The 72,089-nt window shown below is 44.6% G+C and overlaps 4 protein-coding genes across 4 annotated transcripts; 1 reads left to right on the top strand and 3 right to left on the bottom strand.

The window, feature by feature from the left end:
* Window positions 1-29,154: 29,154 nt before the first annotated feature.
* On the bottom strand, window positions 29,155-30,720 carry LOC141026125 (protein FAR1-RELATED SEQUENCE 5-like). Its single transcript, XM_073502102.1, has 2 exons — window positions 30,446-30,720; window positions 29,155-29,884 (listed from the first exon to the last, which is right to left on the bottom strand). Exons 1-2 carry the CDS (start codon window positions 30,718-30,720, stop codon window positions 29,155-29,157), a joined length of 1,005 nt encoding a protein of 334 aa, XP_073358203.1.
* Window positions 30,721-33,251, bottom strand: LOC109758403 (protein FAR1-RELATED SEQUENCE 5-like). The gene is made up of 2 exons (XM_020317253.3): window positions 33,224-33,251; window positions 30,721-32,156 (listed from the first exon to the last, which is right to left on the bottom strand). Exons 1-2 carry the CDS (start codon window positions 33,249-33,251, stop codon window positions 30,721-30,723), a joined length of 1,464 nt encoding a protein of 487 aa, XP_020172842.3.
* Window positions 33,252-40,508: 7,257 nt separating this feature from the next.
* Window positions 40,509-43,181, top strand: LOC109758404 (ADP-ribosylation factor-like protein 8c). Its single transcript, XM_020317254.3, has 6 exons — window positions 40,509-40,759; window positions 41,617-41,698; window positions 41,785-41,817; window positions 41,908-42,029; window positions 42,594-42,755; window positions 42,844-43,181. Exons 1-6 carry the CDS (start codon window positions 40,722-40,724, stop codon window positions 42,959-42,961), a joined length of 555 nt encoding a protein of 184 aa, XP_020172843.1. The 5' UTR covers window positions 40,509-40,721; the 3' UTR covers window positions 42,962-43,181.
* Window positions 42,924-45,953, bottom strand: LOC109758405 (uncharacterized). The gene is made up of 6 exons (XM_020317255.4): window positions 45,774-45,953; window positions 45,585-45,700; window positions 45,386-45,458; window positions 45,102-45,288; window positions 44,955-45,018; window positions 42,924-44,628 (listed from the first exon to the last, which is right to left on the bottom strand). The coding sequence occupies exons 1-6, from the start codon at window positions 45,951-45,953 to the stop codon at window positions 44,445-44,447; spliced, it is 804 nt and encodes a 267-aa protein (XP_020172844.1). The 3' UTR covers window positions 42,924-44,444.
* Window positions 45,954-72,089: the final 26,136 nt, after the last annotated feature.

The following is a 72,089-nucleotide window of genomic DNA, read 5'->3' as shown; positions in this document are numbered from 1 at the left end:
TGATCCACTAATATCTTGCAAGAGCCAATCATGATACAATACAGGCTCAAAACAGCAAACACCACTATATAATGTGCAATGCAACCTACACATGCTAGATAACACAAATCAAGCATACTAAGAAACACAACATATAGATGCTGTGACGCCCCCGATTTGACCGTACACTAATCATGCACGCAAATGTGTACGATCAAGATCAGGGACTCACGGGAAGATATCACAACACAACTCTAAAACATAAATAAGTCATACAAGCATCATAATACAAGCTAGGGGCCTCGAGGGCTCGAATACAAGTGCTCGATCACAGACGAGTCAGCGGAAGCAACAATATCTGAGTACAGACATAAGTTAAACAAGTTTGCCTTAAGAAGGCTAGCACAAACTGGGATACAGATTGAACGAGGCGCAGGCCTCCTGCCTGGGATCCTCCTAACTACTCCTGGTCGTCGTCAGCGGGCTGCACGTAGTAGTAGGCACCTCCAGTGTCGTAGGTATCATCGTCGACGGTGGCGTCTGGCTCCTGGACTCCAGCATCTGGTTGCGACAACCAGATAGAAAGGAAAGGGGAAAAAGAGGGAGAGAAGCAACCGTGAGTACTCATCCAAAGTACTCGCAAGCAAGGAGCTACACTACATATGCATGGGTATATGTGTCAAGGGGCATATCAGTGGACTGAACTGCAGAATGCCAGAATAAAAGGGGGATAGCTAGTCCTGTCGAAGACTACGCTTCTGGCCATCTCCATCTTGCAGCATGTAGAATAGAGTAGATTGAAGTCCTCCAAGTAGCATCGTATAGCATAATCCTACCCGGCGATCCCCTCCTCGTCGCCCTGTTAGAGAGCGATCACCGGGTTATATCTGGTACTTGGAAGGGTGTGTTTTATTAAGTATCCAGTTCTGGTTGTCATAAGGTCAAGGTACAAATCCGGGTCGTCCTTTTACCGAGGGACACGGCTATTCGAATAGATAAACTTCCCTGCAGGGGTGCACCACATAACCCAACACGCTCGATCCCATTCTGCCGGACACACTTTTCTGGGTCATGCCCGGCCTCGGAAGATCAACACATCGCAGCCCTACCTAAGCACAACAGAGCGGTCAGCACGCCGGTCTAATCCTAAGCGCACAGGGGTCTGGGCCCATCGCCCATAGCACACCTGCACGTTGCGAACGCGGCCGCGAGCAGACCTAGCAACCCACACGATCACGGCGGTTACGTCAAAGTGGTCCAACACGGCGCGCGCCACTCAGTCGCTGACGTCACGAAGGCTTCGGCTGATACCACGACGCCGGGATACCCATAACTACTCCCGCGTAGATGGTTAGTGCGTATAGACCAAATGGCCAGACTCAGATCAAATACCAAGATCTCGTTAAGCGTGTTAAGTATCCGCGAACGCCGACCAGGGCCAGGCCCACCTCTCACCTAGGCGGTCTCAACCTGCCCTGTCGCTCCGCCATAAAGTAGCAGTCGGGGGCCGTCAGGAACCCAGGCCCACCTCTACCGGGATGGAGCCATCTGTCCTTTCAGCCCCCTCATCAGAATCACTTGCGGGTACTCCTCGAGCCGACCCGACTTTAGTTACCACATGTGTCATGTATATAATGTATATAGTATAAACCCGTGATCACCTCCCGAAGTGATCACGGCCCAGTAGTATAGCATGGCAGACGGACAAGAGTGTAGGGCCACTGATGGAACACTAGCATCCTATACTAAGCAGTAGGATAGCAGGTAAGGGTAACAACTGTAGCAACAATGTCAGGCTATGCATCAGGATAGGATTAACGGAAAGCAGTAACATGCTACACTACTCTAATGCAAGCAGTATAGAGAAGACTAGGCGATATCTGGTGATCAAGGGGGGGCTTGCCTGGTTGCTCTGGCAAGAAGGAGAGGTCGTCAACTCCGTAGTCGAACTGGGCAGCAGCAGTGTCGGTCTCGTAGTCTACCAGAGAGAAGAGGGGGAAGAAACAGTAAATACAATGCAAACATAAACATGACGATGCGTGACATGACAATGAGCAGTGCTAGGTGTGTCCTAACGCGACAGTAGGTGGTACCGGCGAAGGGGGGGAACATCCGGGAAAGTATTCCCGCTGTTTCGCGTTTTGGACAGATGGACCGGAGGGGGAAAGTTGCGAGTGCGATAGGTTAGGGAGGTGTGGTGGATGAACGGACTGCGTATCCGGATTCGTCTCGTCGTTCTGAGCAACTTTCATGTAGAAAACATTTTCATCCGAGTTACGGTTTAAAAGATATGAATTTTTAAAGATTATTTGAATTTCTGGAATTATTTGAATTTAGCAAAAATGAATTATGACGTCAGCATGAGGTAACGCTGACGTCAGCAGGTCAACAGGTCGGCTGACCAGTCAAACCAAACAAGTGGGTCCAGTGGGACCCACATGTCATTGACAGGGCACTAACAGAGTTTTATAACTAACTTAAACAAGGTTATTAGCAGGTAGGCCCCACCTGTCAGTGCCTATTTAGATTAATTAATTAGTTTTATTTATAAAAACATTTTATTTAGTTTACTTATGCGGCGGGCCCCGCATGTCAGCGTCACAGAGACGCCCAGTCAGCACGTTGACTGGGTCAACCCAGTCAACGGGGCCCGCGGGGCCTGCTGGCAGTGACCCCGGGGTGGCCCCAGGTGTGCCACGTCAGCGGCGGCCGGCGGCACGTCGCCGGTGATGCCAAACACGGCGGAGGGCTTCGGACCTCGTCGGATTTCGCCTACGGGCAACCGTTTCGCGCGCGCGAGGGCGCGTTCGAACGAGCGGAGCAACGCGCGTCGAACAGCGGTGGTGGCGTCGCCGGAGTTGGCTGGAATCGGCGCCGGCGTCGAGGCCAGCGGCGGAGCGGCTTCGGCCGAAGACGGAAACGGCGAGGCAGCACGCTATTGAGCAAAAGAGGAGGCTGGGGAGGATCTACGTGGTGCGGCGAGTCCAATGGGTACGAGCCCGTGACCAAACCGTCACCGGAGACGCGTCGGCGACGAGCTCCGCGGTGATGCGTTCGGCCTCGTTGTGAGAGCTAGCTAGGGTTCACGCGAGAGCAAACGGAGAAGGGTAGGAGGTAGAGGAGCTCAGCGCGCGGCACACGGAGGCCGGTGAGAGGCTTAGTAGCAGCAGCAGTCGCCGGAGTCGAAGAAGACGGCGGCGACCCGAGGAAGAAGGCGACGGCGTTGGGGGTGATGTAGGGGGTCCCGGCTCGAGCAGGTGGTCGGGGAGGAAGTAGCGAGGGCCAGAGAACCGATTTGTCATGGGGACGAGGCGAGGTGGCGACGGTGGCCGCGGCTAGGACGGGGCCATGGCGACGGGCGCGCTCGGGATCGAGCGAGAGGAGAGGGGAGAGGTGGATCTGGGGGAGGGGAGGCGCAGAGGCGAGCGAGAGGGGGCAAGTGGGCGAGCGGGGAGAGAGCCCGAGGCGCCAGGGGGTGGAGTCCTTATCCACCGAGGCGCCGACGGCGAGGTGGGTTCGGCGGGGACGCGACTTGGGCGCGCACGGGGTCGGGTGAACAGAGAAGACGACCGGGGAGGAAGATGGGCTGGGCCTGGTCGGGTGGGCCGAGGCCTATTCCCTTTTTTTTGTTTTCTCTTGATTTGCTTTTCCTTTTCTATTTTTCTTTTATTTCTTTACTGTTTTCTTTTAGTTACATTTTATTTTAGTTTTGTAAAATGCCAAATGAGCACCTAAATTAGTATTACTAATTAGTCCACTGCCACAATTAACTTGGCACCTAAAATAAAATATTTGGTAATTGTTGAGTATTTAAAGTATTTAAATAATAGTTTTGCTACTGTTTTATTACCATTTGAATATTTGAACATTTTATAAAAGTGTGGTTCTCCACCATAATTATCTACGCATTATTTGGCACAACCCGAACATTTTAGTTTTGAAGTTTGAAAACTTTTGTTGTTTGCCTTTTATTCAATTTTGAATTTGAATTGGTTTTTGAACTAACGAAAGGGATTAACTACAGTGTCAGAGGTGACGTGGCATCAATAGCTGGGAATTACTGTAGTCTAATTATCCGGGCGTCACAATTCTCCTCCACTACAAGAAATCTCGTCCCGAGATTTAAGAGGGAAGTAAAGGGGGAAGGTTCGGGTTACGAAATTCTAGGGAGTGTTCTTGGTCTTGGTTGTTCTTCTCGAAGAGGTTGATCCATTACATTGATGTCTTCATTCTGCTGTTTCAGGTCATCATGATGAAGTTGTCGTCCTTTCTTCGGGAACTCCATCGTACTTACGAAAGAATAAAGGGTGGGTATATTCCAGGAGAACAGACCTCTGCAAGGTTGACTATCTAGTAGCTAACATCGGGGAAGGTGGCGGAAAGTAACTCTCGAATTGAAACTTACGGAAATATCGAGAGCAAAGTAAGGAGGTATCCTGGGAAGTTTCGAGCGGGTAGGCAATCGTTCGATGCCTGTTACAGGGTGTGAAAGGGGTTCAAAGCAACGGGAATAAGTATTGTGTCTGATATCAGACTTGAAGGTGGCTCGTGAATTACATACGAGGCCACGCGCGGTGAATTAATTTGGGAATAGGGGGTGCACAGGAGAGTCAGGTTTTGATCCTGTGGAACTGTGGGTTATGGGCCCACCATGTGGGTTAAAAGTAGGAAGGGCGGTGACATCTTGCACGATCATGATAGCAAGGCATGTCAGAGGGTAGCCTGTCAGTTATATTTCAGCAACATCGTCGGTACCAAGGGCGAGGGACGAAGAGAACCATTTTCCTGCTCGTTGAAACGAGGCGGACCATTAGGCAAAGTTCTCGTCCATCGGTGGTTACCGAAATGTCACCAACAATAGTAACAGGGTCTTACTGACAGAGTTGTACACCGAGGTGTTTACATAAGCAGGAGAATATTACTGCTTAGATCATATAGATCACCGGAAAGGTTAAACCAAACAATGGAAAGGAAAATATGATTATCAGATTAAACAGAAGAATGGAAAGGAAAATGTGTTTAAACACATATTTCAATGGTATATCCTTCCCAAGGACAATCAGAGCATGATATCCATAACATGATATAATGTAGAAAACTCTTTAGGTACGGGAGAGAAATTTCATGCCATTACCAATACAACGGTGTTTGGATAATTGAGCTGGAAAAAATTAGCTTTGGGCTTCAAATGTTCCTGTTGAAAATCAGAGTACCATAGACATGCTTCGAGCTAGCATTGACATGGTGAATAGGTAAGATCAGGCCATGGATACACAAAGGATCCATCAGGAACAACTTATAGAGTAAGTCTTACAATTTCCTCATGGAAGAATAGTTAACCTTGCTAAAAAGGAAATTATAACAATAGGTCCTCCCGCTAGGTGTGCTGGGTACCACCACCTTACCGGGTCATAAATAGGCCGATGTTATAACTCTTGGAAATATGTTCCAACCATCATATCTGACCGAGATTCAGATCTGATTGGTGTCAGGATAACTCAGACTCAGGATGCCTGAGAAGAAAGGTGCAACACAAATTGTCGAAACGACATCGAAGATTCTCGGGAGATGAACTATGGAAGCGAGTTCCGAACAAGGATTCATCATTACACCAAGGAGAGGTGAGGAGGTGACTGATTGACTCAGCGACAATCCATTGAGATTTCCAAAAGATGGATTTCCACCACTATGTGAACAAGGAGATAACATTAGCTAGATCGAATGACTTAATGATGTATGCTCGAGGAAAACTTACACAGTTAAACATTGGTTGAAATGTGCACCTGAAATATGGGCTAGGTAGCACAATCAATGTTCGAATGATGATTCATTAAGCCATAGACGTAGAAGGAAACTATAGACCAATAACTTCAAAGCCAATAGGGTTGCTAGAAGTTGAGAATTTACACATCATAGACCATTTGTCGGTATTCCTTTTAGAAACAACACGGGGACCAAGAAAGAATGGTGATGGGGAGAAGTATCACTGTACCAAGATGTCATACGAGGTGGTGAAATTCTTACGACATTCTTGACATAAAAGATGGTAATACTCCAAGGTAGAACATATCATAAGCTAGATAGCAAGGAAATCAAGGTACAACACAAAACACGAACAAGTTTGTGTTGAATGGAAGGCACTATAAAACAAATCATCGAGGGCAAGGATGGTATTTCTCATCCAGAATTCGATAGATATCCTGGAAGAGCTCAGAATGTTGATGATGTTCACGACACATTTTGTCGAGAGGTTTCATGGAGATGTAATTGATCGACGATGACATCAAGTCAAAGGAATGATGAAAGCGAAAGGTTATTGGAACCACGGGTAGGGCACAAACTCGAAATCAAGTTTGCTATTCAAGGAGAAGTGATATGACGAGGGAGATCGACGCAAGATTAGCTCACTGTCGAAATTTGTGCGCTGGGAAGGTCCAGGTAGCACAGTTAAAATCATCAAGATAATGATATAGCCAAACAGGCTAGGAATGGCGTGATCGGGTACAAACTCGTACTTAAAGAAGATTACTAAGAGTTGTTGAACCGTAGTGCGGACTCGGTTCAGTTATCGGTGTCTTTGCGTGATTAATAACTCAGAGCCCGTGGAAAATTGGAATCAATGAGAATGTAGCACTTGATGGAGAACTCATAATAAGTTATGCAGTTCCGTGATAATCTCGAGATACCAGGGGGGTAATGCTCAACGACAGATCAAAGTAGAGGTTGGACTAGGGTATTGCTCTGTAGAAGACAAGTGCTTAAACTTGCACGAGAAATGGTATTTAAAGGAGAACATGGTCGGAACCACGATTGAAAAAGGCCAGATCCCAGATATAAGATGAACTTATACCAATGGAATAATTAATTTAAGAAAAGCTTTAACGATAAGATCTACATCGTGTCCATGGGCATGAACGCAAAGTTCAAGGTCGACTCCCACTTCTCCAATGCATAACCTTTCATTTACTTCTCGCGTTCGATGAAGTTGTATGATAGAAAATTATCTGATAAAATACCAGAAGGGTATGGCTTGTGAAAACCTTCGGGTTCATACGGTTTTTAGGGAAGGTATAGGTTCAACCCATCAGGGCATCTTAGGAACATATACCACAACTTCAGAAGTAAATAACACAAGCTCAAAAGTAGAGCATGGTTGACAAAGCAGAAGATACAATTTACCAAAGGCATTATATACCCGTGGAAAGGCTCACAAGGTTATTCAATATGAAGGACACTGTCGGATAAAATCCAACAAAGGAACCGATGGTCCACAAGGGATCTGATGTGAGCATCGGTACTCAACCAGAGGAAGAAGATGCAAGGAGATCTGATTATAGAAACAACTGACTAACCCAAAGTTCAAATGCAAAAGAATTATGATTTCCAAATGAGGGGGTCAGAAGCTACGCTCTGATCAAGGATGGATAAGTTGAGTAGGCTTAGGGGTACAATCGATAGTAATTTGATTAGTCGAGAACCAGCTCCTGTTCAAATGACATCTGAGCCGGAAGGATGAATTCTAGGATTCGACTGAGGAATGCGAGCATCGCAATAAATTGAATCAACGGACTCAAAATGATAATGACAAGAGATGCCAATAAGATTACGAGACTTAAGATTAATCATAATGCAAGTAAGCAAGAATTTCAAGAGCAACAGGCTCCTGAAGATTTTCGGAAGATCGAATGATATTTTGAACACTTTTGTGAAATACTTGAATCAACTGGGAATGAGCGGATACTCGGTGAGTGCGAGGATTATCCGTAGGGGTATTCAGGTGACAATGAACAGCAAGGTAGTAAGCTCAAAGGATTCTCGGAACAACAGAGAGAATTTCGGGGTATCTTGTAATAACAAGATCATCTGGGAAACATTGTATGAATGGCGAGTATACGTGGTTATCCATAGGAGTTTATCGATGAAAGGGAATTGCAAAAGCGATGAACACAAGTTATCGGGTTATCAGCGGAGATTATCTTCAGGGTCTTCACGTGCAACAGACGATCATCAGTAATAAGGGGCTCTCCGGGTGAAAGTGATAACGAGATCCTAATGTTAGATTTAGTAAAATCATTTAACCCGAATAGAAGAGAGATCAGAGTCCCGGAGTATAGGCAATGAGTAAAAGATCCTAATACCACCCAATGGCGACGTGGGCCCGTAAGACACACAGCCATGTTAGTAAAAGTTTTTGTAATGTCTAGACTCGACTTCGGCCAAGGAGTGTGGAAAGGGGGATTCCTACAGGCAGTCGGCTCTGATATCAACTTGTGACGCCCCCGATTTGACCGTACACTAATCATGCACGCAAATGTGTACGATCAAGATCAGGGACTCACAGGAAGATATCACAACACAACTCTAAAACATAAATAAGTCATACAAGCATCATAATACAAGCCAGGGGCCTCGAGGGCTCGAATACAAGTGCTCGATCACAGACGAGTCAGCGGAAGCAACAATATCTGAGTACAGACATAAGTTAAACAAGTTTGCCTTAAGAAGGCTAGCACAAACTGGGATACAGATCGAATGAGGCGCAGGCCTCCTGCCTGGGATCCTCCTAACTACTCCTGGTCGTCGTCAGCGGGCTGCACGTAGTAGTAGGCACCTCCAGTGTCGTAGGTATCGTCGTCGACGGTGGCGTCTGGCTCCTGGACTCCAGCATCTGGTTGCGACAACCAGATAGAAAGGAAAGGGGAAAAAGAGGGAGAGAAGCAACCGTGAGTACTCATCCAAAGTACTCGCAAGCAAGGAGCTACACTACATATGCATGGGTATATGTGTAAAGGGGCATATCAGTGGACTGAACTGCAGAATGCCAGAATAAAAGGGGGATAGCTAGTCCTGTCGAAGACTACGCTTCTGGCCATCTCCATCTTGCAGCATGTAGAAGAGAGTAGATTGAAGTCCTCCAAGTAGCATCGTATAGCATAATCCTAACCGGCAATCCCCTCCTCGTCGCCCTGTTAGAGAGCGATCACCGGGTTATATCTGGTACTTGGAAGGGTGTGTTTTATTAAGTATCCAGTTCTAGTTGTCATAAGGTCAAGGTACAACTCCGGGTCGTCCTTTTACCGAGGGACACGGCTATTCGAATAGATAAACTTCCCTGCAGGGGTGCACCACATAACCCAACACGCTCGATCCCATTTGGCCGGACACACTTTTCTGGGTCATGCCCGGCCTCGGAAGATCAACACATCGCAGCCCTACCTAAGCACAACAGAGCGGTCAGCACGCCGGTCTAATCCTAAGCGCACAGGGGTCTGGGCCCATCGCCCATAGCACACCTGCACGTTGCGAACGCGGCCGCGAGCAGACCTAGCAACCCACACGATCACGGCGGTTACGTCAAAGTGGTCCAACACGGCGCGCGCCACTCAGTCGCTGACGTCACGAAGGCTTCGGCTGATACCACGACGCCGGGATACCCATAACTACTCCCGCGTAGATGGTTAGTGCGTATAGACCAAATGGCCAGACTCAGATCAAATACCAAGATCTCGTTAAGCGTGTTAAGTATCCGCGAACGCCGACCAGGGCCAGGCCCACCTCTCACCTAGGCGGTCTCAACCTGCCCTGTCGCTCTGCCATAAAGTAACAGTCGGGGGCCGTCAGGAACCCAGGCCCACCTCTACCGGGATGGAGCCACCTGTCCTTTCAGCCCCCTCATCAGAATCACTTGCGGGTACTCCTCGAGCCGACCCGACTTTAGTTACCACATGTGTCATGTATATAATGTATATAGTATAAACCCGTGATCACCTCCCGAAGTGATCACGGCCCAGTAGTATAGCATGGCAGACGGACAAGAGTGTAGGGCCACTGATGGAACACTAGCATCCTATACTAAGCAGTAGGATAGCAGGTAAGGGTAACAACTGTAGCAACAATGTCAGGCTATGCATCAGGATAGGATTAACGGAAAGCAGTAACATGCTACACTACTCTAATGCAAGCAGTATAGAGAAGACTAGGCGATATCTGGTGATCAAGGGGGGGCTTGCCTGGTTGCTCTGGCAAGAAGGAGGGGTCGTCAACTCCGTAGTCGAACTGGGCAGCAGCAGTGTCGGTCTCGTAGTCTACCGGAGAGAAGAGGGGGAAGAAACAGTAAATACAATGCAAACATAAACATGACGATGCGTGACATGACAATGAGCAGTGCTAGGTGTGTCCTAACGCGACAGTAGGTGGTACCGGCGAAGCGGGGGAACATCCGGGAAAGTATTCCCGCTGTTTCGCGTTTTGGACAAACGGACCGGAGGGGGAAAGTTGCGAGTGCGATAGGTTAGGGAGGTGTGGTGGACGAACGGACTGCGTATCCGGATTCGTCTCGTCGTTCTGAGCAACTTTCATGTAGAAAACATTTTCATCCGAGTTACGGTTTAAAAGATATGAATTTTTAAAGATTATTTGAATTTCTGGAATTATTTGAATTTAGCAAAAATGAATTATGACGTCAGCATGAGGTAACGCTGACGTCAGCAGGTCAACAGGTCGGCTGACCAGTCAAACCAAACAGGTGGGTCCAGTGGGACCCACATGTCATTGACAGGGCACTAACAGAGTTTTATAACTAACTTAAACAAGGTTATTAGCAGGTAGGCCCCACCTGTCAGTGCCTATTTAGATTAATTAATTAGTTTTATTTATAAAAACATTTTATTTAGTTTACTTATGCGGCGGGGCCCGCATGTCAGCGTCACAGAGACGCCCAGTCAGCACGTTGACTGGGTCAACCCAGTCAACGGGGCCCGCGGGGCCTGCTGGCAGTGACCCTGGGGTGGCCCCAGGTGTGCCACGTCAGCGGCGGCCGGCGGCACGTCGCCGGTGACGCCAAACACGGCGGAGGGCTTCGGACCTCGTCGGATTTCGCCTACGGGCAACCGTTTCGCGCGCGCGAGGGCGCGTTCGAACGAGCGGAGAAACGCGCGTCGAACAGCGGTGGTGGCGTCGCCGGAGTTGGCTGGAATCGGCGCTGGCGTCGAGGCCAGCGGCGGAGCAGCTTCGGCCGAAGACGGAAACGGCGAGGCAGCACGCTATTGAGCAAAAGAGGAGGCTGGGGAGGATCTACGTGGTGCGGCGAGTCCAATGGGTACGAGCCCGTGACCAAACCGTCACCGGAGACGCGTCGGCGACGAGCTCCGCGGCGATGCGAGGGTTCACGCGAGAGCAAACGGAGAAGGGTAGGAGGTAGAGGAGCTCACCGCGCGGCACACGGAGGCCGGTGAGAGGCTTAGTAGCAGCAGAAGTCGCCGGAGTCGAAGAAGACGGCGGCGACCCGAGGAAGTAGGCGACGGCGTTGGGGGTGATGTAGGGGGTCCCGGCTCGAGCAGGTGGTCAGGGAGGAAGTAGCGAGGGCCCGAGAACCGATTTGTCATGGGGACGAGGCGAGGTGGCGACGGTGGCCGCGGCTAGGACGGGGCCATGGCGACGGGCACGCTCGGGATCGAGCAAGAGGAGAGGGATGAGGTGGATCTGGGAGGAGGGGAGGCGCAGAGGCGAGCAAGAGGGGGCAAGTGGGCGAGCGGGGAGAGAGCCCGAGGCGCCAGGGGGTGGAGTCCTTATCCACCGAGGCGCCGACGGCGAGGTGGGTTCGGCGGGGACGCGACTTGGGCGCGCACGGGGTCGGGTGAACAGAGAAGACAACCGGGGAGGAAGATGGGCTGGGCCTGGTCGGGTGGGCCGAGGCCTATTCCCTTTTTTGTGTTTTCTCTTGATTTGCTTTTCCTTTTCTATTTTTCTTTTATTTCTTTACTGTTTTTTTTAGTTACATTTTATTTTAGTTTTGTAAAACGCCAAATGAGCACCTAAATTAGTATTACTAATTAGTCCACTGCCACAATTAACTTGGCACCTAAAATAAAATATTTGGTAATTGTTGAGTATTTAAAGTATTTAAATAATAGTTTTGCTACTGTTTTATTACCATTTGAATATTTGAACATTTCATAAAAGTGTGGTTCTCCACCATAATTATCTATGCATTATTTGGCACAGCCCGAACATTTTAGTTTTAAAGTTTGAAAACTTTTGTTGTTTGCCTTTTATTCAATTTTGAATTTGAATTGGTTTTTGAACTAACGAAAGGGATTAACTACAGTGTCAGAGGTGACGTGGCATCAATAGCAGGGAATTACTGTAGTCTAATTATCCGGGCGTCACAGATGCACATGCTAGATACAAAACCTAAGCATGCAAGGGGCGAGCAACTTTCAATGTAAGCAATATAAATACAAGTTACCGCAAAGAGGAACATTGGATAGATAATATGAAGATAATCCACATGACTTGGCTCGAACAAATAAATGGTGGATATCCTTTTCTTTATGAACTAGCCAAATCTCCAATGTCCTCCACACACCTATTGATCAAGTTTGAGCTTGACGGTACCCAACTAAGTTGGGTCCTAAGAAGTTAGTCACAATAGGCTTGGCAACCCAAATGGCCTTTTCCATTTCCAAGCCACTTTGGGCGCCAACAAACCTGGCAAACAAATTGCCAACAACATCCTTCCTAAGCGAATAATGATCATTGACTAGAGGAGGCTTAGGGATGTTACCGTTGGGACAAGATGAGGATATGTGTCCCTTCTCACGACAATTATAGCAACATGTGCTGCCCCTTCTCTTCTTTATTTTCTCAACTTGGGGAGCATTATCTTGGTTCATCATTGGTAGTGGCCTTTCTTCAAGTTGAGGTTGACCTTGAGATTGAACTTGAGGCCGCTTCCCTTGTTGCTTCACATTTGAAGCCTTCTTCTTCAATGGACAATATCTCACATGGTGTCCAACATTCTTGCACTTAAAGCATGTAATGTTGGCATCATTCTTGACTTGGTCTTGTCCCTTCTTCTTTTTCTTGGACTTCTTGTTGTTGGAGATGAAACCAAGTCCACCCTTGTCATGAGGGGATTTTTGAACACTCAAGATAGTGTTGAGAGTGGAATTTCCTTCATGACACATTTCCAAGTCTTTCTTCAAATTAGTGACTTGGGCCTTGAGCTCTTTGTTTTCCTCTACAGGGTTAGTATCAACAAAAGTACTAGAGGAAGTAGAAACTTCATTGTTAGAGCAACAAGGCAAAGAGAGCAATTCATCACAAGAATTGGGAATAATATGTCTAGATGAATCACTAGGACTAGCACATGTCAATAAAGCATTTTGAGTAGAAATAGTGCTAATGTCCACATGAGGCTCACAAGATGTTACCTTAGTCACAATAGCCTCATGAGCTAACTTTAGCCTTTCATGGGAGATTAGAAGGTCATCATGAGAGCCCGAGAGCTTTTCATGACTTTCTTCTAATTTCCCATAATTGCTAGTTAGCAAAACAAGTTGAGCCCGTAGCTCAACATTCTCCTTCAAGATAGATGCTTCACAAGAAGTAGAGTTAGTAGCACAAGCATCATTGACAATATGAGAGGAGCTAGAAGAAACTAGAGACTTCACATGAGTAGCTTGAAGTTACTCATAAGACTTAGAGAGTTTGGCGAGCTCTCCTTTGACATTCTTGTAGCCAAGGTCAAGGTGCTCAAAATCCTCTTTAAGTTTATCATGAGCAACTTCAATCTCTTCTTTGGAAGATTCTAAGTCTCTAAGAGTTTCTAGAGCATCAAGAAGGTTACAATCAAGTTTATCATTTTGTTCTTGCTCTTCGTGAAGTAAATCATTACACTTTCCAAAATGAGTAATAAGATCTTTAAATATCTCATAAGTGTTCTTATTTACTCCACGAAGAGAATTACCAATTTCATATATTTCTTGACTCATATCCCTATCACATTCATCATCACTCTCATCATTATCATTACTAAGAGTAGATGATACCTCGGTAGTACCTCTTGCCATGAGGCACATGTGAACATCGGAGGTTGATGATGATTCTTTTGGAGAGGGAGATTCTTCATTATCAAGAGTAGGATATCCATGTCCATCCTCTTGACACTCATAGCATTTCCTCTCCAACATAGTGATTTCCTTCTTTGCTCTTCTAGCAAATTCTCCATTAGTGATGTGTGCACCATTTTCTCTTATTTCCTCTACATGGTTAGTCAAACAACAACTAGAGGAAATAGAAGCATAGATATCATGGCAACAAGGAGAATCAAGCATATCATCACAAAAAGTATTCAACGAATCTCTATATGATATGTAAGGACTATCAGCACAAGAATGTATGTCATTTTTGCTAGATGTGTTCAAGTCCAAAGAAGCTACAAAATTAGCATTTATGCATGAAAGATCATCAATGTTGAGCACAACATCATCATCACAAATTATATTTCCACTCACCATGTCATTACATTGGGACATGTCATATGATGGTGAGGTGGAAGAAGTTGAAATGTCCAAGCACACGGAGGAAGAAGCAATATGGAGTTCTTCATGATATGAAGATGTGGAGAACTCCTCAAGAGACACCTCCGAAATATGATTGACCTCATCAAGATTGGACCCACCATATATTTCTTCAAGTTTTGTCCACATCTCATGAGCCGGCGCACATGTCATAATTGACGCAAACACTTCAAGGGATATAGACCGGATTAAGGCATTCTTTGCACCATACCCACAAAGCATATCATCATTTTCCTTCATAGATGGAAAAAGTTCATCCTTCCATGGAGAAGCCCCTACAAGAACAATTCGCACAAAATTTGGACCCATGGCCCAGAAATGACAAAGCATGCGAATTTTCCACAAGTGATAGTTTGTGCCACTAAAACAGAAAGTGTCATCGTGCACTATACCACTAGTCGACATCTTTACTCTCTAGGCGGTGAAGCCTAGCAAGGAGAGACCAAAGCTCTGATACCAATTGAAAGGATCTAGATGACGACTAGAGGGGGGGTGAATAGGTGTTTTAAAACTATTACGGATTTGGCTTTATCCTAATGCGGAATTAAACTAAACGGATACCTTTCAAGCACAAATCCTAAATATGCTAGGCTCAACTAAGTGCACCAACAACCTATGCTAAACAAGATAGGCACTGAAGGAAACTAGCAAGCACAAACTATATCACAAGATATGGAAATGTAGGAACAACTAAGCAATTCAACTAGCACAAGATATATCAATATGAGCAAGTATGAATTGCGGTAAGTAAAGGGTGTGGGTAAGAGATAACCACAAGTGAGTCGGAGATGCGGATTTATCCCGAAGTTCACACTCGTGAGAGTGCTAATCTCCGTTAGAGCGGTGCCGAAGCCAAAGCTCCGGAGCGTCACCAAGTGACTCACCGTATTCTCCGCCCAAAATGGGAATGGGCGCTAGGGTTATGAACTTATAATCAAGGAATCGACTCGATCATCAGATTATAAGTTCATTCCATACCGAACCATTCGAGTCACCCCCAACGGATGAGCCTCGATTCACTCGGGGTTGGTCTTGAAGGAGACCACCACACCTTTACAAACTTCTCCTGAGCACACCACAAACAAGGAAGCTTCCGGAGGAACTTGACCACCTAGGCCACTTCAACACCCTTCCCCGGAGCACACCACAAGAGGAAGCTTCCGGGGGAACCTTGGCCACATAGGCCTCTTTCACAATCTTCTCAATGTATCACCAAACCGTCTAGGAGGCGGAGGCCTCCAAGAGTAATAAACTCACGGGCTCACACTCGAACAAATCGATGCAGGGAGCTCAAACCAATGCAACAAATGCAATGCAAGGTCAAGCAACAAATGCTCAACTCACTCTCTCAATCTCATAAGATGCACTCTTGAAAGTAGGAGATTGAAGAGAGGGGATGCTTTGGATATGATCAACAAATGGCTCACTAATCCATCCACAAATCCCCCTTCACATAGAGGGGAGATAGGGGTTTGGGAGAGGTGGAGAGAGGCTCAAAATGGTGTTTAGAATGTGTGTGAACCAACCCCCAACCGGTGGGAGGAAAGGGCCCTTAAATAGCCAAACTCAGAAACTAGTCGTTGGGGCTCCAACGGGCATTTCCTGGGCACCCCGTGCGCACGGGGGTTGAGACCCCGTGCGCACGGGGGTTGAGACCCCGTGTGCACGGGGTCCCGTGTGCACGGTACGAGCCCGTGTGCACGGAGTACCCAGAATTCTGGACACCCCGTGCGCACGGGGGTCAAAGACCCCGTGCACACGGGGTCCCCAGGACAGCCAGCAGCAGCCCACTAAAACATCGATAACTTGGGCATACGGACTCCGAATACGATGATCTTGGGCTCGTTTTGAAGCTATGGAAAAGCCCAAGGTCCTCACATAGAGAACCACCCAAGATCAACAAGAAATAATGATGCAAGTAATGCAAAGGTTTGAGCTCTCTACATGCGACGTGATCAAGCTACTTGCCCGAGAGTCCCTCTTGATAGTACGGCTATCAAACCTATAATCCGGTCTCCCACCAAGCACTATGAGACCGGCAAAACTAGGAAAACCTAGATAAGGTATACCTTTGCCTTGCACATTCAACTTGAGCTTGATGATGACTTTAATGCTTGCCTCAAGTTGGAATCCCTTTCTTGTCCACGACCACTTGGTGAAGATACTCGAATTGCTTCCTCATGATGCAATGAGGGAAGCCTTATCTCAAGCCCATCTTCACATGCACATTATCATGATGTGGACCGCAAGCTTCAAAGCATATAACCTCCGGCTTCTCATCTTGCACCTGGACTCCCCAAACTCGATGACCATCACCACTTGATGACATCTCATCTTGCACTTGGACTCCTTGAATCCGATGACCATCACCACTTGATGTCATCCACACATAGGCTAACGAGATCTTTCCTTTTGATGCAAGCCATACCACTAGATCACTTGATCTCACGTGGTACATTGTTTGTGCTTTGTGAGTTGACCACTTAGATATACTCTTCGAGCTTCATCTTGGTCAACCAACATCTTTACTTCAAGCTCCATCTTGGTTTCTTGAAAGCCACAATGAACTCTTCATTTCACTTCATTGCTTCAAGACAATATCACCAAAGACTCTTTCATGACCATATCAAGTTCCACTATGAATATCATCTTGGTCACCACTTGCCCTTCTAAAAACTCCATCCCAAACTCTTGAGAGGCATAATGAATTCGCCACTCTAGTTGCTTGCTTCAAGACTTGATCAACATGATCTTGTCTTGAGAGGCATAATGAATTCTTCACTCTAGTTGCTTGCTTCAAGGCTTGATCAACTGAAACCCAACACATGAGCTCACCATGATCTTGTCTTGAAACCATAACTTGAATTCTTCTCTTTGGTTATTCTCTCAAGCCTTGATCCTCAGAAGACCAACTTGAAACCTCGCTGGATATGGAATCTCGAGAGCCAACACCTAGGCCCCGTGAGCACGGGGTATCCAGAGAGTTGACACTCGACCCCGTGCGCACGGTATAAGCCCGTGTGCATGGGGTATCCAGAGAGGGATACCATGAGGACTTCTTCGGATGCTTTGATGGCAATCTTCACATAACAACCCAAAGAACTTCAAGCATCACTATGGAACATATCTTCATATAAGATCCAATGCACTTGATGCTCCATAGGAATTGTCATTTAATACCAAAGCTTAGAGCAAATATAACTTCATCTATATGGACTTCATCCTTGATTCCATCCAATATCCTTGAGGCATTATCTTCGTATATATGGACTTCATCCTTGATTCCATCCAATATCCTTGAGGCACCATCTATGGACAAAACCTTCAAATATATCTCACTGAAAACATTAGTCCATAGAGATTGTCATTCAATTACCAAAACCACACTTAGGGGCTACATGCCCTTTCACCTTTGCAGTAGAAGCACTTAGTCTCAGGCTTAGGACCAGACTTAGGCTTCTTCACTTGAGCAGCAACTTGCTTGCCGTTCTTCTTGAAGTTCCCCTTCTTCCCTTTGCCCTTTTCTTGAAACTAGTGGTCTCGTCAACCATCAACACTTGATGTTTTTCTTGATTTCTACCTTCGTCGATTTCAGCATCACGAAGAGCTCGGGAATTACTTTCGTCATCCCTTGCATACTATAGTTCATCACGAAGTTCTACTAACTTGGTGATGGTGACTAGAGAATTCTGTCAATCACTATTTTATCTGGAAGATTAACTCCCACTTGATTCAAGCGATTGTAGTACCCAGACAATCTGAGCACATGCTCACTAGTTGAGCGATTCTCCTCCATCTTTTAGCTATAGAACTTGTTGGAGACTTCATATCTCTCAACTCGGGTATTCGCTTGAAATATTAACTTCAACTCCTGGAACATCTCATATGGTCCATGACGTTCAAAACGTCTTTGAAGTCCCGATTCTAAGCTGTTAAGCATGGTGCACTAAACTATCAAGTAGTCATCATATTGAGCTAGCCAAACGTTCATAACGTCTGCATCTGCTCCTGCAATACGTCTGTCACCTAGCGGTGCATCAAGGAAATAATTTTTCTGTGCAGCAATGAGGATAATCCTTAGATCACGGATCCAATCCGCATCTTTGCTACTAACATCTTTCAACATAATTTTTCTCTAGGAACATATCAAAAATAAACAGGGAAGCAACAACGCGAGCTATTGATCTACAACATAATTTGCAAAATACTATCAGGACTAAGTTCATGATAAATTCAAGTTCAATTAATCATATTACTTAAGAACTCCCACTTAGATAGACATCCCTCTAATCCTCTAAGTGATCACGTGATCCATATCAACTAAACCATGTCCGATCATCACGTGAGATGGAGTAGTTTCAATGGTGAACATCACTATGTTGATCATATCTACTATATGATTCACGCTCGACCTTTCGGTCTCCGTGTTCCGAGGCCATATCTGTTATATGCTAGGCTCGTCAAGTTTAACCTGAGTATTCCGCGTGTGCAACTGTTTTGCACCCGTTGTATTTGAACGTAGAGCCTATCACACCCGATCATCACGTGGTGTCTCAGCACGAAGAACTTTCGCAACGGTGCATACTCAGGGAGAACACTTATACTTTGATAATTTAGTGAAGGATCATCTTATAATGCTACCGTCAAACAAAGCAAGATAAGATGCATAAAGGATTAACATCACATGCAATCAATAAAAGTGATATGATATGGCCATCATCATCTTGTGCTTGTGATCTCCATCTCCGAAGCACCGTGCTTGTGATCTCCATCTCCGAAGCACCGTCATGATCACCATCGTCACCGGCGCGACACCTTGATCTCCATCGTAGCATCGTTGTCGTCTGGCCAACTTATTGCTTTTACGACTATCGCTACCGCTTAGTGATAAAGTAAAACTATTACATGGCGATTGCATCTCATACAATAAAGCGACAACCATATGGCTCCTGCGAGTTGCCGATAACTCGGTTACAAAACATGATCATCTCATACAAAAAATTATATCACATCATGTATTGACCATATCACATCACAACATGCCCTGCAAAAACAAGTTAGACGTCCTCTACTTTGTTGTTGCAAGTTTTACATGGCTGCTACGGGCTTAGCAAGAACCGTTCTTACCTACGCATCAAAACCACAACGATAGTTTGTCAAGTTGGTGTTGTTTTAACCTTCGCAAGGACCGGGCGTAGCCACACTCGGTTCAACTAAAGTGAGAGAGACAGACACCCGCCAGTCACCTTTAAGCAACGAGTGCTCGCAACGGTGAAACCAGTCTCGCGTAAGCGTATGCGTAATGTCGGTCCGGGCCGCTTCATCTCACAATACCGCTGAACCAAAGTATGACATGCTGGTAAGCAGTATGACTTATATCGCCCACAACTCACTTGTGTTCTACTCGTGCATAGCATCAACGCATAAAACCAGGCTCTGATACCACTATTGGGGAACGTAGTAATTTCAAAAAAATTCCTACGCACACGCAAGATCATGGTGATGCATAGCAACGAGAGGGGAGAGTGTTGTCCACGTACCCTCGTAGACCGACAGCGGAAGCGTTATCACAACGCGGTTGATGTAGTCGTACGTCTTCACGATCCGACCGATCAAGTACCGAACGCACGGCACCTCCGAGTTCTACACACGTTCAGCTCGATGACGTCCCTCGAACTCCGATCCAGCCGAGTGTTGAGGGAGAGTTTTGTCAGCACGACGGCGTGGTAACGATGATGATGTTCCACCGACGCAGGGCTTCGCCTAAGCTCCGCAACGGTATTATCGAGGTGTAATATGGTGGAGGGGGGCACCGCACACGGCTAAAATATCGTATATCAAGTGTGTCCATGGGGTGCCCCCCTGCCCCCGTATATAAAGGAGCAAGGGGGAGGCCGCCGGCCTAGGGAGGAGAGGCGCGCCAGAAGGGGGAGTCCTACTCCCACCGGGAGTAGGACTCCTCCTTTCCTTGTTGGAATAGGAGAAGGGAAAGGAGAAGGAGAAAGAAGGAAGGGGGCGCCCCCCTTCCCTAGTCCAATTCGGACCAGATCATGGGGGGGCACCTTTTGAGGCCTTTCTCTCCTTTCCCGTATGGCCCATTAAGGCCCAATACGAATTCCCGTAACTCTCCGGTACTCCGAAAAATATCTGAATCACTCGGAACCTTTCCGAAGTTCGAATATAGTCGTCCAATATATCGATCTTTACGTCTCGGCCATTTCGAGACTCCTCGTCATGTCCCCGATCTTATCCGGGACTCCGAACTCCTTCGGTACATCAAAACTCAATAAAACTGTCATCGTAAAGTTAAGCGTGCGGACCCTACGGGTTCGAGAACTATGTAGACATGACCGAGACACCTCTCCGGTCAATAACCAATAGCGGGACCTGGATGCCCATATTGGCTCCCACATATTCTACGAAGATCTTTATCGGTCAGACCGCATAACAACATACGTTGTTCCCTTTGTCACCGGTATGTTACTTGCCCGAGATTTGATCGTCGGTATCTCGATACCTAGTTCAATCTCGTTACCGGCAAGTCTCTTTACTCGTTCTGTAACACATCATCCCGCAACTAACTCATTAGTCACAATGCTTGCAAGGCTTATAGTGATGTGCATTACCGAGTGGGCCCAGAGATACCTCTCCGACAATCGGAGTGACAAATCCTAATCTCGAAATACGCCAACCCAACAAGTACCTTTGGAGACACCTGTAGAGCACCTTTATAATCACCCAGTTACGTTGTGACGTTTGGTAGCACACAAAGTGTTCCTCCGGTAAACAGGAGTTGCATAATCTCATAGTTAGAGGAACATGTATAAGTCATGAAGAAAGCAATAGCAACATACTAAACGATCGGGTGCTAAGCTAACGGAATGGGTCAAGTCAATCACGTCATTCTCCTAATGAGGTGATCTCGTTAATCAAATGACAACTCATGTCTATGGCTAGGAAACATAACCATCTTTGATTAACGAGCTAGTCAAGTAGAGGCATACTAGTGACACTCTGTTTGTCTATGTATTCACACATGTATTATGTTTCCGGTTAATACAATTCTAGCATGAATAATAAACATTTATCATGATATAAGGAAATATATAATACTTTATTATTGCCTCTAGGGCATATTTCCTTCAGTTGAGTAGATGTTTTCAACGCTTTTTGAATTGTCTTGCATTTTTAACATGGCAATTTCAACCTAGTACATTCGCCTTTGAATATGTGGCAACTCATTTTTTGTATGAGGACAGAGTGTGAGTTACCACATTATATGTTACCACAATATATGGCAACCTAGTAGTTTTTGCCACTTTCAATTGAGCCTTTGTGGCAAGTACATTCTGTTGGGTGGCAACTGCTTACTTCATACTTTCATTTTCACCCTGACATTTTTGCTTTGTTCTTACATCAGCAGAATGGCTCGCGGTGATCATCAAGACGACGATGATGATTTCATGGAGTTACCGCGGCAGAATCGCGCAACTAGACGGACAACAGACGGCGATGAGGTAACTGTCCACCCCCCCCCCAGCCCCACTCCCCCCATATGTTTTGAATGTCATGTTGAGTTTGCAATCGTCCGATAGGGTCTAAACCTGCATGATGGTGAAACATGGCAACAAATGATCATTTATCTGTTTTGCAGAAGAAGAAACGTAATCGCAATAGGGCTTCACAGGAACGCCTGACTATATTGACCGAGGGATTCACCGACGACCAGAAGGGAGCTGCTGCTGAGTTGGGGATGCAGGCTCTGATGGATGTTCAGTGCAAGAATCTAGTGAATCCTGTATGCGACTGGCTCGGTGAGATTTACGAGCCCGCCTCCAGGGAATTTGTGATTCCGGGACGTGGAAGACTGCCGTTAGACGAGGAATCCGTGTTCTGCATGTTGGGTGTGCCCCGCGGAGAGATCAAAGTCTTGTATGAGGTCAATAATACGATTGAGGAAACGTTGTTTGCCCGTTTGTTTTCTGGGTTGACATCCATGCCGAACACGACCGTGCTGGCAAATTCACTGGAGGGCATGACAACCCATGGCGAGGTTTTCAAGATAAAGCTACTCATGTACCTGATCTCAGCTGTTTTTGCGCCGACCACATCTCTTCGCCCAAGCAACAAATGCTTCCCCATCCTGGTGAATGATGTATCTCTACTCCTTCATTTTTCCTTCAATCTTTTGACTCCTATGTCATCTGTAAGTTAGTCACTGCCAATTTTTTGATGTTTTCCCATTTTGATTTCTGATGCAGCAACTTCTTGTCCTGAAATTTGTGTTGTGCAGGCAAAACTGAAAGAAGTGAACAACATGAATTGGTGTAAGTTCATTGCGGACTTCCTGCATGATGCATTCTCAAACAAGATGTACCAGAAGGGTTGTCGCCTCCATTTAATGGTATTTTTGTACTACTCTTTTTGCAAACACTCCTAGCTCCTTAAGCATGCGTGGCAACCATGATGGTGACATTGTGGCAACTGCCACCATAACAAGATGGCAACTGCCAACATAACTAGATGGCAACTAGCAGAAATACATGGCAACTAACAGAAATACATGGCAACCCTTTTTCTTCTTCATGCCCTCCAACTTGATGATTGACGGATCATGCGTTAGCTTATTTTTTGCAAAATACCATGATGGCAACACATATTTTTTCTTTTTAAATTGGTGTACATCAGCTCATGTACGTCGATCGTCTTGATCTGTCTACTGTGGACTTTACTGGGATAGGAGGCCCGCCGCCTCCACACAAGTTTGCTGTTTCTGCGTGGACTTACAATGCTGTCAAGGCGGTGCTTGCCGCGGACAAGATAACTGATACGAAATACGGGAAACTGCAGGTTAGTTCTGGCTTCTTTCTTTGCACGGCATTCTTTCATTTTTTACGCTGCATAACATATGAAAAAATCCCCATACGGCAACCGTCCGTGGCCAACAAGAGATGACTACCTTGTTAGCCATGACTGTCTGCGCATGGTATCCATGTCTTACGCCACATGGCAACTTTGCCATTCATTTTGAAACTTCTATCCTACACCTCTTTTTTGTTGCAATACATGAACTGTTAGTTAGTGTTCATTGTTTTCTATCTTTACATGCTAGCTGTTTTTTTGGTTTTTTTTTCACCTGATGGCCAAGCATGCTATAGACTACATCGTGTTTGGTGGGCCTCACAACTTTGGAAAGTGGATGGACGTGCAGTCAGCTCCGTCTTGTCCTGTTGAGGTAATCAAGGATATATATCTATGGTTGTGTTTGGTTTATTTTGATCTTGTGCATGCGACTTTAATACGGTCGGTTACTGCTGCTTCTTGTTTCGCGCACATGCGAGGGCACCTGTTGAGCATCTAATTGGGCAGTTTGCATCCGGAATGACCAGCTTGCTCGTGAAGTTGGTTGAGGGTTGGACGTCCCTTAATGGCTCTGACAGCGACGCGGTTGCGAGGCAGTTCACTCCATTCGTTGCAGAACGGACACATCGGCCAACTGGTTACCGTGGTCGGTACGACTACAACAGCTCGTAGGAGCTTCCCGACACACAAGATGAACTAGATGGAGATGCTGCTCTCGACAAGGAGGACGACGATGACATGGAGAACGTGCAACATGACACCGACGATGATGAACATGTCGACGTTCGTGTAGGTGGTAAGAAGGGCAAGGGTGTACCAGATGTCCCCTCACCGAAGAAAGTCAAAGAACAGACAGCTGCGAGAGGCAAGGGGGTGTCGCCCTCAAAGAGGGGGAGGGATCCAGAGGAGGTTGGGCAGGGCTCTCCTGTCAAGAGACCTAGGACCGATCCCTTAGCTGCCAGGAGGAGGTTCGACTTCTATTTTAGTGTTTTGTTTTGTTTATCCTTTCGAACAGACTGACCCCCTTTTTTCCATTTGTTTTTGCTAAGCGTGGCAACGATTTTCGTGTCTGACACTTGGCACCTTTTTTGCCTCTTTCTTATATGTGCAGCGAGGCGACAGCTGGTGGACGAGCAGTTACGAAGAAACAAGCACCAACACCAACCCGTGTTTCTGCTCGATTGAACAAGGGTGCCCCTATTGCTGGTGACACGCATTCCACTAGGTCATCTCCTCGTACATCGACGTCCAACACCGGTGATCCTGTCGTGTTGCCAGATTTGAGGAAGACAGCCAAGAAGTAGGTTATCCATGTTCTTTCTTCATTGCCATATTGCCATATTGCTATAATTTTGCCTTTCAATGCAGCTGTTCAGCTTGCCACATGGGCTACTGCCATCAGTCCCACATCGCAACTGCTGTTTCTCCCATGCTCTATTTCTTCTTACTACATGGCAACTCCTGCTTGTTTTGCATGGCAACTGCTAACCAGGCAAAATGGCAACTCTTATTCCACCTACATGGCAACTACCAGCTTTTCCATCTGTTTGTGCACTCATCCACACCTAGTTTTGAAATGGCAATCCTGGCACATCACACATTTCTTACATTTTTTAAGATGTCTACCTGGGAACTGTTGCTTGTTATGCATGGCAACTGCTAACTGGTCCATATGGCAACTCTTATTCCACCTACATGGCAACTATCATCTGTTCATCTAACAATGTTCGTGTGTTTTTTTTCAGGGTGAAGAAGACTACCACACGCGTGACGAAGCAGAACCCCAGAGACCCACTCGAACGCATACACTCAAAGCTGTCGACAGGTGGCAACTCAGACGTTCATGAGGCGCCAGTGCACAAACCTTCTGCTGCACCATCCACTGTTCCCACTAGCTCTGATGCAAGCGGCCGAACATCTCCGCCGGTTGCAGATGTGCAGGCTACGACAGCAGGCATCCGTACATCTGGGAGTGACGAGTCGGTATCTGCCAGGACTGCTGAAATATTGCCCACTCTGCTAGCAATGAAGATGCTGCTGTGAGCCATGCGACCCGATCAGCAAGTGTTGAAGTGGACGCCCCTGAGATCAACCTAAGCAAGGAAGATTCCCGCTCATCTGACACGGATTCCAAGCGCATGGGTGGTGGCACTACTTCGTCCACGAAAGAAGGGGCTGAGGCGACAGTTCATAATGATATGCCATCCATAGGTGAGACTCTTGGCACAACAGCTCCAGCTTCTGGTGCTCCAGAGGTTGCCAAGGTGACCGTTACGCGAGCTGGTCTTCCACCTAGGCATCATAGCCCCCGCAAGCAATCTGCAGACACACCCAACGCGCCTGCTGTAGCTAGGAGCAGCAGAGATGACTCTGGTTATGTGCCTGCGTCCACACTATTCCCACCACCTGCCAGAAGCAATGTTATGGAGAGAATGGAAGACCGGAGTACAACCGACCCAGGTGGCAAGCCGGGCACGACTGACGGAGGTGAACGTGCAGAGCAGACTGCGTCTTTACCCGCAGTGGATAACCCCAGCTTAAATCTGCGCACTTCTAAGCTCCCAGTCAACATCGGTGTCCCCTACAGCCCAAACAAGAAGATTGTCAAGAAAGTTGCGACTGATACTGCTGACAGCACGCCCCGTCCTACGAATAAGCCTGATGACTCTGCAGCAGCCGATGCAGAAATGTTTGTTGATCTTTCACCCTTGGATTCTGCCCAGCAAGCTGTTCGCGGTCCGGCCAGTAGGCAGGAGAGGCACCCAATGGCCTTCACCCCACCGAGCTGTAGCCTTGGCATTGATCGCAGTCAAGATGTACCAGTGGTGCAAGATCCTCCACCAGTTGCCTTTGCTTTCCCGGCAGGCATGGCCCCAATGATGGCGCAACCAATGGTCGAGGGCAAGAAGGTTGTGAAGTTCGCAGAGCCGGTTGTGCAAGGTACATTTCTTTATGCGTTTATCATATTCGTGTATACATCTTTTTAGTCTGACTTTTGTTCCAAGCATTTCTTTTGGGTTCTCACTTGTGATGGCAAATGTTATCTGATGGACATGGCAACTGGATTTGCTTGCACGCTGTCACCTACATTTTTCTATTGCCATACTCCATTTTTTCCATTCTGCAAGCACATGGCAACTGCAGTTGATACATCATGGCAACTGTAGTTGTTGTCACATGGCAACTACAATGCATTGCACATGGCAACTGGAGTTGCCTGCACATGGCAACTCCCTACTTTCTGTGCCTACATCTCATATTTCTGCAACCTTTATTTCAAACTAGATTTGTTTTGTTTTCCAAGGATTCCTAACCCACTTTTTTGATCTGTGCAGCCACCCCTAAGGAGATTACGCCGTCACTTGATGAAGCTTACCGCAGGATTGAGGAGGCAGCATTGCAGAGGAGGTCCTCACGAGGTCAGGGCCAATCAAGTTCCAACATGCCTGCTGAGTCTGTATCTGAGGATACCATTAGAAGTGCCACCCCTGGTTCTGTGAGGCAGCGTAGGGTAGTTCACGCACCACCCGCGGATGATTATGAGCCGGAAGTCAAGGCCACAAAGGATCAGAACCAGCTGTACGAAATTGTCAAGCGCTTTGGAAATGCGAGGTCCAACAGCAATCACATGAAGGAGCTGAAAGCGTAATGACCACACCCACATAAACCTCTCATTTGCTTTGCTCTTTTTACTATTCATCCTTTTGATATTTCTAGATATGCTCCGTTTACGTTTTATTTCTTTTTTCACTTAGTAGACATGATTCTTTCATGTTATATCATTTTCATACAGCTCATGTTTGGACAGAACCAAGATCATACAATGTGATGCGACGTACATTGACCTGGGTGATCTTGCCGAGTCTGTGAGGCCACTCGGTAAAATGTCGAAGAATGTAGTTGCATGTGGGATTGACTTCATCAACAGGCATATGGATATGTCTCCCGACAAAACAATCATGTAGTACACTGTGACGTGCAAAATATGGGATGGTGACTTCCACCACAAAATCCTGAGGAAGCATTTTGCTGCGCATGGTGATTTCAAGCTCACAATGAAGAAATGTGTGAGTACTCCTTCCTTTTTTGCGCATTTTTTCCTCCCATGTTATTTTTTTGCCAGTAGCTATGCTTCAGATGTGGGCTACACCCTGTTTTGTGACAGCTGTTTCATGTGGCAACAGCTGCCATGTAAAATGACTTCTGATTTGCTTTCCTAATACAACCTATGTGGCAACTTCAAACTAAAATACATGGCAACTTTGTTCATACATGGACGGCAACTTCTTTTAATTACCCACTACAACTAAACATTATACGTTGGTCCACTTTTCTTGGACCCTTGATGCTTTCGTAGTCACTCATGTGCCTGTTAGTGTAACCGGTGATATCTTTACATGTCATTTTCCCAACTACATCATTTCTGTTCTTAATGTGAGCTCTGCTTCTTTTCTTTCCTTCATTTTTTGTTTGCAGGTCTTGTTCCCCATGTTCCAGGAGCTTGCACCACACGACCCACACGACAAGTGTGGTCACCACTATGCGATCTGCCTTGACCTGAAGAACCAACGTTTTGAGGTGCTTGATTCAATGCGTTCAGAAGCTGATGCAGACCTTACTACGCATGTTGAATACTTCATCAACAACCTCAAAGAGACATGGAACCGTCACTATGAAAACTCAAAGGTCCAGATCAGACATTTTCCAATTGAGTACGTGGCGACTACGGAGCAAGGAAACCGGTATTTTCCCATCTTTTCTTCATGTGTCCTCCAAACCAATGCTCACCCTCTCTTTTTTGTCACCTCTGAATTGAAGTTTATGATTTTTTCTATATGTTCTTGTGAGTTAACCTGACTCTTTTCTTGTTTAGGCACGATTGCGGCTTCCACACGTTGGAATACCTTGCAAAGTGGGAAGGTCGACGGGTTCCTGTCGTCACAGCTGCAATGGTCGTCGAGCTCCGCAAAATTTACACATGGAACTGGTTGATGAATGAAGATTTCAACATGCGGTCCAACACACGTGAGTTCATAGAGGAAGCTATGAAGAAAGCCGCCAAGAAGTACAAGTGATCACGTGGTGCTCCTGACCGAACGCCTACCTTACATTCTGTTGCCGAGGAATGTAAGGTATTATCTTGTTTTTTCAAAACTATGTCCGTGTAATATGCTATGACTGCATCTCCCCGTAGCCTAGTATACAGTGGTGGCGTGTGAGTGACATTTGAATAGTTTGTAATATATGTGTGGATGTGAACCTACTTAGGTTTGACAGCAGATACGTTTATGTGTTTTCAGTATTATTATGTGCTTGTGGGTTGGTAGTACCAGCATGGTGTTTTGAATGCGTCCTTGATGTCTGAAAACATGGCAAATGTAGTTGATCAGTCATGGTTAGTGAAAGTTATCGTTCTTTCTTGTTTGGCTTTTTGGGTTTTTTGCACTGCTAACTGTACCGGCTAGCATGGTAGTTTGATCACGGAGCAATAACCTGTGCGGTTGCTGCACGAGACCGTTTCAGCTTGTTTCCCATAGTTTGCACCACAATACAATATGCGTGACTAAAATGCGCTGACTGGACATGGAAATCTACGCGGTGAAGATTCAGTACAACTAACATGGCATGTTCAGTAGAACTAACATGGCAGATTCAGTAAAAAATAACATGGCAAATTCAGTAAAAATAACATGGCAAATTCAGTAGAAATGGCATGGCAGATTCAGTAGAAATGGTATGGCAGATTCAGTAGAAATTGCATGGCAGATTCAGTTCAAGTAACATGGCAAATTCAGTGCCATACACGTGGCAACTGCAGCTATTCCTTCATGGCATTTTTACTTCAGATTCTGATGCACCTGAAGAGTCATTCTCTAGTTTTTACAAAATTTAGAACATCTAGATTAGAAAAAATGTCACCATGGACCAAGACAAAGTGCTCCAATGTTGTTTACAGATTGCCCGTCCCTTTCTTTGGTTTCTTGTGTTTTTCTTGAATCTCCAATCCCGATTTGTATCTTATCTCTTTTGGACGCCCTTTTGTGATGGAACGGGGCGGGTTCCTAACCTGTGTTTGTGTGCTTGCTGTTCCAGATCCTACCTCCGAGTTTTCAGATGATGGCCCTGTGGACGAAGGCACACTTGATGTGCGGGGGAACCTGTGTAAGGCTTCCTCAGCTTTCCTCTTCTTGATCTCATCAAGCTCTCTTTTGAGGGCCTTCCTGTGTTTTTCTGCGACCCTTGCTGTCTCATCACTCTTGCACGCTTCATCAATTAGTTCAGCATAGTTCTTTGTCAACACAACGTGCCTCACGGCTTCCATGGTTGACTCTGGTCTCTCGTCATGCACGGCCGAAACTGCGTTTGATGTTTGCGGCGCCAATGCGTCGTCAGCGTCCCAAGTCCATCGCCGCCTTATGAAATGGCGGGGCATTCGTGTCACCGCGTTCAAGTCCATTACTTTTAGAATGTGACAACACACAATCCCGTCCCGTTCGAATTTGCAGCATTGGCAATAGTATTCGCCTTCGCTTATCGATGCCTTCACAAAGTAGTTCCTTCCCTTGTCTGGGTCTTCAGGTTCTGAATCCGACATGCCCATGATAGAACACACCTTGAATGTATGTTCGTCCACCTGGAAAGCCGTGTACATGCTGGCACGCTTTATTTCTTCCTCGAATCTGCAAGTTTTGTGTGGTTTTTGTTAAACTCTTGTGTGAAGTTTTTTGTAGCACCTTTTGTTTGTTGTGGCCAATGGAATTACAATTCGTTCAAACATGGCAACTACAGCTCATTAAACATGGCAACTGCAGTTGAGTAAACATGGCAACTGCAGTTCATTAAACATGGCAACTGCAATTCATTTAAACATGGCAACTACATAACAACTTCAATTTGGCATTTGCATTCCATACCATCATGGCCAGTGGAATTTACATTTCATTAAATAAGGCAACTGCAGTTCATTAAACATGGCAACTGCAGTTCATCAAACATGGCAACTGCAGTTAAGCAAACATGGTAACTGCAGTTGAGTGAACGTGGCAAACTGCAGTTCATTAAGCATGGCAAATTGTAGTTCATTAAGCATGACAACTACATATCATGTTTACTCTGTACCTAATGGCTACTTTTCAACACAATCATCATTTTCAAATAAGCATTTCAACTGCATTGCATTCTACATGGCACCTGGTACCTTCATGATTTGTGCAAATAAGATTGTAACACAACTGACTTACTTGTTAAAAATCATGTTGGTGTATATCTTGCTCATCTGCCTCTCCATTGGTAAATACGTTAGCAATTTTGGCTGCTTGAGCGCGGTGTTTGCTTCTTGCTGTAGCTCGGATCCCAGTATTTTTTGTTGCAAAGCGGTGTACTGCTTGGCAAACTGTAGCAATGAGTTGCCAGGGCTCACGTACCGCTTCAAAACAGCATTGAACCCCTCACTGCGCTGTGTAGTCTGCAGAAACGGGAAGAAGCACTGCATGAAGTAGGCCGGCACCCAGTACATTCACTTCTCCCACAAGCTAGCAAGCGTCTCGTGGTCTTGGACTTGATATGTTTCAATCATAGCCATCCAGCTCCTTTCAAACTCCTCCACCGTCAAGCTGTGGTCCACGCACAGCTCGAATGCCTTGTGCAGGTCTGGACGGTCAGCAAAGAACGGTCCTAGTGTCTCCTCAGCCTTCTTTATAATGTGCCACCTGCAGTGCATATGCACTGCCAACGGAAAGACCTCCTCTATGCCTGCACGCATGCTAAAATCCTGGTCTGTTATTATGTTCATCGGAGCAAGTCCACCCATGCACTCCAAGAAGGTCTTGAACAGCCAAACGTACCCATCTGTGTCTTTGTTTCGAACGAGCCCGCATCCGAACTGCAATGACTGATTGTGGTTATTTATTCCTATGAATGGAGCGCATGGCATCTTGTACATATTAGTGAGATATGTCGCGTCGAAAGAAATGCAGTCTCGGAAATGTTTGTAGGCTCTTCTTGTAGCACCATCCACCCAATACATGTTCCTGACACGGTCCTCATCGTCCAATCTTATCCTGTAGAAGAAATCTTGATCTTCTTTCGCTTTCTCATCGAAGTAGGCTATCGTGGCTTCTATGTCAGCCAACTTGCTTTCTCTATGGTACTTTTCCTTTAGGTTTGTGACGTCTGTTGGTAGGTAGGGCATGCTACTCAGAGACCCCTTTTTGCTGTGGATGAGGGAGAGTATCTGCACCATTCTTGATGGACCGGCGTTACAATCATGTAGCAGCTTTATGAATTTCTTCTCGAGGGGGGTGAATCCTCTATGGGCGGTCAGAAATTTTACCAGGTCAAACTTCTTTATTAGCTCGTGGTTGTGCTCGTCAAAATATTCAGTGACCACCCACTGTGCTCCATCTACGTTCAGCTTACACCGGACAGGGCATTCCGTCTTGACAATGATACCTCTCTTTCGTTCCGGAACGACAGGCGCATCACCTTTGTCCTTCTTGTTTCTCCGTGCCTTGTAGCACCTCATCTCACCTCTGCTGTACTCGTTAGTTCTTTTAATTTTCCTATGGTATTCGGTGTTGACCGCAAACCCATGGAACTTTGCATATGTCTGGTAGAATTCCTTTGCATCTGCAAACGAATCAAATCTTTGCCCAAGATACGGTGGCTGGGGTACCATGATTTCTGATTGCCCACCATCTTCATCTCCTTGTGCTTCATCATCGATTTCATCATTCACTTCAGTATCGGCGGCTGTTTCACCTGCTTGAGTGTTGCTTGTGCTGGTGTGCAAATGTGTGCTTGTCGGTATTGCTGGCACGATTGCCATTTCCGACACTGACTCGGCATTGTTTGTGGCATGAGTGTTGGCTGGCTGGTGGAACGCGTCTTCCGTACGCTCAGAGCTCCCCGCAGTAGATGTCCCCGCGCCGCTGTTAATTGTAGTTGAAGGTCCTGCATTAAAAAATCAAGTATGAGCGTAAGATTTTGCTTGAAGTCATGTGTATCGTAACGGAGTACAGCAACTGCATGTGATTTTGCATGACATCATTTCACACAACAAGCCGTGAATCTGCATATGGCCATGCATGGCAACTGTAATTCTTCAGTAATGGCAGCTACAGTCCAACCACATGGCAACTACCGTTGCCAACACATGGCAACCAACGTCTTTTAGCTTCAGAACTTGTAGCATATAGCAATGGCAGAAATAGTCCAACACACATGGCAACTACTGTTGCCCACACATGGCAACCAGCTTCTTTCAACATCAGAACTTGCAGCACATAACAATGGCAGATACAGTCCAACATACATGGCAACTACTGTTGCCAACACATGGCAACCAGTATACTCTAGCATCAAAACTTGTATTCTAGGCTTGAGCTCAATACGCAAATGTGAACAATCATGAATGTTGCACACACTCTTATAGCAATTGGCAAATCCCAAAGACAGTATACGACTCTTTTGCACATGACCACTTGGTAGCATTTTTTGTTTGTTTTTTCCACCACCACCGTTACAAATCTACTTTTCTTCACATGCTATTCCCCACAAAAGCAAATGCAGTACTGTTTTCTGTTTTCACTTTTTTTTTACCTTGTTGTGCTGCATGTGCCGATCTTGTGTGGTCTGTCATTCCAATTTGATGTGCTCTATCTGCAATAGCGCTTTCCTGCAACTGTGAAGCTTGCCATGAGATGTTTGCCGATGTGGTTCCACCGTAACAACCTGCGATCATGGTAGCAGTTGGTCATTGCATGGCAACTGTAGTTTGTTCAACATGGCACATGTAGTGGTCCAACCATGCCACACAGATTTGTTCACACTTGTCATCCACGGTTGTTTAGACATTGCAGTCACATTTGATTATACATGGCAACTGCAGTTGTCCAGGCATGGCAACTGCAGTTTGTCCAGCCATGGCAACCGAAGCTGTCCAGGCATGGCAACTGCAGCTGTCATATATGTTCCTTTCTCCTAACTCACTGTCCACAACTTCACTTTCATGCACTCACCTGTGTACGACGTTGATGGCAGGTACATGGTTGCTGCCTGATGCCACGTGCTGCATGAAGGTCCTACATTTTTTCCGATATAACTCGTGAGTCTTTTGCCATCCTTGCAAGTTTAATTCCATGTCCACAACAATAAGTTCCTTTTCGTATGTGTTACCTTGATTTTCCACATTAGCTAGCTAAAGTTGGTTGCCCGTACATTTGTCAGCGTTAGCGCCCTATGACGAAACTTGCCATGCTGCCCCCCTGATTGTGGTTTGGTCATAAGAACCTGCTAAAAATAGATTGTAGGACATAAGTAGAATGACATCTTCATCGTCACGAACATGGCAACTATTTCTTCTTTGTTTATCATGCATCGTACCGATGCCTGCGTAGTGCTCTAGTAGTGGCAGCAATGCCCCTGAAGAAATGAGTTGATTGTACTCCGCTGCATCCCAAGGTGGCGTTTCCGGCCTTTGAGAAAGCCAAGGATCAGTGCCATCTTCATGATTCATTCTTCTGCTTTTTCTTTTCTGCCACTGTGCTTTTAGTCACTGCATGAACAAGAACGCATCAACAATCCGCAAAAAGCGTTCTTGTTGTTTGCACGTAGAAGATAACACGGCAATCTCATAACATTTCTTGCGTAGGCAACCAACACCTCATGGCAAGTAGGACATGCACATCCATTTTCTTTTCTGAATTCTGGATGCCATCTATCATTTTGAAGCGATGGTAACAGAAAAAAAAGGATGGCAAGCAATAATATAACATGGTGACAATTACGGACAACGATAGATGGCAACTGACGTTAGATACAAGTGGCAATTATTTTTCCTCCCTCCCCATGCCAAATTCCTCCTTTCTCTCCCTATTTTATAGTGATGACTACGCTACCAACTACTCGCATCAAGCCAACCCAGAAGCTTGGCACAAGTCTAGCATAGTATATGGCAAATCTGACGTATGTTGGTGGGCAAATGCAAAGACACACAAATTCGTGGGGTGTTTGCCCTGATAGCGTGGATCCAGTCGCCATCTTCGTGGGCAAATTTTGCAAATTCAGATTTCTGGACAAAAGAAGGTCGAGAAACAGAAGGAGATCGGAGATCCACCTGTTTTAGCTTGTCGTCTTGGGAGGGCGGGGTTGGGGTGGGAGGGGGGTGGGTGGTTAGCGGTGGGAAAGGCGCTAGGGATCTGCTCTGGTTGCCATGGCAACCAGAGAAGGAAGGCGATGGAGGTAGGGGATCGAGAGGTGCGAGACAATGGCGGCAGGGCGGACTGGGGATCGGAAGGAGCCCGGGACGGCTGACGTGCTGGGTCGTGCGGGCAGCGCGGTCGTTTGGCCCGGACGTGTGGGCGGTTTTGCCACACACTGGACGTGCGGGCTGTGGCTGCGCGCGCCCGGACGCGGTCGTGCGGGCGGGTTCTTCTCCATGCCACACGAGGCGTGCGGCACAACCACCCGATACACCACACGTGTGGCAGTTATCGGTGTCCACACGGGTTATTTCATGGGAATTTTTTCTTCTATTTTTGTTGGGTTGATCAAATGGTATAGGAGTGAGACGAGACTTTGTTAATTCAGATTTGCTAAATCTCATCTGAAGAAATAATGAAGTCTCGCCTACACATAATTTGAGTAATGAAGAAAAAGAAAAAAATAAACCTGCACGAATCTTCACGATAATCAATTGGTGTAGGAGTTAGACTTGGTTAAGTTTCATCCAGATGAGCGCTAGACACACCCTTGTTAATTCTCATCTAGATGTGAATTAGAAAATCTCTTTTTTAGCACACATCTTTCGCATTACTACCTGGAAGATTTCTTACAGCCCAAGGAGACCACAGCAGATGGATTCTCGATATGGCCAACCGCAAGGCTATGTCTCACTAATAGCGAGACGGTAGCTTCTCTCGCCTTAAGGGTATTCATTCTTATGTAGGCATTGGCCAGCCCATTTACTCTCCTTTGGCGCTCGCTCACGATTGATCTATCTGTCACTCCTCGCTCGCTCGCTGCACTTGTTTGGCCCCTTCTTTTCCTTTCTTTGTTTTTTCCTTTACAATTTTCTGTTTTTCATCATTTTTCTTTATTGTTTTCACGGATCTTATAGCTTTTCTTGGTTTGTTAACGGTTTTTATTTACTTATTCATCAATTTTCTTCGTTTATTTCTCGGTTTCCAATGGGTTTTTTTCTACAGTTTTTGTTTCTTTCTCGGTTTTCCTTGTTCTTTCTTGTTTCTATGTTTCATTTTTGTTTATTTGATTTTTCTTGGTTTTTCGTAGACATTCAATATTTTTAATATACATTAGAAACCTTTTCTATATACAGGTTAAACATTTTTAAATACATGATTAACATTTTTTGAAGACTTATATTTTTTATGTCTACTTTTATCCAAATGCTTGATTAAAAATTTTCAAATATAAGATTCACTTTTTTTAATACATGGTCAACATTTTTCCTATACACATTTAACATTTTTCAAATGCTTAACTAATATATTTCAAACACAAGATTAACATTTTTAGAATACATGGTCAATATTTTATATATACATGCTTAACATTTTTCAAATGCATCATTAACACTTTTAAATACATTTTTAACATTATTTTAATAAATGGTCAACATTCTTTTCTATGCACATTTATCATTTCTAAAATACTTGATTACCATTTTTCAAAATCTTGTTTAACATTTTTTTTCAAATGCTTGATTATCCTTTCTTAAAATACATAAACTTTTTAAATACATTGCATAGTTTTGTATATTTTTTTGCATACACGAGAAAATAATTTCTCTATACACATTTAACATTTTTCCGAACACTTGGATACCATTTTTCAAAAAAAATTATGTAAATTTTTTTTTGCAATAAATTTATTTAGAATAGTGAAGTTATACAAAAGTAGAAAGAGAAAGGAAAAAACAAAAAATAGGGTTGTGGCCTCCCGCGCGTGTGGGCCGACCCATCTTGCGCTTGCCTTCACATGAGAGTTCCCTATGTCTCGCGTCAAGTGAGACATAGGGGCGCCCTTGCCCGATGGTATCATACCAAACAAAAAAAAGAAGTAGCCAACCTGGTATACCAAAAAAAAAGCAGCTCATCCGGCATGATTTTGATATAAGAGAAAGAATCAAGTTGTCGTGCGTAAAGACGGGCCTATGGGGAACGAACGCTATGTATTACCGTTGCGAGCGTTATCATAGCGATTGCTTACACCGTGCGAGTGCCCGCCGACTTGTTAGACATGTCCTGTATTATACCGGATCATGGGTAGTTGGTTACAAATGCAGGAAGAAAAAGACTAATATGTTTTCTAATGTAATTTTAATTTTTTACTAGTCGTTTTACGTCCAATTATCTATCTATTGTACTGGCCTTTATTTTTCCTTTCAGATCTAAGTTACCCTTTAGGTGTCCTTATTCAAACAAAAAGTACTATAACGAACGGCTGGGCACCCGGTTTTAGGTAGTTTCTTGAACCTTTTGCCCGGATTTTGGAAGGTTCCATAAGGCTTTTTTCTTCTATTTATGCGCCATTTTTTTCCTGGGTTATTTTTTTCCTTTTTTCTTTTCATTACTTTTTCACATACATGAACTTTTCGGAAATTCATGAACATTGTAAATGTTCACAAACATTGCTTAATTCATGAACATTTTTAAGTTCAATTTTTTAGTTCATGAATAATTTTAAAAGTTCATGATTATTTTCAATCACAAATAATTTTTGAAATCCTCAAATATTTATTAATACGTGATTTTCTGTTAAATTTCTGAGCAAATTTTGAAATTCTTGATATTTTTTGGATTTGTGAAGATTTTTTATATTGGCAATAAAATTGAAATCCGCAAAGATTTACTGAGCTCATGATTTTTTTGAATTTTCTAAAAAAAATCTAATTTGTGAACTTTTTGAGATTGTGGTTTTTTTAATTTATGAGAATTTTTTGAATTCGTGAATGTTTTCTAATTCGACAAAAAAAACACATGGATATTTTTAAAATTCACAAAAAATAGATGAATTCATAATTTTTTAATTCACTTTTTTCGATTCAATTGATTTTTCATATCAAAATTAAACAGAACAAAAAAAACATGTGTTGTGCTCGTAGGTTCAGGTCACGCTGGCGCGTGAGCGACCCAAGCTATACTGATGGCGACCCAAGCTATACTGATGGCTTAGAGCACCACACAGTAGACGGGCACCGTCTCCGCAAACCTGCATTGTCTCATTAAGGACACTAGGACAATGCTCGTGCGACGTTAGAAGGCAAAAAATACCTCAAACACATTATAACAAGCGCTAAAATTTCTCTTCAAGCATCTCATCCTTTCATTGACCACTGTGATTCCCAAGCATGCATAAGTTTTAAAAGTCAAATGAGAAGATCAAACAAAGAGAAACAAATGATATGCTGCAATAGTAAGCTACTCCTTCTGTCCGAAAAGATTTGTCGGAGAAATGAATGTATCTAGACGTATTTTAGTTCTAGATATATCCATTTTTATCCATTTCTGTGACAAGTAATTCTAAACGATGGGAGTATATTTTGTGTTTATTATAAAGAATCATTGAAATTGGGTCAATGAACCCCTAGCTTTTTTATGTAATCTCATAAAGAATGTAATTGTTGTTTTAGATAAATCAAGAGAGTCATGATGGGCTTCCCTAAAAAAACACAAAACTACACACATCTCACTCCAATGCATATCACAATATCGTATGACGAAAATGGACCTTAATCAACCCAACAAAAAGGTGTAGGAAGAAAATAGATCTTAATCAGCCGTAAAAAAGGCATATGTCCTGCAATACTTCATATCGCCACTCAAGGAAGTACATGGCATGATACAAAAGATGAAAAATGCATTGCAGTAATGAATATAAACCGGAAGAAAGAAGATGTAGAGAATTATTTTATTTTACACACTACAAACATTTAAATATCTCACGACAAAAATGACATATCCAATTGTTCCTCAGCTCGTTGTATAAGAATAGTATTCTTCCAATGTGCATCAATCAAGATTATAATAGTTTATTGTCAACAAACATGGGCCTTATTTTGGGTAACCTTCAAAACTTCTTAATAAAACCACTTCGCCTTGTTTGAACTTCATGTGTATATGCCTCACCCTCAAAGTCCGACAACATGGGGAGGGGGTGTCGAACTAGACCCAACAAGAGGCGAGAAGCTACCAAAGAGCTCCACACCTACCTCATCCACAAAGCCAACAACAGACTTAACCATGGGGGGCGGTGCAACAGGGAGCCTTTGAAGAGCAGCCTCCGCGCGCTCCAGAAAATCCCAACATGCACCAACCAGCCCTGCAAGGAGTCACTGACCTCGTGAAGCAGCTTAATTGCCTCTTCCACCTAAGGAAGTCATGCAGCGAAGATCAGAGCCCAATAGCTCCGCGTGCACTGCAAGAGCAGACTGGGGCATCACATCCTTCGGGATGGAAGCCGAAGCAATCAACGAGGAAGGCAAGGAATCTCGGTGAAGAGTCTTCATGTTGGACAATGTCTCATGGATCTCAGATGTTGGTGGAGGCGCAATAATCGAAGCCCAAGAATGAGCCAGCAGCCGAGCAAAACATGGAGTATGTGGCGGTGGTGCCAGCTTGCAGCCATCCCGTGCACGGTGTCCCGAGCGGAAGCATGGGTTACACCAGATCAGATCCGTGCATCCGACTGCCCGATGGCCTTTTTCGAAGCAACGAGAGCACCTGTTTCTGAGCCACATGAGCGGATGGGGATGCTGCTAAGGCATGAAAGCAAAAGGTGACGCAGGCTCCAGCCGCGCACGCCCGGACTAGACGAGCTTCCAGCTTGCAACCTCCTTCATGAGCCCCACACAAGTTGCATCTGCCTTGATGAGCAAATCATCATCCACAGCGGAGACAAGAGTGATGGAGCTCAACAGGGCAGGAGGCGGGCGACCACCGTCGTGGCAGGGTAGCGCTGCTAACGGCTCGGGAGTGGTCTCCAACACCTCAACAGCGACGTCCTCAGGACGCAAACTTGGCTGCGACAGCGGGAACAGATGCCCTGTTCGATCCGCCATGCGGGCAAGCAGAGGCAGTTAGGTGCTTGGCGACGAGCAGAGGAGGCCGTAGGGCGCCGCCGTCCAGCCGAAAATGGTGTTGGCAAGGAGGACGTGGACATTGGCGGTGGAGGCTGACTGGCCGGCACCGTTGGCGTGCAGGGGAGCTTGCGGGAGGTGAAGCGCCCCTGAATGGTAGGGTCCGCCTTGCGGGCTACAAGGGAGGCTGTAGCGAGCGCAATGGCCAGAGCTGGAGGGGCCGCCAGAGACGAAGGAACTGTCGCGAGCATTGGGTCATCACGAACGCGGGAGCAGACATTGACGCAGCCATCGGGTAGGCCTTCGAGGGGAAGAAGAGAGAGGGTGTCTTGGTGATTCCAGATCTGGTCCTAGCGGCAGCAGAGGACGCCGGGGGAAGGACACTGGAAGACGCCGCCGGGGACGGTCACCCGACGGAGAGCCCATGAGGAAGCTCCGCGCCCTCGTGTTTCTTTGCATGTTGTAGAGTGGCTTCTGGATGCAGATTATGGTTTGCATCGACGACATATGGAAGATGGTGGATCGTGTGGGTTCTTTCATGGTTCGTGGTTGGTAGGTACGATTTCCTCCTCCGACGTCTTAATCATGCGGGGACACCAGATCTGGAGTTTGATGGCATGTCCATGGTGTTGCCTATTTGTTCAACGGTAATGGTCTCACCCTTTGTGAGCCACCTAGGAGGTCCGCAAAGTTGAATATCAGCGATGGAGTCGCGTCGAATTCGGATGAGGAGGTGATCCGCTATTTGTTCATTTTGATGGCTGCTATGATCGTGACGGAGGTATGTGACGGATGTTGGTGTCAAGCTCAGGGAATTCTTCGGTCTTGATTGTAATTTTCAATCTTGTCTAATGTTTCTTTGTGTCAAGGCTGTCTTTTCAGTTTTATTAGGTCGGTGTCTACGTAGCTTACGATCTTTATCACATATAAATGTGATAAGTATTACCTACTTACCGTTCAATTCTTTTTTACCATATTGCATTCATTCATGAGTATATATTTCCTCCATTCCTAAATATAAGTTCTTTTAGACATTTCAAATGAATTACAACATACAGATGATGTAGTCATATTTTAGAATGTAGGTTCACTCATTTTGCTTCGTATATAGTCATTTGTTGGGATCTCTAAAAAAAACTTATTATATTTGGGAACGGAGGGAGTACATCGTACGGCCAAAAAGAGTCGTGCCACATGAATCCACGGCCAAAAGAGTCCAAGACGTGCACGCCGCCGTGCCGCTTACCGCCCGTGACACGGATGCTCGTACGGTGTCCGTCTCTGCAGCCAACGCACGTCTCCTGTCGTCTCGTCCTCGTCTTCCTTCCTCCTCCTCCCCAATCGGCAACCGCGGATTCCCTCCTCGATAGATCCGGCAGGCGCACAGGCGACGGCCCCGAGCTGCGACAGAAGGCGCCATGGGGCTCTGGGACTCGCTCCTCAACTGGCTCCGAAGGTTCCCGTCCACCTCTCTCCCCCCCTTCCCTTTCACTCGATGTTTTCGCGGTTCAGACGGGGCGGCCCCCCTCCCGGCGGAATTCCAGTTCCCCCTTCGATTCGATTTGAGCGGTACTGGCATAGGGTTTTTGCGGGATAGGTTTGGATGGATCGGATTTCCCTGCGCGGCGGGATGGTGCGGCTGGGTCGGGGGTTGGAGTGGGTCTGTGCTCTGCGCAGTTAGATCCACGTTAGATCAAAGCTAATGTAGAGCATACGCATTTAGAAGGTAGCCTTTGGTGTACTGACCTAGTATAAGCTTGTAGTAATATCTTAATAGACACTGATGTAGTTAGGGTCTATGAAGGGTAAAGGGAAATAATTTTGAACTTGATATACTACTGTTTTTTAAGAAGCGTGCCTTTGAAGAGTGTTCCACAATTCATTGCATTTTGATTTGAAGCCAATTAGAGCCTGTGTTGTTAAAAAGGAATATTATCCTGGCCTTATGGGCATTGGAATGTCGAAGCTCCCTTTGTGAGAACAAATTGCTGGAACTACTCATTTGGGTTGAATTTGTTACGCTAAAGGTTATAGGAGGAGCGTGGATGTTTGGAGTTTTACTGCTAGGATCCAATCCTGAGTAAACTTCGCTGTTCTTGATGTTCTTAACTGTCAGTTAGGTTGGTCCAGGTCATGTTGGTGAATCAGCTTGAGATCAAGTTTTACTACCCAGTTTAGTTAATGCTATATGGGTATCCTTACTCGACCAATCATAAAATATGAAGATGTGCCAATGATTAATACTGAATTGTCTTTGAAGGATATGACCAATCAATCAAAATTAACTCATGGCAATAACAATTTTTGTTTCAGCCTGTTCTTTAAGCAGGAGATGGAGCTCTCCCTGGTTGGCCTACAGAATGCTGGGAAGACATCTCTAGTCAATTCAATTGCTGTATGCATCAACTCATACAACTTAAGTTATGCAACATTTTTTTCTTTGTTGTCCTGATATTCATTCATGGCTGCTATGCTTCTCAGACCGGTGGCTACAGCGAGGACATGATTCCAACTGTATGTATATCACTGCTTCTTGATGGATATTTTGAACTATCTCGGTTATCTAAGTGACCTGAACTAAGGATGTTCATCTGCTGAAAACAGGTAGGCTTTAATATGCGGAAAGTCACCAAGGGAAATGTCACAATTAAACTTTGGGATCTTGGAGGGCAACGTAGATTCCGGACTATGTGGGAGCGCTACTGTCGTGGAGTTACTGCTATTTTGTAATGTCCCTTGCTTCTCAGCGATCTCATATTTTGCACATCTGAAAACTCAATTTTGTGATAATATGATTTGTATGCCAATATGCAATAAATAACATCCATTTCAAAAGGTAATCCTTGGTGTGCTGGAAGGAGATAGTACAGTATGTATAATACTAGTTTATGATATGCTCGGTATTATTTCTTAGCCAGTCCAAACCTATTTGCTTAATATACTTCTGCGAGGACCATTAGAGTCAGACATGGAACATTCCTAGTTCTTTCAAACTACTAATTCTACTGCTTAACTGTAGAATAATTGTAGACTGCTGAGTTAACGCTTTGTCCAAGGAGCTCAGTTATGTAGATACATCATATATTTTCCCTAGAAATGGCTGGAGGTGTAACCTCCTTTTCGAACGAAAACTTGTCTAGTGATAATTTTTGTTCTCTCTCATATGGGCATGTTATTCATGCATTTATCATGACCCTTTTTTGTTGTTACCAATATATTTTTTGTATCTCTACCTTAGCTGATACTAAATATGGAGTCACTAATGTGTTAACTTGATCATTTAATGGCAGATACGTTGTCGATGCTGCTGACCGGGATAGCGTTCCGATTGCCAAAAGTGAATTGCATGACCTGCTGACAAAACAGTCTTTATCTGGGATCCCCTTACTTATCCTTGGCAACAAAATTGACAAGTCAGAGGCACTTTCTAAGCCGGCATTAGTTGATCAACTGTGAGTAAAAATCCTGTTTTCATATAGGATATTGTACCTTTTTTCTTAATGATATTTCAACTGGGGTGCCTCTCCTTTCTGTTTTCAGAGGCCTGGAATCTATAAAGGACCGCGAAGTTTGCTGCTACATGATCTCTTGCAAGGACTCGGTGAACATAGATGTTGTCATTGATTGGCTCATCAAGCATTCCAAGACTGCAAATTAGGGTCGCTGTGTGTTTGTGCCCCCTTCACTTGTGCCGAGATGAATTTAGTTTGCACATCTTCGTTCTCATGATCTGGAAGGGGAAGGTAAAAGGTGACAGCCTTGTAATCTATGTTACATCTTGGGTGTCACTGAGGAAAAGTATGGAGTTTGACACTTGGGCGTCAAAATCTGTAATGCTCTGTAAATTCCTTAAATCTTTGATTGTTCTTTTGTGTGCAGATCATGCGTGTCATTCTTATTTCTTTGCCGTTGAGTTCTCCTTAGTAAGCCTTTCCCTATTTTAGTGTTTATTTGACCTACTTTGTGCTTAATTTTTCCCAGTAGAATATGAATAAGCACAACACAGCATAGTTCAGCAACAGCAAAGTAAGCACAACACAACATAGTTTAGCAACCGGAAACATCAAAATCCTGTCGTGTTGTTTTCTCCGTCTAAAATCGATAGACCTTTATTGCTGAAGCCCCCCTGCAACATTGTTTATGTTGCAAGGTGACGCATGACATAAATTCCTACAACATTGCAGAAGCCCCCCGCAACATCGTTTACCGCAAGAGCATATATGTTGCAAAAAAGGTGAAGAAAAAACAGAAAAAAAATGCTGCAACACCACCACTGTTGCAAATGTTTCTGCAACAAGATCTATGTTGGGAGTTTCTGTTTCGGGCAAAAATAACACCTCGATGGTTCTGCAACAAAGCAGCTGTTGTAGAGCGACCTGCACAACATCTACCTTGTTGCAATTCGTGACACATCTTATTGGGGAGATCCGACGGCTATTTGTGCCTCAATCCAATGGTGCAGGAAGCGGTTGATGTTTCCAATTCATCTACCATCCGATGCGTAGCGCGGCCCTTTTTAGTAGAAGCAATCAAATGAGGTACCTTGAAATAGTGAACTAACCTGATCATCAGCTTTGCAACAACATGAAATCTGGGGCAAACCTCTACGCGTCAAAACGAAGAGGGTTCGCCCCCAATTTCATTGACTGAAACCAGTGTAGGCCACTAGGGCCAGGATGCCAATATTGCTCACCTAAGACCATCAGATTCATTCCGGCATGAGAAAACGACCACCAAAAATTGTTCATTGCAGTCAGCAGTAGTGTTAACAGTTATGAGATACATCAACTCAGCTGGCGTTTCAAACGGAAGAAAAGAAATAAAGAAAACAAAAAACTCTCACCGGCCAAAACTACAGGATTCTTAATCAGATTGAGGAACAATCCGAAGAAGCCCGTAAATCAAAAAAGCCGAAAAGGGCGATGATGGTGTTTTCAGTTTCAAGAGAAACTGTGAGCAAACATCGCCGCCGAACCCGAAAGGCAAAACCAAAAGAAGAAGAAGAAGAAGGCTACGCTAAGATCTTGCCGCCCAACGAACCAAAAGGTTTTGTTTGTCATCAGCCCAACCGTCTACCCAACTTGATCCAAAATTCGGGCTTGATTATTGAGCGACGCTCGGCGCGAGGGCTTGTGCACCGGCTACATCTTGAGCTCCGTGTCCAGCGCCTCCTCGTCGCGGCTTCCCAGCTTCTCATCTCCGAAGAACCATGACAGTTCGGTGTTGCCGGATTGTGTTGTGCTTCCTGGCGAGACCATACGGAAAGTGTCCACGCTACCAGGGGATATCTCCCTGCGAGAGTAGGGCGTTGCTGCATTTGCTGTCCTGTAGAAAACAAAGGGGAGTTCTTCATATTTGTCATATGTCTCAAGATTCCAAACCTACACTTTTGATTCGTCTGTTGTTATTTCTTTTTGAGGAACAAAAATAACAAATTTTGCATCGAAAGACGATAGTGTTAATAGGCGGAACTCACAACCGAATTTGATTCGTCTGTTGTTATTTCTTGTTTGTAGAGTTGTGTTTCATAGTAGAAGTTGAATTTTCATGTTTCGATCACAATATTTCACTAGCTACTAGTAGAAGCCAGTTCAAATTCAAATCCTGCTAGCCCCAGTTAGCAAGGTAGAGCCAGGGCCAACCGTCAGTACCTTTGCTTTCGCTTGCGTCTCTCGAGGAAGCGGGCAAGGGACGCACTCCTGGCCAGCGGAACATCTGCAGCAGCAGCAGCATGAGAAACACCACGTCAGTGCAAGGCAAAATGAAGGCTAGCATATATAACTTGAACAGGTAGCAACCTCTATGCGGCAGCATGAACAATGCCTGTGGCGAAGGGTGCACAGGATCGCTGCAAGCTCTCGCCAGTGGCATCTGCTTTCTTTCGTCGGGGACCGGAGCAGATTCCGACTGCCGCAGCGCCCGGCGAAGGGGAGGGCTGCGGCCTGCTTGAGCTGCCTTCGCGGCCATGAACGTGATCTGCTCGGCCTGCGCAGAACACCCCCAACATCTTCAGCAATGCGCGGTCACATCACATTTGCTTCAGTGGAAGATCGTCGACAGAGTTGCTGTGAGAAAGATTTACCTTTTCCTTCGTCACGTTGTCGAACACATGCACTGAACCTGCGTAGAATATCGTCAGCTGCGCGGCGGAGCACCTGTTTTGACACTCGAAACCAACGATTTACCTCCCGATCTTGCATCTCCCCCGGCGGCGGCCGCGCCGGTGGGCGTAAACCGCACCGGATCTTTTGGCGGATTAAAGGGTGGCGTCGATCACGTACCTCCGATCGGGCGAGTACGCAGCACGGTGGACTACCTGCGGGCCTTGCAGGGACGAGGCGGGAATGGCGCACGGGAAGGCTTGGGGATGCAGAGGCGGCGGCGGCGGCGCGTGCAGCTGAAGTCATTTAGCCCGGCGGATGAGAGATCGGCCAGGCAGGCAGATCGGTAAAGTAAACAGACGGACGGACCTGGTACGACGGCGCCGTCGGGTGGTGGCGATGAGCCGCCGCCGCGCGCACGTCCGGGTACGCGAAGTGTGCCGGTGAAGCGAGACGCCAGGGCTCGCCGTCGTCCTCGGCATCGCGTCGCGCCACGAGCGGCATCGCATGCCGCGACGCCGATCGTGGGCCCAGAAAGTCCATCTCCATCCGCGCTACGGCTCGATCGGGGAAGACGAACACGCACGCGCCTGCGTCGTCGCCGGTCGTCGTTCTCAATCTGCCTTGCGCGGGTGGATGAAAATTCTGCGCGAGGCGAGCAGATCGGTCCGAGGAGGCTCCTCTAAATTGTGATGCGGGTGCAAATATAGGCCCGTGCATGTAGCTTCTGTTTTTTTAAGAGCATGCATGCATATAGCGCAAGGATGACGACACCATCAAACCACACCGGCCGAGAAACCTCAGCGCGTGAGCTGCATGCGCGGTGCCGGCCGGGAAGCACGGCAGGTGGTTTCGCTACAAAGATCTCCAAGCACTCCTCACGTTAACCAACATAATCTCTCCGTGTTTTTTTTAAAGAGTAGTTCTATTTCTATTAATAAGCAGTTTATCTAATAACAAGAATCAGAATTATATGTTTTTTAAGAGTACAATTGTTGGTAAATAATTTTGTTCAAGGATACGTCCGTCCTGGGGGACGCATCATGCTCATAGAAGGAAAGCCGAGAACGGCGAGTTACAACGGCACAAGGGCTCCAACGCAGTGCATGCACATATGCATGGAGGCCAAGAAAAGAAAACAACATGCGGACTACTCACTACCACTCGACCTGTCCAGTTGCTTTAAAAATTAGCCAAAACACCTATCTTTAAACAGTGATGTAGTACTCTAGTTGCCCCCCTCGTTGTGGATTCCACTACGCTCATTATTGGGGCAGCCATATTGAAGACCACACATTCTCATGCATCCAAATGGTCCAAGTGACCAGGATGATACCGGTCCAAGCATCTCTGTCCACCTGCGTACCTGTGCTCTTGGAAGACCACCACTGAAGCAACTCCTCCTCAGGTGCAGGCATCTAGTGCCCAAGCCCCCATGCCCCAAGACTGCGTGCCAAATCTGCCGAGCAAACACATCCCAGCAAGATATGTCGCAGAGACTCAGGCTCCTGATCACAGAAGGGGCATGCCTGTGGATGTGACAGGCCCCGACACAACAATCTGCCAGCCGTCCAACACCTATCCCACAGGGCTAGCCAATCAAACATCTTACAGGTCGAAGGTGCACACGAATGCCAAACCTGATATGTTCCTGGTGCCACCACGCGGTTGTCAAAGAGAGCTTTGTAGGCCATCCAAGCTGAGAAGCAGTAGTCATCCTCGCACATTTATATCAGTGCATCGACCGATCCCTCCTCAAGCAGAATGATGGTCGTCCGCTCCACCATGTGGAGAAACTCCCAAAGTGCATCTGCATTGAGATTCGGGCTAGCTAGTGGAGTAGAAGTATCGAGAGGGTGGAGTATAAGTATAATAATACTTCGTTGCCGGCCCAAGAGCATTTCAAGCATCTCCCCTTTATCCAACAAGTTTCTATATTATAGGAGATTTGGTCCAAAGAAACATCCTCAAATCAGGTCTACTTTCTCCAATAAACTATCAATAATCATTAAAAAATAGTCCCAATTGAGGTGGAATTGCATCCTTCCAATAATTTCTAAATTAGTGCCGACAACCATCCAATAGAAATTTCACGTCCGTATGCCACCGACGTCGCATGGCCGCCGTGCCCTCTGTGCCTCCCCGGCTCCGCTTGGATATACCCCCTCTGTAGTTCGTGACACCCTCATGCTAGAGAGAGAGAGAGAGGGAGGGAGGGAGGGAGAGAATGTTGGGGAAGGTAGTAATTTCAAAAAAATTCCTACGCACACGCAAGATCATGGTGATGCATAGCAACTAGAGAGGAGAGTGTTGTCCACGTACCCTCGTAGACCGACAGCGGAAGCGTTATCACAACGCGGTTGATGTAGTCGTACGTCTTCACGATCCGACCGATCAAGTACCGAACGTACGGCACCTCCGAGTTCTACACACGTTCAGCTCGATGACGTCCCTCGAACTCCGATCCAGCCGAGTGTTGAGGGAGAGTTTCGTCAGCACGACGGCGTGGTGACGATGATGATGTTCCACCGACGCAGGGCTTCGCCTAAGCTCCGCAACGGTATTATCGAGGTGTAATATGGTGGAGGGGGGCACCGCACACGGCTAAGAGATCTCAAGGATCAATTGTTGTGTCTCTGGGGTGCCCCCCTGCCCCCGTATATAAAGGAGCAAGGGGGAGGCAGCCGGCCAAGGGGAGAGGCGCGACATAGGGGGGAGTCCTACTCCCACCGGGAGTAGGACTCCTCCTTTCCTTGTGGGAGTAGGAGAAGGGAAGGGGGAAGGAGAAAGAAGGAAGGGTGCGCCCCCCTTCCCTAGTCCAATTCGGACCAGACCATGGGGAGGGGTGCGGCCACCTTTTGAGGCCTTTCTCTCCTTTTCCGTATGGCCCATTAAGGCCCAATACGAATTCCCGTAACTCTCCGGTACTCCGAAATATAGCCGAATCACTCGGAACCTTTCCGAAGTCCGAATATAGTCGTCCAATATATCGATTTTTACGTCTCGACCATTTCGAGACTACTCGTCATATCCCCGATCTCATCCGGGACTCCGAACTCCTTCGGTACATCAAAACTTAATAAAACTGTCATCGTAACGTTAAGCGTGCGGACCCTACGGGTTCGAGAACTATGTAGACATGACCGAGACACATCTCCGGTCAATAACCAATAGCGGGACCTGGATGCCCATATTGGCTCCCACATATTCTACGAAGATCTTTATCGGTCAGACCGCATAACAACATACGTTGTTCTCTTTGTCACCGGTATGTTACTTGCCCGAGATTTGATCGTCGGTATCTCGATACCTAGTTCAATCTCGTTACCGGCAAGTCTCTTTACTCGTTCCGTAACACATCATCCCGCAACTAACTCATTAGTCACAATGCTTGCAAGGCTTATAGTGATGTGCATTACCGAGTGGGCCCAAAGATACCTCTCCGACAATTGGAGTGATAAATCCTAATCTCGAAATACGCCAACCCAACAAGTACCTTTGGAGACACCTGTAGAGCACCTTTATAATCACCCATTTACGTTGTGACGTTTGGTAGCACACAAAGTGTTCCTCCGGTAAACGGGAGTTGCATAATCTCATAGTCATAGGAACATGTATAAGTCATGAAGAAAGCAATAGCAACATACTAAACGATCGGGTGCTAAGCTAACGGAATGGGTCAAGTCAATCACGTCATTCTCCTAATGAGGTGATCCCGTTAATCAAATGACAACTCATGTCTATGGCTAGGAAACATAACCATCTTTGATTAACGAGCTAGTCAAGTAGAGGCATACTAGTGACACTCTGTTTGTCTATGTATTCACACATGTATTATGTTTCCGGTTAATACAATTCTACCATGAATAATAAACATTTATCATGATATAAGGAAATATATAATACTTTATTATTGCCTCTAGGGCATATTTCCTTCAGTCTCCCACTTGCACTAGAGTCAATAATATAGTTCACATCGCCATGTGATTTAACACCAATAATTCACATCACCATGTGATTAACACCCATAGTTCACATCTCTATGTGACCAACACCCAAAGGGTTTACTAGAGTCAATAATCTAGTTCACATCGCTATGCGATTAACACCCAAAGAGTACTAAGGTGTGATCATGTTTTGATTGTGAGATAATTTTAGTCAACGGGTCTGCCACATTCAGATCCGTAAGTATTTTGCAAATTTCTATGTCTACAATGCTCTGCATGGCACTACTCTAGCTAATTGCTCCCACTTTCAATATGTATCTAGACCGAGACTTAGAGTCATCTAGATTTAGTGTCAAAACTTGTATCGACGTACCCCTTTACGACGAACCTTTTGTCACTTTCATAATCGAGAAACATATCCTGATTCCACTAAGGATAATTTTGACCGCTGTCCAGTGATCTACTCCTAGATCACTATTGTACTCCCTTGCCAAAATTAGTGTAGGGTATACAATAAATCTGGTACACAGCATGGCATACTTTATAGAACCTATGGCCAAGGCATAGGGAATGACTTTCATTCTCTTTCTATCTTTTGCCGTGGTCGGGCTTTGAGTCTTTACTCAATTTCACACCTTGTAACACAGGCAAGAACTCTTTCTTTGACTGTTCTATTTTGAACTACTTCAAAATCTTGTTAAGGTATGTACTCATTGAAAAACTCATCAAGCGTCTTCATCTATCTCTATAGATCTTGATGCTCAATATGTAAGCAGCTTCACCGAGGTCTTTCTTTGAAAAACTCCTTTCAAACACTCCTTTATGCTTTGCAGAATAATTCTACATTATTTCCGATCAACAATATATCATTCACATATACTTATCAGAAATGCTGTAGTGCTCCCACTCACTTTCTTGTAAATACAGGCTTCATCGCAAGTCTGTATAAAACTATATCTTTTGATCAACTTATCAAAGCGTATATTCCAACTCCGAGATGCTTGCACCAGTCCACAGATGGATCGCTGGAGCTTGCATATTTTGTTAACACTTTTAGGATTGACAAAACCTCCTGGTTGCATCATATACAACTCTTCTTTAATAAATCCATTAAGGAATGCAGTTTTGTTTATCCATTTGCCATATTTCATAAAATGCGGCAATTGCTAACATGATTCAGATAGACTTAAGCATAGATTCGAGTGAGAAACTCTCAACGTAGTCAACACCTTGAACTTTGTCAAAAACCTTTTTCCGACAATTCTAGCTTTGTAGATAGTAACACTACTATCAGCGTCCGTCTTCCTCTTGAAGATCCATTTAATCTCATTGGCTCGCCGATCATTGGGCAAGTCAATCAAAGTCCATACTTTGTTCTCATATATGGATCTTATCTCAGCTTTCATGGCCTCAAGCCATTTTGCGGAATCTGGGCTCACCATCGCTTCTTCATAGTTCGTAGGTTCGTCATGGTCTAGTAACATAACCTCCAGAACAGGATTACCGTACCACTCTGGTGCGGATCTTACTCTGGTTGACCTACGAGGTTCAGTAATAACTTGATCTGAAGTTCCATGATCATCATCATTAACTTCCTCACTAATTGGTGTAGGAGTCACAGGAACAGATTTCTGTGATGAACTACTTTCCAATAAGGGAGCAGGTACAGTTACCTCATCAAGTTCTACTTTCCTCCCACTCACTTCTTTCGAGAGAAACTCCTTCTCTAGAAAGGATCCATACTAAGCAACGAATGTCTTGCCTTCGGATCTGTGATAGAAGGTGTACCCAACTGTCTCCTTTGGGTATCCTATGAAGACACATTTCTCCGATTTGGGTTTGAGCTTATCAGGATGAAACCTTTTCACATAAGCATCGCAACCCCAAACTTTAAGAAACGACAACTTTGGTTTCTTGCCAAACCACAGTTCATAAGGCGTCGTCTCAACGGATTTTGATGGTGCCCTATTTAACGTGAATGCAGCCGTCTCTAAAGCATAACCCCAAAACGATAGCGGTAAATCAGTAAGAGACATCATAGATCGCACCATATCTAGTAAAGTGCGATTACGACGTTCGGACACACCATTACGCTGTAGTGTTCCTGGTGGCGTGAGTTGCGAAACTATTCCGCATTGTTTCAAATGTAGACCAAACTCGTAACTCAAATATTCTCCTCCACGATCTGATCGTAGAAACTTTATTTTCTTGTTACGATGATTTTCCACTTCACTCTGAAATTATATGAACTTTTCAAATGTTTCAGACTTATGTTTCATTAAGTAGATATACCCATATCTGCTCAAATCATCTGTGAAGGTCAGAAAATAACGATACCCGCCGCGAGCCTCAACACTCATCGGATCGCATACATCAGTATGTATTATTTCCAATAAGTTAGTTGCTCGCTCCATTGTTCCGGAGAACGGAGTCTTAGTCATCTTGCCCATAAGGCATGGTTCGCAAGTATCAAGTGATTCATAATCAAGTGATTCCAAAAGCCCATCAGTATGGAGTTTCTTCATGCGCTTTACACCAATATGACCTAAACGGCAGTGCCACAAATATGTTGCACTATCATTATCAACTTTGCATCTTTTGGCATCAATATTATGAATATGTGTATCACTACGATCGAGATTCAATAAACCATTGAGTGTATGACCATAGAAGGTTTTATTCATGTAAACAGAACAACAATTATTCTTTGGTTTAAATGAATAACCGTATTGCGATAAACATGATCCAATCATATTCATGCTCAACGCACACACCAATAATCGTATTGCAATAAACATGATCCAATCATATTTATGCTCAACGCAAACACCAAATAACATTTATTTAGGTTCAACACTAATCCCGAAGGTAAGGGGAGTATGCGATGGTGATCTTTATCAACCTTGGAACCACTTCCAATACACATCGTCACTTTATCCTTAACTAGTTTCTGTTCATTATGCAACTCCCGTTTCGAGTTACTACTCTTTAGTAACTGAACCAGTATCAAATACCGAGGGGTTGCTATAAACACTAGTAAAGTACACATCAATAACATGTATATCCAATATACCTTTGTTCACTTTGCCATCCTTCTTATCCACCAAATAGTTGGGGTAGTTCCGTTTCCAGTGACCAGTCCCTTTGCAGTAGAAGCACTTAGTCTCAGGCTTAGGACCAGACTTAGGCTTCTTCACTTGAGCAGCAACTTGCTTGCCGTTCTTCTTGAAGTTCCCCTTCTTCCCTTTGCCCTTTTCTTGAAACTAGTGGTCTCGTCAACCATCAACACTTGATGTTTTTCTTGATTTCTACCTTCGTCGATTTCAGCATCACGAAGAGCTCGGGAATTACTTTCGTCATCCCTTGCATACTATAGTTCATCACGAAGTTCTACTAACTTGGTGATGGTGACTAGAGAATTCTGTCAATCACTATTTTATCTGGAAGATTAACTCCCACTTGATTCAAGCGATTGTAGTACCCAGACAATCTGAGCACATGCTCACTAGTTGAGCGATTCTCCTCCATCTTTTAGCTATAGAACTTGTTGGAGATTTCATATCTCTCAACTCGGGTATTTGCTTGAAATATTAACTTCAACTCCTGGAACATCTCATATGGTCCATGACGTTCAAAACGTCTTTGAAGTCCCGATTCTAAGCCGTTTAAGCATGGTGCACTAAACTATCAAGTAGTCATCATATTGAGCTAGCCAAACGTTCATAACGTCTGCATCTGCTCCTGCAATAGGTCTGTCACCTAGCGGTGCATCAAGGACATAATTCTTCTGTGCAGCAATGAGGATAATCCTCAGATCACGGATCCAATCCGCATCTTTGCTACTAACATCTTTCAACATAATTTTTCTCTAGGAACATATCAAAAATAAACACAGGGAAGCAACAACGCGAGCTATTGATCTACAACATAATTTGCAAAATACCATCAGGACTAAGTTCATGATAAATTTAAGTTCAATTAATCATATTACTTAAGAACTCCCACTTAGATAGACATCCCTCTAATCATCTAAGTGATCACGTGATCCATATCAACTAAACCATGTCCGATCATCATGTGAGATGGAGTAGTTTCAATGGTGAACATCACTATGTTGATCATATCTACTATATGATTCACGCTCGACCTTTCGGTCTCCGTGTTCCGAGGCCATATCTGTTATATGCTAGGCTCGTCAAGTTTAACCTGAGTATTCCGCGTGTGCAACTGTTTTGCACCTGTTGTATTTGAACGTAGAGCCTATCACACCCGATCATCACGTGGTGTCTCGGCACGAAGAACTTTCGCAATGGTGCATACTCAGGGAGAACACTTATACTTTGATAATTTAGTGAAGGATCATCTTATAATGCTACCGTCAAACAAAGCAAGATAAGATGCATAAAGGATTAACATCACATGCAATCAATATAAGTGATATGATATGGCCATCATCATCTTGTGCTTGTGATCTCCATCTCCGAAGCACCGTGCTTGTGATCTCCATCTCCGAAGCACCGTCCTGATCACCATCGTCACCGGCGCGACACCTTGATCTCCATTGTAGCATCGTTGTCGTCTCGCCAACTTATTGCTTTTACGACTATCGCTACCGCTTAGTGATAAAGTAAAACTATTACATGGCGATTGCATCTCATACAATAAAGCGACAACCATATGGCTCCTGCCAGTTGACGATAACTCGGTTACAAAACATGATCATCTCATACAACACATTATATCACATCATGTCTTGACCATATCACATCACAACATGCCCTGCAAAAACAAGTTAGACGTCCTCTACTTTGTTGTTGCATATTTTACGTGGCTGCTACGGGCTTAGCAAGAACCGTTCTTACCTACGCATCAAAACCACAACGATAGTTTGTCAAGTTGGTGCTGTTTTAACCTTCGCAAGGACCGGGCGTAGCCACACTCGGTTCAACTAAAGTGAGAGAGACAGACACCCGCCGGTCACCTTTAAGCAACGAGTGCTCGCAACGGTGAAACCAGTCTCGCGTAAGCGTACGCGTAATGTCGGTCCGGGCCGCTTCATCTCACAATACCGCTGAACCAAAGTATGACATGCTGGTAAGCAGTATGACTTATATCGCCCACAACTCACTTGTGTTCTACTCGTGCATAGCATCAACGCATAAAACCTGGCTCGGATGCCACTGTTGGGGAACGTAGTAATTTCAAAAAATTTCCTACGCACACGCAAGATCATAGTGATGCATAGCAACGAGAGGGGAGAGTGTTGTCCACATACCCTCGTAGACCGACAGCGGAAGCGTTATCACAACGCGGTTGATGTAGTCGTACGTCTTCACGATCCGACCGATCAAGTACCGAACGTACGGCACCTCCGAGTTCTACACACGTTCAGCTCGATGACGTCCCTCGAACTCCGATCCAGCCGAGTGTTGAGGGAGAGTTTCGTCAGCACGACGGCGTGGTGACGATGATGATGTTCCACCGACGCAGGGCTTCGCCTAAGCTCCGCAACGGTATTATCGAGGTGTAATATGGTGGAGGGGGGCACCGCACACGGCTAAGAGATCTCAAGGATCAATTGTTGTGTCTCTGGGGTGCCCCCCTGCCCCCGTATATAAAGGAGCAAGGGGGAGGCAGCCGGCCAAGGGGAGAGGCGCGCCATAGGGGGGAGTCCTACTCCCACACCGGGAGTAGGACTCCTCCTTTCCTTGTGGGAGTAGGAGATGGGAAGGGGGAAGGAGAAAGAAGGAAGGGTGCGCCCCCCCTTCCCTAGTCCAATTCGGACCAGACCATGGGGAGGGGTGCGGCCACCTTTTGAGGCCTTTCTCTCCTTTTCCGTATGGCCCATTAAGGCCCAATACGAATTCCCGTAACTCTCCGGTACTCCGAAATATAGCCGAATCACTCGGAACCTTTCCGAAGTCCGAATATAGTCGTCCAATATATCGATTTTTACGTCTCGACCATTTCGAGACTACTCATCATATCCCCGATCTCATCCGGGACTCCGAACTCCTTCGGTACATCAAAACTCAATAAAACTGTCATCGTAACGTTAAGCGTGCGGACCCTACGGGTTCGAGAACTATGTAGACATGACCGAGACACGTCTCCGGTCAATAACCAATAGCGGGACCTGGATGCCCATATTGGCTCCCACATATTCTACGAAGATCTTTATCGGTCAGACCGCATAACAACATACGTTGTTCCCTTTGTCACCGGTATGTTACTTGCCCGAGATTTGATCGTCGGTATCTCGATACCTAGTTCAATCTCGTTACCGACAAGTCTTTTTACTCGTTCCGTAACACATCATCCCGCAACTAACTCATTAGTCCCAATGCTTGCAAGGCTTATAGTGATGTGCATTACCGAGTGGGCCCAGAGATACCTCTCCGACAATTGGAGTGACAAATCCTAATCTCGAAATACGCCAACCCAACAAGTACCTTTGGAGACACCTGTAGAGCACCTTTATAATCACCCATTTACGTTGTGACGTTTGGTAGCACACAAAGTGTTCCTCCGGTAAACGGGAGTTGCATAATCTCATAGTCATAGGAACATGTATAAGTCATGAAGAAAGCAATAGCAACATACTAAACGATCGGGTGCTAAGCTAACGGAATGGGTCAAGTCAATCACGTCATTCTCCTAATGAGGTGATCCCGTTAATCAAATGACAACTCATGTCTATGGCTAGGAAACATAACCATCTTTGATTAACGAGCTAGTCAAGTAGAGGCATACTAGTGACACTCTGTTTGTCTATGTATTCACACATGTATTATGTTTCCGGTTAATACAATTCTAGCATGAATAATAAACATTTATCATGATATAAGGAAATATATAATACTTTATTATTGCCTCTAGGGCATATTTCCTTCAGAGAAAGGGTGGGAGGGTGGGAGGGAGGGATAGGGTGGGAGAGAGAGAGAGAGAGAGAGGGGAGGAAGGGAGGGAGACCGATTTCCACTAACAAGTGAGCAACATATGTCAAATTGGATATTGGGGTGAGTCATTGGGGATCTGCTGAAGGAATACACTCAATAACCACCTATCGGGATGATTTATAGTGGAAGTACTGGAGATGCTCTAAGTAATTCGAATTCCTAGCGTAATATAGGTTTTTGAGATAATAGAATATTGTGAACCCTAGACACCATAGTTTTGCAATTAGGGTTTGCTTAATAAGAGGCGCCTAGATTTTCTCCTCTACCTGTCGACGCCCTAGGGTTTCCCTGGTCTTTGCCAGTTGTGGCAGTGGGAGGATGGGGAAACCACTCATCTGATAGTCCTAGTCCGTGTCTCGTAGGGTCTTTGAATTCTTCGTTTCTAGTGAAGTTGTGGCATCGACAGTGGGAATAATGGTTCATCGGCTTTCACCATGTTGATGTCCTTCCTTGTAGTGGTGTTGTGTTGACATGTTGGAGGATGATGTAGATCGTCACACACTGTCGTCTTGTGCGAGTAGTGCATTTTCTTACAGGTGGCATCTTGTGGAGGGGAAGGCGTCGTTGTGTCTTCTTTTGTCTTCTAGTTTCCATCTCCGTAGGGCAGCTCATATGATAATTGTATTGAAGAACAAGGGAGAGAGATTGTAATCTAGCTACCGTAATGTGCCCATAGTTCAAGGAGGACTACTAACACATAGGCATGGTGGTATCAAAGACGATGAAGATGGCTGCGATAAAGGGTTCACCCTCCGGAAGAGTACTATCGGAAGCTATAATTTCACATTTCCCATCAATAGCTTTAGCAAGAGCATTTACAACATGACCAAGTAAGCCTCACTACACTACGGGTAACAGGTAGCTTCCCGTATGTGGATCAAAGACGGTAAAGACCTAAATCCAGATGACAAAGATTTTGCCGTCAGGAAGCAGGCAACAAAGTCAGACAACAATGATATGTCGGCAAAGGATCCTTTGCCATCTACTATTTGTTGGGATGACGGCAAAGAGTTTTTCCATCAGTCAATACAGTTTGCCGTCAGCGGATGAGCCAGATGGCAAACAAAAATGCCAACTGACGGAACGGCCGCGCTGACGGACGGCGTCAAGTGCTTTGCCGTCAGCCAGCCAACCAGGCAGACGACAAAATCTCATTCCTTCACTATCATGTCGCGTGTGGCCCAGTCAACAAAATGACAATGCTTTGCCGTCAGCTTGTCTTAGCCCAGTTTGCAAAATACAACGTCATTGCCGTCAGCGGGCATAGGGCCTAGACGACAATTCACCCATAGTTAAGGAGGACTACTAACATATAAGCATGGTGGTATCAAAGACGATGAAGATGGCTCCGATAAAGGGTTCACCCTCCGGAAGAGTACCTTCGGAAGCTAATTTTGCCTTTACCATCAATAGCTTTAGCCAGAGCATTTACAACACGACCCAAGTAAGCCTCACTATCACGGGTATGTGAGTAATTCTTCATGTTGCTTTTACAAAACTTCCCTCTTTTATCATCAAACCATCGCCCATTAATACTGTTGGGGATCGTTGCATGGAAAACAAAAAAATTCTACGCACACGCAATGGTCTATCCATGGAGATGCATAGCAACGAGGGGGAGAGTGTGTCTACGTACCCTCGTAGACCATAAGCGGAAGCGTTTCACAATGCGGTTGATGTAGTCGAACTTCTTCTCACGTCAACCGATCAAGTACCGAACGCACGACACCTCCGCGTTCTGCACACGTTCAGCTCGGTGACGTCCCTCGCCTTCTTGATCCAGCAAGTCATCGAGGTAGTAGATGAGTTCCGCCAACACGACGGCATGGTGACGGTGATGGTGAAGTGATCTTCGCAGGGCTTCGCCTAGGCACTATGAAAATATGACCGGGGGTGTAAACGGTGGAGGGGGGCGCCGCACACGGCTGACAATTGATCTGGTGTGTGCTAGGCGCCCCCTCCACATATATATAGGTGGGAGGGAGGGAGGAGCAGCCAAAGGAGGTGCCCAAGTAGGACGAATCCTACTTGGGGTCCCACCCAAGCCGCGCCCCCTTCTTTCCTTATTTGGAGTGCGGGGAAAGGCAGGGGAGGGTGGTGTCCCTCCCTTTCCTTTCTCCCATGAGAGGGAAAGGTAGGAGGGGCTAGCCCTCCCCCTTTTCCTTCCCTAGGGTTGTCCAAACAAGTGGAGGGGCGCACCAGCCCCCTAGTGGGCTAGTTTGTCTCTCCCTTTGTCCCATTAAGCCCATAACTTGCCGGGGGTGCCCGGAACCCCTTCGGGTGACCCGATTCCTTCCCGGTACGTCCCGAAACACTTCCAGTGTCCAAATACCATCGTCCTATATATTGATCTTTACCTCTCGACCATTTCGAGACTTCTCGTCATGTCCATGATCTCATTCGGGACTCCGAACAACATTCGGTCACCAAATCATATAACTCATATAACACTATATTGTCAACGAACGTTAAGCGTGCGGACCCTACGAGTTCGAGAACTATGTAGACATGACAGAGACACCTCTTCGGTCAATAACCAATAGTGGAACCTGGATGCCCATATTGGCTCCTACATATTCTACGAAGATCTTTATCGGTCGATGTAACATCCCATAATTCTAAATTTTGGAATGTTATATTAAATAAATAGTTTTTATTGTTTGTTTTTTTATGGTGTGGTTGCCTGTGTGAAATTGAGTGAAATTTGAAACTTTTTGAAAGTTAAATGAGAGGGAATAAAAGGACTTTCCTAAACTTTCACCTTGCATTTATGATCTCCATGAATTCAAATCCTTTTCATCACAAAACCCTAGAGTGAAGATGATATGACTTCTTCCATTTAATTAAATGAAAAAGGGTTTTGAAAATATTTGAATCTCATTTGGAAATATTTCAAATTCAGAAACTTTATGCAACTCAATGATTTTCATGAGAGAAGATAAAATGACTTCTTCAAATCATATGAAATATGAGTTGAAAGTTTAAAAGAATCAAATTTAAAGTCCCATTGAATTTATTTTGAAAGTCATTTTCAATTTGGAGTTATTTGGGTTTTATTCAAATTGTTTTTCTCCAAAAATAAAATATATGAAAAATAGTGTAAAATGATTCCCTACAACAGAAAAATGGAGAGAAATAAATTTGAAATTATTTTGGTATTTTAAAACATTTTTATTTGGTTTTTAAATGAGCCAGCAGCACTATTTGCTTTATTTAAGTTTTGGATTTTATTTGCCGCTGAAAATATTTTTATGTTTTAGGAAATCTTTTTCTGAAAGTTTTGATATATAATATGCCTATGTAAAATATTATTTTTATTTTCGTTATTCAGTTTTTCCTTTTCTCTTAATATTAAAAAAAACTGCGCGTGCGCGTGGAACTAACTGTCGCCTACATGCACATCATAGTGGTATCGGGCGCCCTATCATTGTTTTTCTTCTCTCCTATATGGGTCAGGCCCAACCGGCCATATTCTTTCCCCAGATTTTTTTCACAAATGTTTTTCTTTTCAGTTGACCGAATAAAAAAAAAACCAAACTGCAGCCGCAGTGTACGCGCGTGGCTAGCCGGCGGAAGCCTTTTTGGCCCGTGCTTGTTTTTGTTTGGTCTACATTTAGTCTCGCATTGCCTAGTCTTTAACCTTTAAACCTCTTTTCCACCTATAAATATAGATCCATAGAGCCTTTAAAAATCATCCTATTCGGGTTAAATCAATATTTGATTTGACTACATTCACTCAAGAAAAATATATTTCTCCTCTCCGACGGGACTTCTGAAATTTATTTCTCTATCCGAAGTCGTCTTATCTTTCTTTGTATTTTTTTATATACTTTCATAACTTACTATTTTTAGACTAGTATACGATAGAATAATTAGATTTTTAATTAGTCTATGTATTTATACATTACACCTAGAATTCTTTTAGTCATACTTATTTTTCTTCCATAAAACAGCTTGGCCCTAATTTTTTAAATAGCTATAACCTTTTACTCGTTCATCCAAATTAGATAAAACCAACGCCTATATTTTCGTCTTGATTCCACCTATTTAGTGAATCTATCAAATAAACTTTTTGAAACTTTCAAATTTTGAAATTTGTTCAGATTCATATTCAAACTTCTTTTGATCATATCTTTTTATCCGTAGCTCCGTTTGCGATGAATCCAATTGCGTTGGATTTGTATCGAAGAAATCTTTCCGTTCATACAATTAGTGTTATATTTTCAACATATAATTTTAATCTTAGCCAGTTACCCTACTAGTCCACCAAAGAGTTGTTACACAACATTCTAAGCAGATTCAATGCTATGATTACTTGATCCGTTATTTTCAATCTAGTAATTCTTTTTCCTACATATTCATATTGACTTCCTATATCCAGTAGAATCATTAGTTTCAACTTTTGAACCTTTCAAACTATTCGAACCTTCATTTGATCATATCTTGTAAACTGTAGCGCTTTTTCAATTAATTCCTTTTTTCAAATTGAATCCCTAGGCGTAATCTAACATCTTGAGCCATCACCACACTTTTTCACCGAAATTAGGATCTGATCTTGCAAAATAATTTGATTTGGTTCTTTTGGAGTTTTTGCAATGTTTCTTTGCCTTTTCTTTTGGATCTTTGAGTGATTGCTTATGTGTGGTTATAATTGCTTGCTTACAATAGATTGATCGGAGTGTGACGAGTAGAACTGTCAGGAATTATGAGTGTGAAGAATCTTCATGAATAGTACAAGGCAAGTTCACACTTTGATCATATTTTTCCTATACCCAGTTTTACTTGCATTAGGTTCACCCCTCAAATATTTGCATGAGTAGGATTTGGGAATTGGGATTTGCTATGTAGTTGATGAGATATGAACCTATGATCCTTGAAACACCACGGGAATATACGTTTTGCTCATATTGCTTAGCCATGCTCGTAGACGGGGATTGGTATGTGAGATTCATAAAAGTTGCGAGAGTAATATTACTAAGGGAAACTTAAGGTGACTACTTTAATACACATCTGGGTGGAATGGTTGGGGCACCCTGGAGAACCCAGTGGCTTGCCCGGGCACCTGGAGAACCCAGTGCTTGCCCAAGGGGATCCCGGAGTACCCATGTGATCACCCTATGGAATGCCACCCAGGCTCAAAGGGGTCATAATATTATTCATGCTAGAAACTTCCGTGTGCAGCCACAAGCCATTATGGGCTCTGGCATAGTTGAGTAAGTTGTGTGACCTCTTTCAGTGGTAGGCTAGCAGATGTAGGGGAAAGTAGGTGGTACTGTCTACCCAGAGTAAAGAGTTAATGCTTCAGAAAGACTATGTCTCGATCTTCCGATCATGGATGTGGTCGAGTCTTGTGGGGAAAAGTGAGCAAACCTCTACAGAGTGTATAAACTAATCATGATTAGCCGTGTCCCCGGTTATGGACATCTTGAGTATCTGGTATTTGAATTATTGGTTCATCTCATCACTTTATTTAATGAAATTGTTGGGTTATAATGATTTGGTGATTTTGGGATTGAGTTGGGGAAACCTTCTCAATATGGGTAATTTAACTTGGTAGTAAATACAAATTTATTCCTTTGTTGTAGGAAAAAAATTAGCTTTATGCAAAATTAAACTTAGAGCCTCCACCAGCCAAATATGCGTATAGAGATAGACAATTCTCATTATTATTCTATGGTGTGAAATTGCCAATACATTCAATGTACTGACCTACATGGCTGCAACGTCTCATGTTGCAGGAATCATACGACGAGTAAGTGATACATTAGGGTTACAATGTCTACACTCAACTTTGCCGTTATATGGATTGAGGTAATAGTATTTACGTTACTTTATACATGTGATTTACCTCCGTTATAAATCCTTGAGTACTGTGTGTGTCAGCATACCTATCCATGGATGACACTTAAGCACAGAGACTTCGATCCATTCGGGTCGGGTCGCTACAGTCTAACCGTTATGACAACATACGTGTCATTCCCTTTGTCTATCGGTATGTTACTTGTCCGAGATTCGATCGTCGGTATCTTCATACCTAGTTCAATCTCATTACCGGCAAGTCTCTTTACTCGTTCTATAATACATCACCTTGCGACTAACTCCTTAGTCATTTGCTTGCAAACTTATGATGTGTATTACCGAGAGGGCCCAGAGATACCTCTTCGATACTCAGAGTGACAAATCCTAATCTCGATCTATGCCAACGCAACAAACACCTTTGGAGATACCTGTAGAGCATCTTTATGATCACCCAGTTATGTTGTGACGTTTCATAGCACACAAGGTATTCCTCCGGTATCCGGGAGTTGCATAATCTCATAGTCGAAGGAATATGTATTTAACATGAAGAAAGCAATAGCAACAAACTGAATGATCATTATGCTAAGCTGACGGATGGGTCTTGTCCATCACATCATTCTCCTAATGATGTGATCCCATTATCAAATGACAACTCATGTCCATGGTTAGGAAACCTTAACCATCTTTGATCAACGAGCTAGTCTAGTAGAGGCTCACTAGGGACACGGTGTTTGTTTATGTATTCACACATGTATTTAAGTTTCCGATCAATACAATTCTAGCATGAACAATAAACCTTTATCATGATTTAGGAAATATAATAATAATAATCATTTTATTATTGCCTCTAGGGCATATTTCCATCAGTCTCCCACTTGCACTAGAGTCAACAATCTAGTTCACATCACCATGTGATTTAACACCCATAGTTCACATCGCCATGTGACCAACACCCAAAGAGTTTACTAGAGTCAATAATCTAGTTCACATCGCCATGTGATTAACACCCAAAGAGTACTAAGGTGTGATCATGTTTTGCTTGTGAGAGAGGTTTAGTCAACGGGTCTGTCACATTCAGATCCGTATGTATTTTGCAAATTTCTATGTCTACAATGCTCTGCATGGAGCTACTCTAGCTAATTGCTCCCACTTTCAATATGTATCCAGATCGAGACTTAGAGTCATCCGGATTGGTGTCAAAGATTGCATCAATGTAACTCTTTACGACGAACTCTTTATCACCTCCATAACCGAGAAACATTTCCTTAGTCCTATTTAGGCACCTAAGGATAATTTTAAACGTTGCTAGTGATCTACTCCTAGATTACTATTGTAACCCCTTGCCAAACTCATGGTAAGGCACACAACAGGTCTGGTACACAGCATGACATACTTTATAGAACCTATGACTAAGGCATAGGGAATGACTTTCATTCTCTCTCTATATTTTGTCGTGGTCGGGTTTTGAGTCTTAATCAACTTCACACACCTTGTAACACAGGCAAGAATCCTTTCTTTGACTGATCCATTTTGAACTTCTTCAAAACTTTGTCAAGGTATGTGCTTTGTGAAAGTCCTATTAAGCGTCTTGATCTATCTCTATATATCTTGATGCCCAATATATAAGCAGCTTCACCGAGGTCTTTCATTGAAAAACTCTTATTCAAGTATCCTTTTATGCTATCCAGAAATTCTACATCATTTCCAATCAACAATATGTCATCTACATATAATATTAGAAATGCAACAGAGCACCCACTCACTTTCTTGTAAATATAGGTTTCACCGAAAGTCTGTATAAAACCATATGCTTTGATCACCTCATCAAAGCGTATATTCCAACTCCGAGATGCTTGCACCAGTCCATAGATGGATCACTGGAGTTTGCACACTTTGTTAGCACCTTTAGGATCGAAAAAACCTTCTGGTTGCATCATATACAACTCTTCTTTAAAAATCTATTAAGGAATGCAGTTTTGACATCCATTTGCCAGATTTCATAATCATAAAATGCGGCAATTGCTAAGATGATTCGGACGGACTTAAGCATCGCTACAAGTGAGAAGGTCTCATCGTAGTCAACCCCTTGAACTTGTCGAAAACCTTTTGCGACAAGTCGAGCTTTGTAGACAGTAACATTACCATCAGCACCAGTCTTCTTCTTGAAGATCCATTTATTCTCTATGGCTTGCCGATTATCGGGCAAGTCCACCAAAGTCCATACTTTGTTCTCATACATGGATACTATCTCAAATTTAATGGCCTCAAGCCATCTGTCGGAATCTGGGCTCATCAGTGCTTCTTCATAGTTCGTAGGTTTTTCATGGTCTAGTTGTTGGGGAACGTAGTAATTCAAAAAAATTCCTATGATCACGCAAGATCTATCTAGGAGAAGCATAGCAACGAGACGGGAGAGTGTGTCCACGTACCATCGAAGACCGAAAGCGGAAGCGTTTAGTAACGCGGTTGATGTAGTCGAACGTCTTCCCAATCCAACCGATCCGAGTACCGAACGTACGGCACCTCCGTGTTCAGCACACACACATCACGATGACGTCCCTCGATCTCTTGATCCAGTAGAGGGTCGAGGGAGAGTTCCGTCAGCACGACGGCGTGGCGACCGTGTTGGTGATGTGATCCACACAGGGCTTCGTCTAAGCACGACAACAATATGACCGAGGTGGTAAACTGTGGAGGGGGGCACCGCACACGGCTAAGAAACAACTGTTGTGCGTTGGGGTGCCCCCTGCCCCCATATATAAAGGAGGAGAGGGAGGAGGCTGGCCCCCTAGGGGCGCGCCAAGTGTGGGGAGTCCTACTAGGACTCCCAAGTCCTAGTAGGATTCCCCTTTCCTTTTCCGGAGGGGGAAAGAGGGAAAGGGAGAGGGAGTAGGAAAGGGCAAGGGTGGGCGCCGCCCCCTCCCCTAGTCCAATTTGGACTCCATGGGGGGGAGCCTCCTCCCTTGGCCTGCCTCCTCTTCTCCCTTAAGGCCCAATAAGGCCCAATTACTTACCCGGGGGGTTCCGGTAACCCCTCGGTACTCCGGTAAAATACCCGAATCACTCTGAACCATTCCGATGTCCGAATACAACCTTCCAATATATGAATCTTTACCTCTCGACCATTTTGAGACTCCTCGTCATGTCCGTGATCTCATTCGGGACATCGAACAAACTTCGGTCACCAAAACACATAACTCATAATACAAATCATCATCGAACGTTAAGCGTGCAGACCCTACGGGTTCGAGAACTATGTAGACATGACCGAGACACATCTCCGGTCAATAACCAATAGCGGAACCTGAATGCTCATATTGGCTCCTACATATTCTACGAAGATCTTTATCGGTCAAACCGCATAACAACATACGTCATTCCCTTTGTCATCGGTATGTTACTTGCCTGAGATTCAATCATCGGTATCATCATACCTAGTTCAATCTCGTTACCGGCAAGTCTCTTTACTCGTTCCGTAATGCATCATCCCGTAACTAACTCATTACTCACATTGCTTGCAAGGCTTATAGTGATGTGCATTATCGAGAGGGCCCAGAGATACCTCTCCGATACTCGGAGTGACAAATCCTAATCTTGATCTATGCCAACCCAACAAACACCTTTGGAGACACTTGTAGAGCATATTTATAATCATTAATCACCCAGTTACGTTGTGACGTTTGATAGCACACAAGGTGTTCCTCCGGTATTTGGGAGTTCCATAATCTCATAGTAAGAGGAATATGTATAAGCATGAAGAAAGCAATAGCAATAAAACTTAACGATCATTATGCTAAGCTAACGGGTGGGTATTGTCCATCACATCATTCTCCAAATGATGTGATCCCGTTCATTAAATGACAACACATGTCTATGGTTAGGAAACTTACCATATTTGATTAACGAGCTAGTCAAGTAGAGGCATACTAGGGACACTTTGTTTTTGTCTATGTATTCACACATGTATCAAGTTTTCGGTTAATACAATTCTAGCATGAATAATAAACATTTATCATGATATAAGGAAATATAAATAACAACTTTATTATTGCCTCTAGGGCATATTTCCTTCAGTCTCCCACTTGCACTAGTCAATAATCTAGTTCACATCATCATGTGATTTAACACCAATAGTTCACATCCTTATGTGATTAGTTCACATCGCCATCTGACTAACAGCCAAAGGGTTTACTAGAGTCAACAATCCAGTTCACATCGCTATGTGATTAACACCCAAAGAGTACTAAGGTGTGATCATGTTTTGCTTGTGAGAGAAGTTTAGTCGACGGGTCTGCCATATTCAAAGCCGTATGTATTTTGCAAATTTTCTATGTCTACAATGGTCTGCATGGTGCTACTCTAGCTAATTGCTCCCACTTTCAATATGTATCCAGATTGAGACTCGGAGTCATCCTGATCGGTGTAAAAGCTTGTATCGACATAACTCTTTACGATGAACTCTTTATCACCTCCATAACCAAGAAATATTTCCTTAGTCCTCTAAGGATAACTTTGACCGCTGTCCTCCACTCTTGGATCACTATCGTACCCCCTTGCCAAACTCATGGCAAGATACACAATAGGTCTAGTACACAACATAGCATACTTTTATAGAACCTATGGCTGAGGCATAGGGAATGACTTTCATTCTCTTTCTATTTTCTGTCGTGGTCGGGTTTTGAGTCTTACTCAACTTTACACCTTGCAAGACAGGCAAGAACTCCTTCTTTGACTGTTCCATTTTGAACTACTTCAAAATCTTGTCAAGGTATATACTCATTGAAAAAATCTTATGAAGCGTCTTGGTCTATCTCTGTAGATCTTGATGCTCAATATGTAAGCAGCTTCACCGAGGTCTTTCTTTGAAAAACTCCTTTCAAACACTCCTTTATGCTTTCCAGAAAATTCTACACCATTTCTGATCAACAATATGTCATTCACATATACTTATAAAGGCTGTAGTGTTCCCACTCACTTTCTTGTAAATACAGGCTTCACCACAAGTCTGTATAAAACTATATGCTTTGATCAACTCATCAAAGCGTATATTCCAACTCCAGATGCTTGCACCAGTCCATAGATATATCGTTGGAGCTTGCACATTTTGTTAGCACCTTTAGGATTGACAAAAAACCTTCTGGTTGCATCATATACAACTCTTCTTTAATAAATCCATTAAGGAATTCAATTTTGACATCCATTTGCGAGATTTCATAAAATGCGGCAATTGCTAACATGATTCAGATAGACTTAAGCATCGCTATGGGTGAGATAATCTCATCATAGTCAACCCCTTGAACTTGTCGAAAACATTTTGCGACAAGTCAAGCTTTGTAGATAGTAACACTACCATCAGCGTCCGTCTTCCTCTTGAAGATCCATTTATTCTCAATGGCTTGCCGATCATCGGGCAAGTCCACCAAAGTCCATACTTTGTTCTCATACATGGATCTTATCTCAGATTTCATGGCCTCAAGCCATTTATCGGTATCTGGGCTCATCATCGCTTCCTCATAGTTCGTAGGTTTGTCATAGTCTAGTAACATGACTTCCAGAATAGGATTACCGTACCACTCTGGTGCGGAACGTGCTCTGGTTGACCTACGAGGTTCAGTGGTAACTTGATCTGAAGTTTCATGATCATCATCATTAACTTCCTCACTAATTGGTGTAGGCATCACTGAAACTGATTTCTGTGATGAACTACTCTCCAACTAGAGAGATGGTACAATTACCTCATCAAGTTCTACCTTCCTCCCACTCACTTCTTTCGAGAGAAACTCCTTCTCTAGAAAGGATCCATTCCTAGCAACAAAGATCTTGCCTTCGAATCTATGATAGAAGGTATACCCAACAGTTTCTTTTGGGTATCCTATGAAGACGCACTTCTCCGATTTGGGTTCGAGCTTATCAGGCTGAAAACTTTTTCACATAAGCATCGCAAACCCCAAACTTTAAGAAATGACAGCTTTGGTTTCTTGCTAAACCACAGTCCATACGATGTCGTCTCAAGAGATTTAGAAGGTGCCCTATTAAACGTGAATGCAGCTGTCTCTAATGCATAACCCCAAAATGATAGTGGTAAATCGGTAAGAGACATCATAGATCGCACCATATCTAATAAAGTACGGTTATGACGTTGGACACACCATTACGCTGTGGTGTTCCAGGTGGCGTGAGTTGTGAAACTATTCCACATTGTTTTAAATGAAGGCCAAATTCACAACTCAAATATTCGCCTCCGCGATCAGATCGTAGAAACTTTATTTTCTTGTTACGATGATTCTCCACTTCACTCTGAAATTCTTTTGAACTGTTCAAATGTTTCAGACTCGTGTTTCATTAATTAGATATACTCATATCTTCTCAAATCACCTGTGAAGGTTAGAAAATAATGATACTGGCCGCGAGCCTCAACACTCATCGGGCCGCATACATCGGCATGTATTATTTCCAATAAGTCAGTGGCTCACTCCATTGTTCCGGAGAATGGAGTCTTAGTCATCTTGCCCATGAGGCATGGTTCGCAAGCATCAAATGATTCATAATCAAGTGATTCCAACAATCCATCCGTATGGAGTTTCTTCATGCGCTTTACACCAATATGACCTAAACGGCAGTGCCACAAGTATGTTGCACTATCATTATCAACTTTGCATCTTTTGGCATCAATATTATAAATATGTGTATCACTACGACCGAGATTCAATAAACCATTTATATTAAGTGTATGACCACCATAGAAGGTTTTATTCATGTAAACAGAACAACAATTATTCTTTGACTTAAATGAATAACCGTATTGTAATAAACATGATCCAATCATATTCATGCTCAACGCAAACACCAAATAACATTTATTTTAGGTTCAACACTAATCCCGAAGGTAAAAGGAGTGTACGATGGTGATCTTATCAACCTTGGAATCATTTCCAACACACATCGTCACCTTTCCCTTAACTAGTCTCTGTTCATTTTGCAACTCCTGTTTCGAGTTACTAATCTTAGCAGCTGAACCGGTATCAAATACCCTGGGGTTACTATGAACACTAGTAAAGTACACATCAACAACATGTATATCAAATGTACCTTTGTTCACTTTGCCATCCTTCTTATCCTCCAAGTATTTAGGGTAGTTTCGCTTCCAGTGACCATTTCCTTTGCAGTAGAAGCACTCAGTTTCATGCTTGGGTCTAGCTTTGGGTTTCTTCATGGGAGTGACAACTTGCTTGTCATTCTTGAAGTTCCCTTTCTTTCCCTTGCATATCATAGTTCATCACGAAGTTCTAGTAACTTGGTGATAGTGGCTAGAGAACTTTGTCAATCACTATCTTATCTGGAAGATTAACTCCCACTTGATTCAAGCGATTGTTGTACCCAGACATTCTGAGCACATGCCCACTAGCTGAGCTATTCTCCTCCATCTTGTAGGTAAAGTACTTGTCAGAGGTCTTGTACCTCTTAACATGGGCATGAGTCTGAAATATCATTTCCAGCTCTTGGAACATCTCATATGCTCCATGTCGTTCAAAACATTTTTGAAGTCCCGGTTCTAAGCCATAAAGCATGGTGCACTAAACTATCAAGTAGTCATCATACTGAGCTTGTCAAACATACATAACGTCTGCATCTGCTCCTGAAATAGGTCTGTCACCTAGCCGTCATCAAGGACATAATTCTTCTATGCAGCAATGAGGATAATCCTCAGATCACGGACCCAGTCCGCATCATTGCTACTATCATCTTTCAACTTAGTTTTCTTTAGGAACATACCAAAAAAACAGGGGAGCTATACGCGAGCTATTGATCTACTCCCTCCGTTCCAAAATAGATGACCCAACTTTATACTAAAGTTAGTATAAAGTTGGGTCATCTATTTTGGAACGGAGGGAGTACAACATAGATATGCAAATACTATCAAGACTAAGTTCATGATGAATTAAAGTTCAATTAATCATATTACTTAAGAACTCCCACTTAGATAGACATCCCTCTAATCATCTAAATGATCACGTGATCCATATTAACCAAACCATGTCCGATCATCACGTGAGATGGAGTAGTTTTCAATGGTGAACATCACTATGTTGATCATATCTACTATATGATTCACGTTCGACCTTTTGGTCTCAGTGTTCTGAGGCCATATCTGCATATGCTAGGCTCGTCAAGTTTAACCCAAGTATTCTACACGTGCAAAACTGGCTTGCACCCATTGTATGTGAACGTAGAGCTTATCACACCCGATCATCACGTGGTGTCTCGGCATGACGAACTATAGCAACGGTGCATACTCAAGGAGAACACTTATACCTTGAAATTTAGTGAGGGATCATCTTATAATGCTACCGCCGTACTAAGCAAAATAAGATGCATAAAGGATAAACATCACATGCAATCAAAATATGTGACATGATATAGCCATCATCATCTTGTGCCTTTGATCTCCATCTCCAAAGCACCGTCATGATCTCCATCGTCACCGGCTTGACACCTTGATCTCCATCGTAGCATCGTTGTCGTCTCGCCAATTGTTGCTTCCATGACTATCGCTACCGCTTAGTGATAAAGTAAAGCAATTACATGGCGATTGCATTTCATACAATAAAGCGACAACCATAAGGCTCCTGCGAGTTGCCGATAACTTCTACAAAACATGATCATCTCATACAACAATTTATATCTCATCACGTCTTGACCATATCACATCATAACATGCCCTGCAAAAACAAGTTAGACGTCCTCTACTTTGTTGTTGCAAGTTTTACGTGGCTGCTACGGGCTTCTAGCAAGAACCGTTCTTACCTACGCATGAAAACCACAACGATTTTTTGTCAAGTGTGTTGTTTTAACCTTCAACAAGGACCGGCCGTAGTCAAAATCGAACTAAAGTTGGAGAAAAAGACACCCGCTAGCCACCTGTGTGCGAAGCACATCGGTAGAACCAGTCTCATGAACGCAGTCATGTAATGTCGGTCCGGGCCGCTTCATCCAACAATACCGCCGAATCAAAGTAAGACGTTGGTGGTAAGCAGTATGACTATTATCGCCCACAACTCTTTGTGTTCTACCCGTGCATATCATCTATGCATAGACCTGGCTCGGATGCCACTGTTGGGGAATGTAGTAATTCAAAAAAAATTGTACGATCACGCAAGATCTATCTAGGAGAAGCATAGCAACGAGACGGGAGAGTGTGTCCATGTACCCTCGTAGACCGAAAGCGGAAGCGTTTAGTAACACGCTTGATGTAGTCGAACGTATTCACGATCCAACCGATCCAAGTACCGAACGTACGGCACCTCCGTGTTCAGCACACGTTCAGCACGATGACATCCCTCGAGCTCTTGATCCAATAGAGGGTCGAGGGAGAGTTCCGTCAGCACGACGGCGTGGCGACTGTGTTGGTGATGTGATCCGCGTAGGGCTTCGCCTAAGCTCTACGACAATATGACCGAGGTGGTAAACTGTGGAGGGGGGCACCGCACACGGCTAAGAAACAACTGTTGTGCTTTGGGGTGCCCCCTGCCCCCGTATATAAAGGAGGAGAGGGAGGAGGCCGACCCCCTAGGGGTGCGCTAAGTGTGGGGAGTCCTACTAGGACTCCCAAGTCCTAGTAGGATTCCCCTTCCCTTTTCCGGAGGGGGAAAGAGGGCAAGGGAGAGGGAGTAGGAAAGGGCAAGGGGGACACCGCCCCCTCCCCTAGTCCAATTCGTACTCCATGGGGGGGGCGCCTCCTCCCTTGGCCTGCCTCCCCTTCTCCGTTAAGGCCCAATAAGTCCCAATTACTTCCCCGGGGGGTTCCGGTGACCCCTCGGTACTCCGGTAAAATACCCGAATCACTCGGAACCATTCCGATGTCCGAATACAACCTTCCAATATATGAATCTTTGCCTCTCGACCATTTCAAGACTCCTCATTATGTCCGTGATCTCATTCGGGACATCGAACAAACTTCGGTCACCAAAACACATAACTCA

This window comes from Aegilops tauschii, chromosome 6 (assembly GCF_002575655.3).
Source record: "Aegilops tauschii subsp. strangulata cultivar AL8/78 chromosome 6, Aet v6.0, whole genome shotgun sequence".
Taxonomy (NCBI): domain Eukaryota; kingdom Viridiplantae; phylum Streptophyta; class Magnoliopsida; order Poales; family Poaceae; genus Aegilops; species Aegilops tauschii.
This window is presented reverse-complemented; position numbering and strand designations above follow the sequence as displayed.

Coding starts and splice junctions, on each gene's coding strand:
- LOC141026125 (XM_073502102.1), bottom strand. CDS start 30,720: ATGTACTGGGTGCCGGCCTACTTCATGCAGTGCTTCTTCCCGTTTCTG. Junction 29,885..30,445: donor ACCAACATGATTTTTAACAA/GTAAGTCAGTTG, acceptor CAAAACTTGCAG/ATTCGAGGAAGAAATAAAGC.
- LOC109758403 (XM_020317253.3), bottom strand. CDS start 33,251: ATGTACCTGCCATCAACGTCGTACACAG. Junction 32,157..33,223: donor GCCATCAACGTCGTACACAG/GTGAGTGCATGA, acceptor TTTTTAATGCAG/GACCTTCAACTACAATTAAC.
- LOC109758404 (XM_020317254.3), top strand. CDS start 40,722: ATGGGGCTCTGGGACTCGCTCCTCAACTGGCTCCGAAG. Junction 40,760..41,616: donor CTCCTCAACTGGCTCCGAAG/GTTCCCGTCCAC, acceptor TTTTTGTTTCAG/CCTGTTCTTTAAGCAGGAGA. Junction 41,699..41,784: donor CTCTAGTCAATTCAATTGCT/GTATGCATCAAC, acceptor TATGCTTCTCAG/ACCGGTGGCTACAGCGAGGA.
- LOC109758405 (XM_020317255.4), bottom strand. CDS start 45,953: ATGGAGATGGACTTTCTGGGCCCACGATCGGCGTCGCGGCATGCGATG. Junction 45,459..45,584: donor GCGTACTCGCCCGATCGGAG/GTACGTGATCGA, acceptor GTGTCAAAACAG/GTGCTCCGCCGCGCAGCTGA. Junction 45,289..45,385: donor ACAACGTGACGAAGGAAAAG/GTAAATCTTTCT, acceptor TGTTCTGCGCAG/GCCGAGCAGATCACGTTCAT.